The 72,089-nt window shown below is 36.7% G+C and overlaps 4 protein-coding genes and 1 pseudogene across 10 annotated transcripts; 4 read left to right on the plus strand and 1 right to left on the minus strand.

Moving 5' to 3' along the window:
* Window positions 1-21,569: 21,569 nt before the first annotated feature.
* On the plus strand, window positions 21,570-23,665 carry LOC113300043. Its single transcript, XM_026549189.1, has 6 exons — window positions 21,570-21,928; window positions 22,111-22,196; window positions 22,308-22,553; window positions 22,796-23,005; window positions 23,087-23,211; window positions 23,301-23,665. Exons 1-6 carry the CDS (start codon window positions 21,827-21,829, stop codon window positions 23,357-23,359), a joined length of 828 nt encoding a protein of 275 aa, XP_026404974.1. The 5' UTR covers window positions 21,570-21,826; the 3' UTR covers window positions 23,360-23,665.
* A 979-nt stretch (window positions 23,666-24,644) lies between these two features.
* LOC113300050 (protein LAZ1 homolog 1-like) lies at window positions 24,645-29,628 on the plus strand. Of its 7 annotated transcripts, none has more exons than XM_026549216.1 (11): window positions 24,645-24,802; window positions 25,612-25,704; window positions 25,868-26,114; window positions 26,235-26,291; window positions 26,623-26,731; window positions 27,225-27,409; window positions 27,509-27,597; window positions 27,782-28,037; window positions 28,473-28,718; window positions 28,809-29,137; window positions 29,228-29,628. In XM_026549216.1, exons 3-10 carry the CDS (start codon window positions 25,905-25,907, stop codon window positions 29,100-29,102), a joined length of 1,446 nt encoding a protein of 481 aa, XP_026405001.1. In that variant the 5' UTR covers window positions 24,645-24,802; window positions 25,612-25,704; window positions 25,868-25,904; the 3' UTR covers window positions 29,103-29,137; window positions 29,228-29,628. The 7 variants fall into 7 exon arrangements, with proteins under 7 accessions (XP_026405001.1, XP_026404994.1, XP_026404984.1 ...); XM_026549231.1 differs by lacking the exon at window positions 24,645-24,802 and adding an exon at window positions 24,809-24,946; XM_026549239.1 differs by lacking the exon at window positions 24,645-24,802 and adding an exon at window positions 25,046-25,518.
* Window positions 29,629-30,217: 589 nt separating this feature from the next.
* Window positions 30,218-32,801, plus strand: LOC113300079 (annotated as a pseudogene).
* A 505-nt stretch (window positions 32,802-33,306) lies between these two features.
* Window positions 33,307-35,238, plus strand: LOC113332666 (AAA-ATPase At3g28580-like). The gene is made up of 2 exons (XM_026579191.1): window positions 33,307-33,464; window positions 33,583-35,238. The coding sequence occupies exon 2, from the start codon at window positions 33,617-33,619 to the stop codon at window positions 35,075-35,077; it is 1,461 nt and encodes a 486-aa protein (XP_026434976.1). The 5' UTR covers window positions 33,307-33,464; window positions 33,583-33,616; the 3' UTR covers window positions 35,078-35,238.
* A 70-nt stretch (window positions 35,239-35,308) lies between these two features.
* LOC113350581 (cytochrome b561 and DOMON domain-containing protein At5g35735-like) lies at window positions 35,309-36,564 on the minus strand. Its single transcript, XM_026594728.1, has 3 exons — window positions 36,004-36,564; window positions 35,658-35,912; window positions 35,309-35,569 (listed from the first exon to the last, which is right to left on the minus strand). Exons 1-3 carry the CDS (start codon window positions 36,562-36,564, stop codon window positions 35,309-35,311), a joined length of 1,077 nt encoding a protein of 358 aa, XP_026450513.1.
* Between the last annotated feature and the right edge of the window lie 35,525 nt (window positions 36,565-72,089).

Genomic DNA, 72,089 nt, shown 5'->3' on the forward strand with positions numbered 1-72,089 from the left:
TTTCAGTCACATACCAAAACAGCTCAGTTGTGTTTCAACACAACACAAAATTCATTCCCACTGTCACTAGAAAAGTAGAAACAACATTTGCACCCTCCAAGTCCCTGAGGACTTTCCCTTTCTTCCCATCACTAGCTACATTCGAACCTGTATACTTGCAGGTGTAGTTGTAGGCTTTCTTAAAAACCTACCACTAGGGTCCTTAACAGGTTGAGTGTCTAGAACAACAAAATCCACTGGATAAATAAATTTACAACCTCAATCAGTACATCCTCTATGACACCACGAGGGACTTTGACAGATCTATCAGCTAATTGTAGTGTCATTTTTGTCAGTTTCAACTCACCAAGACCTAGTTGGGTGTACAAATGGTACGGGAGTAAGTTAACACTAGCTCCTAAGTCAAGTAATGCCTTATCAACCATGTGATTGCCAATCGTACAAGATATGGTGGGGCATCCAGGGTCTTTATACTTAGTGGATGTTTAGTTCAGAAGGATTGAACTTACCAAACCAGCTAAAAAGGCTTTCTTATGGACATTAAGCTTACGCTTTCGAGTACAAAGATCCTTAAGGAACTTGGCATAAGCAGGCATTTGCCTGATTGCTTCTAGTAATGAAATGTTAATGTTTACTTATTTAAATATTTCCATTATTTCGTTGAAAGTTGATTCCCTCTTGGTTGAATCTAACAACTGTGGATATGGGGCTCTAGCAACAAAGTGAGACCTATCGGGGACCGCATTGGACTCTTTAGAGACTTTATCAGTCTCTTCAGCTATGGGCTCTTCTTCGTAAGTAGAGGGTGGAACTACAGTATGTCCACTATCAGGCATGGCTACCTTTTTGTCTACCGTTTTACCACTTCTAAGGGTTGTTATAGAGTTCACATGATTGAAATCTTTCTCTCTAGAGGATACTTCATGAATTCCTCTGGGATTGGGTAGTGGTTGATTGGGGGATTTTCTCTTTCACTCAAAAACTCTGCAATTATACTAACCTGATTTTTTAGCTCTTAAATAGCCTGAGAGTTTTCCTGTAAACCTTTCTCAACCGTTTGCTTAAACTCTGCACTGTTATTAGATAAGATGGTGAGAGACTCTTCTAAGCTCATGATTTTTTTATCCGACAAGTTCTGATACCGATTTGGACCTAAATGGTTCTTAGTATACCCAAAACCCGAGAGAGTCTGAGAACTACTAGGCTGACCTTGACTCTGACCCTTAGACCAAGAAAAATTAGGGCGGTTCCTCCAACCATGGTTATAGGTATCTGAATATGGATCAAACCTCTGAAGGTTTTCAAACCTATATTTGTTATAAAGAGCATGGGATTGCTCTTTGTATATATCATGGTGTGACCTTTGATTCATTTCCAAGGCCTCTAGACGACTAAGAATATCAGACCCATAATCAACTATATCGACCCTGTGGATATGATTTCTAGGTATTTCTGGTTCTCTCATTGAGGCCCATTGCCTAGTTTTCTCAGCTAACTCAATGAACTCGTCAAAACAAGCATCTGGGTCCTGATGGGTAAATTCTCCACCACTAATTGTTTCTACCTGCATACGAGTTTCACTATCAAGGCCCTCATATAAAATTTGGGCCAAGTGGGCTTTTTCGAAGCCGTGATGTGGGCACTGGTATAACAATTCACTAAACCTTTCTACATAATCATGAAGTTTTTCACCTAATTTATGCTTGAAGGTTTGGATAGACTGCCGAACAGCAGCAGTCTTATGGTGTGGGTAGAATTTCTTAACAAATACCTCTACAAGACCACCCCAGGTGGTAACTATTTTAGAACGGATAGAATGATACTGTTGTAGTAATTCGATTTGCGGTAAATACGGATTCGATGCTCGGTCTTGAATAGATTTATAAACAAAAATATATACAAAAGTGTCACAGGATCAAGAGATACCGGGACTCAGGATTTCACCAATTCTTATACTCATGCGATTCAATTATTAATTCTAGACAATTAAAGCTTATTTTGATAACAAATATCGACTCTTACTTTGCCAAAAATAGATTTTGTAAGTATTATATGTAAATCATAAGCATGATGCATCAAGAATCTCATGGATTAAGCATACATCATCAGACAAAATCACAAATAATCAATAAAATTCATAATTCCATTCATAATAGTGCAAATAGTCATAAAAGAATTAAATAAAATTACTCATGCATAAAGAATGGTTTCCTCCATCATCCCAGTATTGGGGTTTAGCTACTCATAATAATCATGTTCTCAAAATACATACTTGATGCTCAAAATATGATTAAAAGAGTGAAAAATATAAAACAGTGGTTCTGTGACCCACAAAATTCGTCCAGAAAGAAATGATACCAGTGAGCTGCAGTAAACCAACGACACCCAGCTGCTGCTGTTGACGCTGCAGAAAATAAGACTGCTCTGAGCAGTCCGTTTTTCGTGTTCTTCAAGGTTTATTAATGGCAGCAGCAGCAGCAGGTACAATTCCTGCAACTCCTCCTGCGCCTCTCTGCTGGCCTCCCAATCGACCCCTCACTCTTCATCCCCCTTCTCTGACATAAAACCAACTATTTATAGGCTTTAAATCCCCTTGAAACTCGATCAAACCCCTTGGAAATCTCCATTATTCTTTACGGGTTGTTTGAAGAATAATCTTCTTCTTGTTGCGTTACAGGCTTTTTCTAGCTATTCTCTCGTCTAAAATATCTTCTAGGACTTTTACCCAACTGTTTTGATGTATATCCCACGCAAGATATCCCATAAATCTCTCAAACTAATCTCAAACCCTAAACAGAAACCGTGTGCACTGTCTTGACTTTGTGTGGATTTTCTGACTTATCCAGCCCAATTAGATGGGTCTAATCGCTTCTAACAGGTCCCTTATGTCTTGTAGAGTCCGTGGGTACCAAATTTGCCCATTTAATCGCCTCCTAGGTCGCTCAAATCATTGATCCAAAACTGTTGACGCTGCTGCCTTTTTTTCCCGCCAAAATCCAGTTTTGAAACTTTGAAGATGACCTCCCCCTATCCAGTTCCGGTGTCCCTTTAGTACATGCCCTGAAATGGGGTGCCCCTTAGTAATTAGGTTACCCCTTATCCAAAGTGAGAGTCCGTATAGTAATTTTCTCCCACGAGCGCAAAAACCACTTTTTAGCCAATTTCGCCGCAAAAGCTTATTTCTCCAAAAACACCTACAAAGACATAAAATAACCAAATAAGTACAATATCGAGTACTAACAATATATACAAATGAGCTATATTAGACACATAAATGCGTCTATCAAATACCCCCAAACTTATTATTTGCTAGTCCTCGAGCAAATCTAATCTAAAATAAAATGACTACACTTAGCACGTGCAGTAAGCCGTTAAACCACTAGGTGGCCCTAGTGGCGGAGTGTTGTCTCCGGGGGGTTTACCAGAGGTGTACCAACAAAACCTTAATACTCCAGAGCTTAGCTATCTACGCAGAACCTTGGAAGGCACTAAAGAATCTCCTTGGTTGGCATACTTATTGACTACATGAAGAAGTACCCTGATGCGAAATTCCAATTGTTGTACACGAGTTTGCACTCAAGCATACTAAAATTCATATAAAGTGACAGAGCTCTAATCAGATAGTTGCACTATGGACATCATATTCGGAGTCTAAACTAATCACATGGATAGATCAAGAAGATGGATATAGAAAACATAGATGGTTTTGATGTTTACTAAGTGAACGGCGTTTCCCATATCTGTCTGAAGGCCTCCGCCAAAATGAACCTATCCTAATGGATTGAGATACTAGTCTGACTAATATCAACACACTGGCATATACAAGGGTACCAGTGGTCGATAACCTAACTCTAGGTCAACACAACTGGCATATACAAGGGTACCAGTGGTCGACTTTATTGAATTTATTCCTTTTGGTCAAATGGTCTGGTCTCAATTTCTTTCTTCTTTTTTTTTTTCAATTTTTTTTCAACTTTTTTTTCAACTTTTTTTTTTTTTTCTTCATGGTATCTCAATCACTCTAATTCACCCTAGCATTGGTAACAACTTGAATCGTGGGCCCCACCTATCACTTAGAGAAACATAGTTTAAAAACAAAATAAAATAAAAATAGAAGTGAAAAGGACTCAACGAGATATGGTGAAACTATCATGTTATTTCTAACACCTGAGCTCTGTGCTTTTATGAATAGACTCTTTAGATGTTTCCATCTAATCAGATTGGTTCCTCAAACTCCTACAATCAAAATGCTTCCATCCACTTAGATTAGTTAGTGCAATCCTCAATAGGCATAAATTTCTAAGCTCTGGAGTTTATTTATTCATACTAAAAAGTTTCTCCCATACCCCCAAACTTAAACCTAACATTGTCCTCAATGTTCTAAAGATGAAATTAAAAGCATGAACAAGGAGAAACTGTTACCATTTGAAATGAAAGAGTTACGGAAGGATATTACCTGGTTGCATGAGATTGGGTTACCTCCCAAGAAGTGCTAAGTTTAAAGTCTTCAGCCAGACTAAGAAAAGTATTAGTCAACTCGAACCGTATAACAGTAGCCGGAATAACTGTGGGTCTTTAACACCAAAAAGAGCTGACAAAAGGAAACTGCAGTGAACCAAGAAAATGTACAAGACTAGCATGCCCTTACCTAGTTTCCTGATTAAGATATCTATATCTAATTGTGGTTCAGGTTCAGGTTCTATAAAAGGGTCTAAATATATTTCTTTAGGCTGCAACTCCTCAAAATTGAGATCCGAATTATTAGGTCCTAGAGTCTGTAAGTACTTAAATAAGAACTTAGAAGCACAAAATAATAACCTAAATAATTGAGGATCCTCTAAGTCAATCAGGTTTGACTTACATAATTGACCACAGTGAGAGTAGTGGTCATTCTTAAGAAAATGTGTCGATTCTAATATCCTAAAGTAATTAGGTTTAGTCTCAGAACTTAATAATTGACACATTTGAAATTTATACGTTCCCACAATTGTTTGAAAAATATTTGGTGGGAAAACAAAGTCGATCTTAGTATCATAGCCTGGTCTAACCTCATCAACCAGAGGATGGGTTTCTAACAACTGAACTTCCTTATGGACATCACTAGGTTCAGGAAAACGAGTATGAAAGTAATCTTGTAAAATGGTTGAGGCATTGATGTCAAGTCCTAAGTGTGGGGACTTTCTGAGAGTTAAAGGTAAGGCACTAGGGAAGTGATAATCACCCCCAAACTTAGAGTTTTCAGTTTCTCTAGATCTCTAATTTTTTCTTGAATTTCCGTATCTTCAGAGTCCTTAAAATATTCAAGAGATTCTTCTAAGTTATTATCAGGTAGTGCATCTTTACTCATCTCTACGGGTCTATCTTCTTCTTCCAAGACTATTGTTTCTAAGTCGCTAGACTCTAAAACAGTATTTTCGAAATGAACCCGTTCCTCTAAACCACTATCGGCTTCGTAATCAAAAGGAAAAACTACATCGTCTAAAACGGTGGTATCCCTAATCAAATCCTCGTCCTTTTGAATAGGTGAATAATCATAAAAATTATTTGGATTTGAAGTAGAAATAATATAATCACTATAAAGCTCAATTGGATTACTAGATTCCTGATTACTATGCCTACATGTTTCAGATTCTTCATCACTACTATCCTCATCATCATAATAGTACGAAGATGATTGAACCTTATCTAAATAAGTAGTGTTACCAATTATAACCTCGTTATCTTGATTATGTGAAAAAGTATCTTCATTCTCAAGGGTATTATTGGATACACTATATTGGCAATTCAAGTTATTTCGAGCAATACTTTCATTCGTCTCTAACTCAAGTCTACGTGTCGACTCAGCTATCCTCTCAAGGGTCTCTTCCAAAGAAAGTTCCCTTAGTGTAGGATCTAAGTTTTGAGTTAATCTATTGAGGATATCTTCTACAGATTCAGTTGTTGTTGCAGTTCTTTCGTCCATAACTACATTATTCACCTCATCTAATTTATACGTCGATTCAGCTAACTGACGTGATGACTTAGCTAAATTCCTGAGAGTCTCTTCTAGAGAAGGAATAGGAACTGAAGGATCATAATAAGGACTACTTTTCAAAAGTTTGATTGTATCCTCTAAAGACGAAGAACTAGTATTATAATCTTCTTGCTCGTATGACTGATGCGCGTGCGGATAGTAATTGGGCTCACCATGGTATGAACCATAACCTTGAAAAGGTTGGCGTCCCCAGTCACTATTCTCACTATGGTCATAATACTGATGATGTCCATATTCAAATTCAGGTCGATATTCATTGTATTGGCTTCTATCATACCAGTTCGACATTCTTAATTGCAGGGGAATTCTACGCAATCACAAACAAGTCCGACTCGACCAAATCAAACCTATAGAATCTAGCAAACAAAAAGCATGATGGCTCCACTTAGATTGTTTTCTAGACCAGCTTCTATTCCTTCGAAAAGGAATTCGTTACAAATTTGAGCACACCCCTCTGGAATCAATCCGAGCTAATGTAAGTTGAATCGAGGCGAGGGAAGCTCAGTGGAGCTTTGATACCCAAGGCCTCACCGCTATCACAAGGCGGCGCAGTCACGCATTCAACTCACAGAAACCATCATGAACTTTGAAATGTGCTTAAAGAGCAACCAATATTTTTCGAACGAGTTTCCTATTAAGCTCGTTACCCTATTGGTCTCGTTCTATTCAAAATTTTAGGCTTAGGTTCGCGTTTGGTTTCGTTTTCCTAAGGCGGGCAAGAAGGAAACGGTGATGAAATCCGAGTCCTTATCTTGTTTAGGCCAGGCCTTGCCCTTTACTAGGAAAATAAAGACAGTCCGGTTCGTCCTCAAACAATTATCACCTTAAGGCAGACAGTAACCCGCTTGCAGGAGATTCGCGGGTGTTTCGATTGGACTTACCTCCCGTACCAGACGGGCGATGAACCGTTGTCGTCGACTCGGGCCACGACTCCTATGACGTGTGCGAACCCGAGGGGCCGAGACGATATAGTAATCGTCGTCCTTCCCTGCAAACAGTTTGTATTTAATTTTTTTTTTTAATTTATAACCCTTCCGTAGGGTTTTAAAAATAATGTCCAAAGTCCAGAATAAAGTCCAAATAAAAAGTCCAAAATTACAAAAATTATGAAAAATAAAGCCTATTTACAAATTCTAAAAATAGATAAATAAAAGCTATATACAAAAAAAAAATAATAATAAAAATTAAATCCTAAAAAAAAAATTATGTCTTTTTCTTCTTCTCTTTTAGCTTTTAACTTTTAGCTTTAAGCTTTTTGTTCCCAAGTCCTTAGTATTCCACTTCGAACCTGTAAATCAAAGACACAAAAAGAAACGTAAAAAGGAACAAATAATAGTAAAAAAATAAAATAAAATAATAAACCTAAAAACAAATCTATATACAAGTCCGCGTCGGCGGCGCCATTTTGTTGTAGTAATTCGATTTGCGGTAAATACGGATTCGATGCTCGGTCTTGAATAGATTTATAAACAAAAATATATACAAAATTGTCACAGGATCAAGAGATACCGGGACTCAGGATTTCACCAATTCTTATACTCATGCGATTCAATTATTAATTCTAGACAATTAAAGCTTATTTTGATAACAAATATCGACTCTTACTTTGCCAAAAATAGATTTTGTAAGTATTATATGTAAATCATAAGCATGATGCATCAAGAATCTCATGGATTAAGCATACATCATCAGACAAAATCACAAATAATCAATAAAATTCATAATTCCATTCATAATAGTGCAAATAGTCATAAAAGAATTAAATAAAATTACTCATGCATAAAGAATGGTTTCCTCCATCATCACAGTATTGGGGTTTAGCTACTCATAATAATCATGTTCTCAAAATACATACTTGATGCTCAAAATATGATTAAAAGAGTGAAAAAATATAAAACAGTGGTTCTGTGACCCACAAAATTCGTCCAGAAAGAAACGATACCAGTGAGCTGCAGTAAACCAACGACACCCAGCTGCTGTTGTTGACGCTGCAGAAAATAAGACTGCTCTGAGCAGTCCGTTCTTCGTGTTCTTCAAGGTTTATTAATGGCAGCAGCAGCAGCAGGTACAATTCCTGCAACTCCTCCTGCGCCTCTCTGCTGGCCTCCCAATCGACCCCTCACTCTTCATCCCCCTTCTCTGACATAAAACCAACTATTTATAGGCTTTAAATCCCCTTGAAACTCGATCAAACCCCTTGGAAATCTCCATTATTCTTTACGGGTTGTTTGAAGAATAATCTTCTTCTTGTTGCGTTACAGGCTTTTCCTAGCTATTCTCTCGTCTAAAATATCTTCTAGGACTTTTACCCAACTGTTTTGATGTATATCCCACGCAAGATATCCCATAAATCTCTCAAACTAATCTCAAACCCTAAACAGAAACCGTGTGCACTGTCTTGACTTTGTGTGGATTTTCTGACTTATCCAGCCCAATTAGATGGGTCTAATCGCTTCTAACAGGTCCCTTATGTCTTGTAGAGTCCGTGGGTACCAAATTTGCCCATTTAATCGCCTCCTAGGTCGCTCAAATCATTGATCCAAAACTGTTGACGCTGCTGCCTTTTTTTCCCGCCAAAATCCAGTTTTGAAACTTTGAAGATGACCTCCCCCTATCCAGTTCCGGTGTCCCTTTAGTACATGCTCTGAAATGGGGTGCCCCTTAGTAATTAGGTTACCCCTTATCCAAAGTGAAAGTCCGTATAGTAATTTTCTCCCACGAGCGCAAAAACCACTTTTTAGCCAATTTCGCCGCAAAAGCTTATTTCTCCAAAAACACCTACAAAGACATAAAATAACCAAATAAGTACAATATCGAGTACTAACAATATATACAAATGAGCTATATTATACACATAAATGCGTCTATCAGATACCACTCTTTAGCTTTCTCATCGAGAGAGAAGTGAATAAAATGTAACCTAAGCACATATTTGGAGACATCGGATAGTTCATTGTGTCGCAAATCATTTCAAAGTCTCTTATGTGGGTATACATGCTCTCATTCTCTAACCCCCTAAAAATACGAAGCATGCCAATAGTCTCAAGTCTAATATCAAATTGGACCGTAGAAGCTGGTATAACTACACCTGGGTCACGCATTACTCTAGACGGGTTCAAACGATTCTTAAGGGTTTTTACCGGGACCTCGTTATCATTTTCATTAACCATATCGGCAAAAATAGAATTACCGCCTAAATCTGTGTGACGGGTTGGACTCAAATTAAAAACGTCGTTATCCTCAAGTCTATCTCCTACCCGTTTCCAATGACACATACACAAGTAGAAACACTATTGGTAACCAAAAATTTGTGCACATGCAAATGCTGGGGTTCACTAATTTAGGTAAGCTTGGGTTCACTTCCAAACCCTAATTCTGCCTGTTTGAAGAACTTTTTTCCCACCAAAATTCATTTCAATCTGTTTGCTTCAAACCATTATTCTAGCCAATTTTGTTCCAGTCAGAAGACCATACCAGGCATGTTTAGGCTTAAGAAAGATACCCATTCAATCTCAGCATTTTAGTCTCAGTAGAACACCATTAATTCTCAAACCCTAATTCTGCCATAACTTTTCCCGCCAAAATTTAAAATTCAAACGAGGAAGATAATGGACACCCCTTATTCAGCTCTGGTGTCCCTTTAGCAGTTAGGTTGCCCCTTAGTAATTAGGATGTCCCTTAGCAATTTTTGGGGTTAATTTAGCAAATTACAAGTTTTCTGGGGCGTTTTTAACACATCTTCCGGGTGCCTTTAGTACTTCCTTCCTGGGGTGCAAATACCACTTTTCGAGCCACTTTCGCCACAAAAGCTTGTTTCTCCAACAACACCTACAAAAACATAAAATAATCAAATAAATACGAAAATGGGTACTAACAATATAGAAAATTGAGATCAAAATAGACAAAAAAAATGCGTCTTTCAACATACCTACCAAGCTATGAATTAAGCATAAGCTCATGAATTTTTTTACAAACATGTTTAGCTTTGCTACAACTCCCATGAACACTTCTAAGACAACTTTTTGCACAAAATCTCTTAAGCTTGTGAATCATGGTTTAAGTTTTGAGTATTATTGAACACCAGTTATGCTTAAAGGTTCAAAAGTTACTAAGTGTCACAGGGCCGCACTACCCAAATGCAATACCGACCTTGACAATGACAATTATGCTCCACAACACAATTTTATCCAACTCGCACTTAGCCAATACTTCAACTACTAGACTAAATCTCCATTCAGCCCATACTAAATAGAGGTTTTGCTCACAAATTTTTCAAGCCTTCAACCAAATACACGCACTCCACTTGATGCATAAACAATATGCCAAAACAAGGGAAACATGCACCAACAGTACTTAGATTTAAACTAGTTCGTATCCTTTTATTTATTGTACAGTTAGGGTTACACACTCTTCTTGTTCCGTATTACCCAATCCCTTCATAAAATCAGGCTTATATAGTCTTACAAAATCTATTTACAAGTAACTGTCAGGCAGTTACAGATTTGCTTTACACCAGGCAGTTGGCCAACCGTGACAACTGATCCAACTATATTCTAAAACCAAACAAACAGGTCATATCCTTTAGAAATGCATAAATCAAAGAAACTTCCGAATAACCAACACGAAACCGTCAAGGCCATGTGCCCGACACATGTCATCCAACCTTGTTGCACAATGATTGCCTTTCCAGCCAAAGTCCCGCAATCATTGCTAAGCATCATTCTCCCAATGATGCAAGTGTGCTAATGCAAGTCTTGCTTGCATGCTTGCACGCCTCATGCATACAAGTTATATTCCAAACTCATTTGGCATCTCTTAATGCTAATCTCGCATCTTTGGTCATGTCCAAATCCTGTTTGGCACATTCCATTTTCTAGCTGCAACTCAGACATGCGCCCCGCATATCTGACCTTGGCCAAGTTACTGATAATGCACAATTGTTGTGCATTTCCACTTGGACACTTGACAGCCATGTCATAGACCTCCCCCACCAGCTGAACTCGACGCCCTTGTCGATTCTTTTTGTTGTAGGTAAGCCTAAATTTGTTCTTCAAATTTCCACAATGTAGTATCCTTCTCCCAAGAAGCTTCGAAGTATGGAAACCCTTGCCACTTTATGAGAAAATAAGTTCTCCTATTCTTCTTGATTTTCCCCTCAACTCGATCATCAAGTATTGCCTCTGCTTGCTTGTCGAATTGTGATCTGATTACTTGTGGTGCACGCTTCGCTTGTTGTCTCGAAGTGTCCAGCAAATCAGGATGGTACTTTTTCAAGAAGCTGACATGAAAATTGGGATGCACTTTCAACCGTTCCTGCAACACGAGTCTGTAAGATACCTTAGCAACTCTTTTCATCACTTCAAAAGGAACATCGTACCTTGGAATTAGGCCTCTATGCACTATCTTGCTAGAAATCTTCTTCCAAATTTGGGGCGTTAGATTCAACAACACCATATCTCCCATCTCAAATTCCACATCTCTGCGATGTAAATCAACATACTTCTTCATCCGTCTCTACGCCTTGGATAAGCTATCACGCGCCTGCTCAGTCATCTCCGTTTTTGACCTTGCATAACGATATGCTTCTGGATAGGAAACTTGATTCTTAGCCTTCAGTACCTCATGAGGGGTTAATGGTTGCTGGCATGTTGTTAACTCAAAGGGACTCAACTCTGTTGATGAACTCTTGTGCAAATTGTAACAAAATTGGGTTGTATCCATCAATGCCACCCAATTTCCCTGGCTTGCTATCACATAATGACGCGAGTACTTCTAGCAATGTATTTATCCTCTCCGTATGAACATCGGTTTGGGGGTGATTGCTAATAGAAAACTTCAGTTCAGATCCATGCAATCCGAACAAGGAAGTCCATAACCTACCCGTAAACAGTGAGTCTCTATCACTCACAATATCTTAAGGAATTTCCCAGTACTTCACTACATTCTTGAAGAAAAGATCCGTTGCAATGCATGCCTTAAAAGAATGAAGACAAGGAATGAATTGTAGCATACTTCAAAAAGCGATCAACGGCGACCATTATCGAGCTAAAGCCTTGCACCTTTGGCATCCCATTGATAAATTCCATCGACAAGCACTGCCATGGCTTGTCTGGAATCGGAAAAGGCTGTAGCAATCCTGCTACACTTCTCCTTTCCGTCTTATCCAGTTGAAACACTAAGCATGTCTTCACATACAACTCAACATCTTCTTCCAATTTAGGCCACTAATAGGAACGAGCTATCAAAGCATATGTTCGCTCCATGCCTGGATGACCATCCAAAATGGAATCATGCGTCTCTCACAAGAGTTACCTTCTCAATCCACCAGAATTGGGTATATAAGTTTTTCCTCCTTTGGAATAAATGACTCCATCATCTAGCCAATATCGACGAATGATCCCATTACAGATCTGCTTAGTCAGGCGCACACATGCTTGATCATTCTTCGTCTCTTCTTTGATTCGAGGAAACAACTCTGCGTCAATCGTGGTCAGTGCCGCAACATATTCTGCTACCAACTTTCTGCTCAACGCATCTGGCACATAATTAAGACTTCATGGCTTATGCTCGAACTTGTAGTCGAACTCGCTCAAAAAGTCAATCCATCTTGCTTGTTTTGGCGAAAGTTTCTTCTGGATGGAAAAGAACGTAATGGCCACATTATCCGTCCTTATGATGAAATAGGTTCCCAACAGATGGTGCCATGTTCTTAGGCAATGTATCACTGCCAATATCTCTTTCTCATGCACAATGTATCGTCCTTCAGCATCGTTAAGCTTACGACTCTCATAAGCTACCAGATGGCCATCTTGGACCAAGACTCCCCCTAGAGCCATGTCTGAAGCATCAGTGTGCACTTCAAATGGTATACCGAAGCTAGGCAAGCGAAGAACTGGTTCTATCGAGATCGCTTCCTTCAGTGCATCGAATGACCGCTGACACTCGTCATTCCATGCCCATGATTTGTCCTTCCTCAACAAATCTGTCAACGGGGCTACTTTCTTTGAATAACCAACTATGAAGCGCCGGTAATAGTTAGTTAAACCCAAGAAAGAACGAAGCTCTCCAAGATTCTTGGGCTCGGGCCAATCCATAATGGACTTTGAAAAAGCGGGGGTCTAACAATGCTCTAACAACCTTTACCTTTTTCTGGTCCATATGTACACATCCTTGCGATATCACATGACCAAGGAAAGTAATTGTGATCTGGGAAAACTCACAGTTTTCCTTCTTCACATACAAACTTGCTTCCCTAATCTTTGCAAACACTTTACGAAGATGCATCGCATGCTCTTCCAAAGTGTCACTGTAAATGATTATGTCATCCAAGTATACCACTACAAATCGGTCGATGTACTCAACAAACACATCATTCATCAGGTTGTAAAACGTTGCAGGTCCATTCAGAATTAAACGGTACTCAAATGAGCCATACCTAGTTACCATTGCAGTCTTTGGTTCATTTCCTTCTGCTATGTGCACTTGATAATAACCTCAGCGCAAATCCATCTTGGTGAAGAACTTGGCCTTGGATAATCGATCAAACAAGTCTGCCACTAGCGGAATTGGGTACTTGTTCTTCACAGTTAGCTTGTTCAAAGCCCTATAGTCTACACACATACGAAGCGAGCCATCTTTCTTATTTTGGAACAGAACCGGAGCACCAAATGGAGATTTAGACGGTTGTATATAGCCTGCCTCCAGCAGTTCAGAAATCTGCTTGCGCATCTCCTCAAATGTAGCGGTGACATACGATATGGTGCTTGCGCAGGAGGCCTCGCCCCTGGCACCAACTCAATCATATGGTAGATCCTACGCCACGGTGGTAGCGTCTTAGGAAGTTCTGCAGGCATCGTGTATGCAAACTCTTCTAAGACTTCAGCCATTCCATCCTCAACTTCTACTACCTTTCCTGGTTTTATCTCAACCAACACGCCTATGAAAGTATCCAAGCCTTGGCGGATACCTTCTTTCACCTGAATTGCAGACAAATATGGCTTAAGTATCTTGTCTGGTTCACTTCGCCTCACCATAGAGACAAAATATGGGTATTGAGGGTGTTGTATCAATATCCCTTTTCTATGAGGTAAGGACGACACTTTCGCCGCGTAAAAGAAATACATTCCCAATATCAGGTCATAATCATCCATGACCATCACTAGAAAAACTAGTTTTCCTTTCCATTCTCCAACTTGAACATCTGCATTTCGAACTTTCTCTCGACTGGTTTGTGTTTCTGCGTTAACAGCTTTGATGGTGCTAGACACGCTAGTAACTGTTAAGTTCAATGCCATGGAAACATCTGGATTAATAAAAGACTTGGTAGCACCTGTATCAGCCATCGTTAATACCCATTCTCCATTGATCTTCACATCAATGTACATCAGTCCAGAAGACATCTTCTTCTTGGTGTGTGCTTTGCTCTCTAGCAAACGACTAATTGTTGCGATGTTGGCCCCTGCCAACATCATGCTGTTCCCAGCATCGTGTTGTTTCTCATCATCACTTGCAGCGTCTTCGGTACCCTTAGTGTAGTTCTGATATGTAGAACAACTCGTTTCACCCTCATCAAGTTGTTCCGAGGACATCCTTCGTGTATGGTTATCACTTGAAGATTCTTGAATATAAGGGTCACATACCTTTAATGCCAACCTTTGGCTTGATCTTCGTCCCATCCTTTCTAGGCTTTACACTCTCTCCGTGGATCCTTCACTTCAAATGCAATTTACAACCAACTTCAAGAACATCAACAAACTCGATCAACCTTATATATTTCAACGTGAACAGAGAGACCCTTAACCAGGGATCTGATACCCAAATTGTCACGGGGCCGCACCACCCAAATGCAATATCGACCTTGATAATGGCAACTATGCTCCACAACACAATTTCAGCCAACTCACACTTAGCCAATACTTCAACTTCTTGACTAAATCTCTATTCATCCCATACTAAATAGAAGTTCTGCTCACAAATCTTTCAAGCCTTCAATCAAATACACACACTCCACTTGATCCATAAACAGTAAACCAAAACAAGGGACAAATACACCAACGGAACTTAGCTTAAACTAGGTCGTTGCCTTTTATTTGTTGCACACTTAGGATTACACACTCTTCTTGTTCCGGATTACCTAATCCCTTCACAAGATCAGTCTTACAAAAGCTATTTACAAGTAACTGTCAGGCAGTTATTGATTTTCTTTACACGAGGCAATTGGCCAACCGTGCCAATTGATCCAACTATGTTCTAAAACAAAACAAACAGGTCCTAGCCTTTATAAATGCATAAAACAAAACAACTTCCGTGTAACCAACTTGAAACCGTCAAGGCTATGTGCTCGGCACATGTCATCCAGCCTTGTTGCACAATGATTGTGTTTGCCAGCCAAAGTCCCGGAATCATTGCTGAGCATCATTCAATGATGCAAGTGTGCTAATACAAGTCTTGCTTACATGTCTGCACGCCTCATGCATACAGGTTATATTCCAAACTCGTTTGGCATCTCTTGATGCTAATCTCGCATCTTTGGCCATTTCCAGACCCTGTTTGGCACATGCCATTGTCTAGCTGCAACTCATACATGCGCCCTGCATATCTGACCTTGGCCAAGTTACTGATAATGCACAACTGTTGTGCATTTCCACTTGGCCACTTGACAGTCATATCATACTAAGCCACTACAAACCATCATTGTACACGGTTCCATAATCCTGGACCATGCTGTATATTCTTCTATGTAATTTCAAGACAGACATCTCACATGTTTAAATGGATTCCTAATAAGAATTTCATTTGAACTGAGTAAGTGTTTGCTCGATTTCCAAGCAACCCTAGCTTGAATTCAAAGCTACCTAGAGCCCTAAAAATCTACACATAGAAAAACTTTTGCAGTTGGATTTCTTAGTCCCTGAAAATTTTATGTATTAGTTGATAAGCTAGAGTCGTCCTCTATAATATATGTTCTTCGTGAATTGTATTCTAGGTTACGACTTTGAAGACTCATTTAGGGATTCGTGAATCCCGGTCAGACTATCTTATAAACAGTTCGTGTATCCGTATCTTATTTTTATTGGTCTTTCAGGTTCTAGTTTTCTCATATCATGAACGAGATAGATAGAAATTACAAAATTCTCTTCGTTACCGGGAGACAAAACGACTGAGCGACATAGTCATTCTCGCTCGATGGACTTGATATGCTAGTTTATCAAGTGTGATAGCTAGTTTGGAAAATCCATAATGGACCCTTGGCATAAAACCAGAAAAGCAGGCAACCTAAAAAATTCAAATGGAAATTTTTACCACCGTTAGATAGTAAAATTCGGTACCACTAAACCTCACTGGTAATTTTGTTGAGTCCAATTTTGTGCACACTCCTTTAAAGAGTGTGCATGTAACAAATCAATGAGATTCAATCACTAAACCAACCGTCATCTATATAGTAAAATCTGTTTTTATTTTTATTTTTATTAATTATAATCCAATATTGGAAATAAATATATTTTGTAATATCTAAGGCATCCTAAAATCTAGGCATTCTAAAAACAGAAATTCGTTTTTGGTTATAACAACTAAAAGACGTGATGATCAAATCAGGTTTAGAATTATCAAGTGGTTTTTGGTCTGATGGAATCGCTTGAAGTCGAGGAAATATGCGACAAAGATGATTCAGATTTTCTAAGAATTTCAATTTCATTGAGAATTTCTTAGATTTATATTCTTCTACTATGCTCATATTCTTTTATAGGGTTTCGTCAACTTAATAAAATTACTTTTAAGGTTTAGAATGCAACTTAATGAAATTACGTTTTCAATGGCATTTTAAGGTTTCATTGGCTTTGGAAACTATGGTATCTGTTTTCAAACCACAGTACCTGTATGACAGGCTTTGGATATTGGGTCTGTTTTAAACATAATGCATCAAAAGGAAAACCATCAGCAATAGTCTCTGGACGTAAAAAATTTTATTAGCCGCGGTATGCTTAGTGTATCATTACGAGAGATTACTGGACAATCTCGATTCATGGCATCAACTTAACCAAAAACGAATTTCCGTTTTTAGAATGCATGGATTTTAGGATACATTAGATATTACAGAATATATTTATTTTCATTATGTTTTAAATTTTTACTTTTTTATTTACTGAAAATCGTACAATGTTTTAGTTGGTAACCGAGCAACAAGCTGGGCACCAACTCCTTTTTGAATAGCAACTCATTATTGGATTATAATTAATAAAAAATAAAAATAAAAACAGATTTTATTATCAAGCTTGTTATAAGGACGGCATGATTTATTAGAGGGGCGACATTATGATAGTAATGTTCCTTTAATTGGTTAGGGGATGTCCTAAAGAGGATGTAAATTGACTAGATTACCCTTTTCACCTTAAATCAACCAAAATCAAATCATTTTTTTTAAACCTAAAGAATCAAAAAAAATCAAATCAGTTTTTTTCATCATCTTCTCTTCTCCTCCATCAATCGTAACCTCCATTAAAACTGAAAATTTCATCGTCTTCGATTAATCGACGATTCGAAAAATGTTTGGAAAAACTCAGTTAGGGTTTAGTTTATCGTGTTGGATTTAAGTTAATTTTGTATCAAAAATTAGGGTTTTGTATGAAAATTGAAATTGAAATTTATGGTTGCATGTGAGTTACGGTTGGTAATAACTCAAATACGAACCGTAACTGTAGATTGGGTTGATGTTACGGTTGGTTTTAACTCAAATACCAAACGTAAGTTCTTAGTTTAGAGAAATATGTTCAGTTACGGTTTGTATTTGCATCATATTTATCAACCGTAATTGAGTTACGGTTTGTTACTCAAACAACCATACCAACCGTAAATAGTCCTGTGTCTTAAGAATTTATCAAATAATGATTTACGGTTCAAAAGTTAAGTTGACACACCAACCGTAGGGTAGTTACGGTTGGTCTCGATTCATTAGTTACCAACCGTAATTTAGTTACGGTTGTTGTCCAAATTTAATTACCAACCGTAACTGGTTTTATAATTGGATCTTCCCCAAATTTAACCAGTTACGGTTGGTATTCGATAACTTACGAACCGTAACTAAGAGTTACGGTTGGTCACGAGCAAAATTGCAACCGTAAGTTCTTCTGAAAATTTAAAAGTTTTGATTTTGTTACGTACTTTAGATAATTTTGAGCGAGAAAAAGCTAATGGAAACTAATTTAGAAGTATACCGGTTCACTGGAATCACTCATTTTGGTTGAGTGAATCAAAATTTAGGGTTTCACAAATATCACAAAAGTTTTTCTTTTTCTTCTCCTCTAAACTTTTTTCTTTTTAACTCTAAAAATATGATTTTGTTTTGATTTTGAGTTTTTTTTTTTTTTTTTATATAAGAAAAGAAATTCATTTTATTAAATCGTAGAATAAAGGTCTTTTTCTAGATTTTCTAGAATGTAATTTGGAGGAGTAGTGTACCAAACATTCATAGACTGATTTCTTACAGTTTTTGCAATTTTATCTTCCACAATATTAGCATCTCGCTTAACATGAGTGCATTTCCAATTGACAAAACTGCTAAGCAAGCTACGACAGTCCTGGATAACACTATTTGTTGTCCAGTTTATTCTCCCTAAAGCACCATTTATTGACTCAATGACATTCAAGTTATCTCCTTCCAGGTGCAAATCTTGGATTCCTTTCTGAAGAGCCCACTTTACAGCTTCTAATGCAGCCATTGCTTCTCCTTGTTCCTCATATGATCCCGAGGTCTGCATTCCTTTGGCTTCAATGAATTGACCTGCACCATTTCTCATTATCAGTCCAATTCCAATGGGTTGCAATTTATTAACAAAACTGACATCAAAATTAATTTTTATGCTGGGTCCAGTTGGAGGTTCCCAAACTGTAGTAATTGTTTCTGTATCAATCATCGCTGGTCTATTAGATATAGCTGCGGTTTCTACTTCTGTGATAAATTTTTTAACAGATACAATGAATTCAGCTGGCCTGAACTGCATGTTATCAAACACTATACAACATCTACTTTTCAAGAGGCACCATAGAGTGCAACTTATTGCTCTCAGAACAGTCTCATCATAGAAATTGTTAGAGCTAAAGATGTTTGTTAGCCAATCAATGAGACTATTATTACTTAACATACCTGTGATAGAGTGATTGAGGGAAAACCAGATTCTATGAACCACAAAACAGTTAACTAAGAGGTGTTGCATAGATTCTGTTTCAATACCACACATGGGACAGCTTGTATCAAAATCTTGACCATACTTGACAAACTTATCTTTAGTAGGTAAGCAGTCTTGAATACATCTACACAGAAAGTGTAAAACTTTTGGAGGAAGTTGGACACTCCAAAACCTTTTCCAGGGAAAATTAACAGACGATGAAGTCATATTCTGCTGAGATTCATCAAGAAAAATATTATAAGCAGACTTGACAGAGAACAAACCATTCCTAGTTCCTGTCCATCTAATTTGGTCTCTTCCAATAGCAGGAATTCTAATTTTGTTTATGTGTTCTACAACATCAGGTGGAAACAAGCTATTAAGCATATATAAGTTCCAGTTTTTAGTATCCTTATCAATTAGTTGACTAACTTTCATGACAGATGAGGAAAACATATCACTAGGTACACGTTTACCTAAACTAGGAACCCAAACATCCTTTCATATGTTAATTTCCTTACCAGTAGCTAGCTCCCAACAGTAGTTTTTCCTGATAATGGCTAATCCCTTATCAATACCCCTCCAGATCCAGCCACCTTTGCTACAAACCACATCAGAGAGTAGATTACAGGTAGGGAAATATTTGAACTTTAAGATTTGGTGCCAAAGAGCATCTTCATCCTGCAGAAGTCTCCAAGCTAATTTAGTTAACAAGGCAAGATTAAAAATAGCAGCCTGCCTAATATTTAACCCACCTCTATGTTTAGAATCAGCTACATTAGTCCATTTCTTAAGGTAAATGCCTTTAGTATTGTTATCTTTATGCTAGAAAAATTTTCTCTGAATAGAGTCTATTCTATCAGTAACTTTTTTTGGCATGGGGAAAACAAACATATGATGCGTAGAGAGGGACCCTAGGACAGTCTGACAAAGAACAGTTCTAGCTGGTTGGTTGAAATGTTTAGATTTCCAGACTGATAGTCTATCCTCATATATTTCAATCATGCCAGTAAAAGAATTGGTCTTATTGGTTTGTAACAGGAGAGGGACTCCAAGATATTTATCTTGAAGTCCCATTTTCTTAATTTTCAGGATATTTGTTATAGCTGTGATGTCATTATGACAAGTTTTAGGACTAAAAGCTAGTCCTGACTTGTCAAAATTAATGGCTTGTCCAGAAGCCTTGCTAAAACTTTCTAGAATAGAGTTAAGATGTCTTACCTCCTTAGGATTGGCTTTGGTGAAGATCAGAATATCATCTGCAAAAAACAGGTGAGAAACAGAAGGACAGGAAGGATTGTTTTTAGCAACCTTAATGCCTTTAATAAGATTATTATTCTCAGCTTGGGTAAGAGCTCTACTGAGGACATCCATACAAATAATAAAGAGGTATGGAGACAAGGGGTCACCTTGTCTCAAACTTCTACTAGGATGGAAGACCTTACCTGGTGAACCATTAAGCATGATTGAAGTGGATACTGTTGATACACACTGCATTATTAAGTGAGAAAAGACATCATTGAAACCCAGAGACTTTAAGCAGTCATACAAGAATGACCATTCAATCCTATCGAAAGCTTTACTCATATCTAGTTTAATAGCCATTAGACCTTTTTTCGATTTATGCTTTTTCATAGAGTCAACTATTTCATGTGCAATTACAATATTGTCTGTCATCATTCTATTTTGAACAAAAGCAGCTTGATATGGACTGATGATTTTGCTTAAGAGGGGTTTAAGCCTATTTGCTAGTATTTTTGAGATCACTTTATAAGATGTGTTACACAGACTTATGGGTCTAAAATCACTAGCATTTTTAGGGCAATTTACCTTGGGGATCAAGGACAGAAAATTATGATTGTTCTCTTTTAGCAAAAACTTACTACTGAAGAAGGACTGCACCATTTCTACTGTATCTTTATCAACAATGTTCCACATTTGTTGGTAGAAGCCAGGTGGAAAGCAATCAGGACCAGGGGATGTCCATGGTTTCATTTTGAAGACAACATCCTTTATTTCATCATGAGTAGGAATTTGCACAAGCAATTGATTATCAAGACTAAACTTGATTATCATCACTAAAGTAGGTTATCAATAATGAGGGTTAATTTGTCATTTCCATTTTTTTTGATAAGGGACACCTTGAGTGATCAAATAATAACTCTTTTTAAACTATTAGAATGCCGCCCCTCTAATAAAACATGACGCCTCTATAATAAGATTGTTTATTATATAGAAAACCGTAGATTTAGTGATTGAATCTCAATGGTTTGTCATGGACACCTTCTTTAAAGGAGTGTGCACAAAATTGGACTCAATTTTGTTTATTTTTTTACCTAAATTCACGCCGGAGTATGCGTTGCACTTTTATTACACTTCGATTTCACAAAAGTTTGTAGTCTTCCGCTGCCCCTATTCAAGCAAGCCCAAAACGAAAAATAGAAGAAATTAAAATTTCAGAAAAAAGCCCTAAAAAAGGAAAACCTCGATCAGAATCTACATATTAATCTAAAATTCTTCGATTTGCTGCTGAGTCAATCTGTTTTAGGTTACTCGTATGATTGGATTTTGTTGACAAATTGAACCCTTAATTCTCCATCTTCTTTGTTGCCCTAAATCTGAAGTTAAAATGGGTTGTGACGAAGAAGATTTTGTGATGGTTGATAAAGATGACGTTGATTCAGTTTCTTCAGATGATTCAGCTAACAGTACTACATCCAATCCTAACCAGGTGAGTCAGAATTCGCAGAATCTGTTGCACTCATGTATAAAGTTTGGTCCTTTTTTGTGTTAGAATTGTTACACTCATGTATTATGTTAGGTTCTTTTTTGTGTTGAATTTTTTCCATTCATTCATGGATAAAGTTAGGTTCTTTTTTTTTGTGTTTTAACTGTTTCACTTCGTCATTACAGGTTGCGATTTGTCAAAAATGTGGTGTTAGAGGCTACGCCAATCTCTTAATATACTGCGATGTGTGTCATGTTGCTGCTGAGCACACGTAGGTTGAGTTCCAGTTTGTTCTTTTTCTCCCCTTTCTCTCACCATGTGTTCGCTGTAATATTTTGATTAAATATTTTACTGAGATCTTCTTTGCATATTGTCTCTTCAGCTACTGTTTAGATACCTTGTCTAAAATTGATAAGAAGGTGGAGAAATGGTCATGTGGGGAATGCATACCAGCAGATAGACTAAGCAGGCTTACCTTGGCACCAACCCTTGGAGATGAACAAATAGAAGCTGAGCAGCCACAAAATGATTATAGTGGATGTGATACTTCAAAGAAGGTTTTGTCAAGTCCATCGATGGAAGACAACCTGTATGCTGATGGACTTCCGGTTATTGATCCCGTCTGGAGGTACGAGGTTTCTGTTATTTGTTTTCTGGTCCCTTGTCTGGTTTTCCAATTGATATGGTGGCAATGGTGCAAGCTTATGAGTACTGTAGGGCTAGGTATACGAGCCTAATGTACTTCTTATAGACAAGGACTAGATGTTTTACTACTATTAAAACGAGCTTTCTGATATTCTTGTTTTCATCTATTTGCCAAAATCTGTATAACTAGTGCTCCACCTTAACTGAAATTGATTTTTTTTATAGGGGAAGGTTTGACGTTAGTGGTGATGAGTACGCTCTTAAAGCACATATATCAAGCAAGGCATTCTTAAAGGCGTTTAAGGCTGCAAAAGCATTACCTTCGTTTCTCTGTGTGGAGTTGCCATCAAGAATTGATGTATGGCCTAAAATATTTGGTTCATCAGCTCCCACTGGTGATGATATTGCTCTGTATTTCTTTTCGGATAAGAAAGGGTAACGGTCTTGCTGTGCTTAATCTCTTAAGAACATTTTTTTCTTGGTTTATACATCATTGTTGATATTCACACTGCTCAGGGAGGAAAATAATTTCGTGGAACTGGTGGATGACATGATTGATTTGGATCTCGCACTCAAATTTGTGTTTGGTAACACAGAGCTTATAGTCTTTCCTTCTGACCAGTTGCCCAAGTCGCACTGCGGTAAGCTCAAAAACCTTAATCTGATGATATTGGTTACTTCATTTGTATAATGGTTCACCTTTCAACAATTTCTCCTGATTCTTTTGCAGAATTTAATGGGGCACCTTATCTATGGGGAGTATTTAGAAAGAGAACTGTTCCTGTTTAATTCCTCCTTTGTGTTCCTGTAAGCACCAGTAGTTACTATAAGCCTATCAGTTCTCCACTATGGTCTCTCTAGGTGTTTTCCTGGGAAGTGAAGAATGTTCACTTGGTCATATAGTGGAACTGTTAACTCAGTTAGTGCTTCATGCTTATTGTAAATGTTGCACAAAATAGTATTCAGCTCTGGAGTTTTTGAGTGTCCTGTTTCCTCGAGTTGAAAAGGTCCTCGAGTTCAACTCAAGTAATGACGGAATGGAAGATAATTTCTTTTAAGTGTTAAGATCTCAAGTGTTTGATCTTCTTTTCTATTTCCTTGGTTGTTTTTGAAGTTTTCTTGTTGGTGTTAACGTCTAATACCTTTCCCTTTTGATCTGTTATAGTTGACAGTTTCTGCCTAGTGCCTTGCTCATGTTGTCTGAACTTCATAAATTATTGATCGAGATCAAAACAAAACAAAACAAAACAAAACGATCTTTTGAGGCGGTTAAACCGGAAGGGTTTAGATTTTGCTCATGAAAACCCTGGTGTTGCACACTCTCAGGACACACAGACGGATTATATTATACTCCTTCCATCTAAATACAGGTGCAACAAAGTTCCAACCATATTATTCAGTCATCAAACTGTTTTTAAGCAATATGTTTCAAATCAAATGAAAAAACTACACAGAACCAACATTAACTTGGGCAACAGACTATAGAGAAACAGCAACAAACATTTTGCTGTAATTGACTGAAGAACAAATTCTATCACTCCATGAAATTTGTGTTTGGGGATGAAAAACCCTAAAGATTAAGACCCAGACATGCTGTGTACAAAGCTAGGAAGGAAAACTGTACAACCACACATTGTTGCTAAACATTTCGCTTATTGCGGTACGCTGCTAAATCATGTCCCCAACAAATTCAATAGAAAATGTTGCAAGTTCCAACTGTTATGGCTAACCTACTCTGGTCTGGTACTGAATTTCACAAATCAAAAGTAAGTATTGCGTGTTGATCTTGCTTTAACTGTGGTAAATTTAACAAAGTAGATGTAATTCAGATAAAAATTTCGAGTCCCTCCGTCACCCTTACGGCCTTACCTCGATTTTGCCTGTTTTTCGAGATCCGAGTTTTGTCCAATGGATCGAATTGAAAAAGACAAAAGTCAGGTATCTACAGGCGAATCATCAGACATCAGTAGTGAACCCAATACGTAACACGTGGGGTCATGAAAAAAATCAAAATTCCAAAACACCCATAAGGTTTTCTTCTTCCTTCCCAACCGCCAAAGAAGGAAAATTAGTTTAGACTTGCCTTTCAATATTTTCCTTTTCCTTTTTCCCTCTTGGAACCTCTTTTTCCTTTTCCACGTTTCTCCGAAAAAATCACAAAGAAAGAAGAGAATATTAAGGCCAGGGTTTGCGTTTTCGTGTCTATTTTCTGTTTCAGGGTTCAGAAATTAGGTAAGCTTCTTTTAATACTCCACTAACTTTCTTGCACTATTGAATTTCGTCTTCAATCTTCGCGCAACTTCTGTTTATTTTATAGGGTTTTCATTGTCTTCGAATTTGAGAAGTAACATCACATTCTATATGTTGTTCGGATAGGTAATGTACGTATCTCTCTTCTGGGTACTGGGAAACTAGGTTTTGGTGACCCTGAGTTTGTTTTTTTTTTCTTTTCCTTTTCTTGTTTCGATTACAATTTGTGTATAGTGATCATTGTTCCATGTTAGTGGGTGTGTTTATGGATTGTATTTCATAAATTTTCTTAACCCAAGTTGCAAAATCAGCTGGATTGGTTGAGGGTTTATTAGTTAGGTCAGGTAATGATGCATGTGTGTTTTTATGCTGTTATTTTCTGCTTTCTCTTGTTATAGCGCAGGTTGACTTTAGTCGAATATAGATTGATTGGAGATTTTTAGTTGTAAGGTTAGCCTTGTTAGAGTTATGTCCCATTTGAACTTGTACTCCTCAATTAGAGATCTTAGTTTTGGTTTGACTGTATGGTATTCATAAATCAACTGTGTACGGGGTAGTTGGTTAGAGTGTTTTAGTGTAATATGCGTATTGGATCAGTGTAATAGGAGTCTTATACTTGTGCAAGTACAATGGTCTGTCATGTTATATTGTATTTGTAAGGGGATGTCTGATTGACCAGCATACATGTTTACTATTAAGTAAGTCTTTCTTCTTTGGAAGCATCGATTCCATTCGTTTTTATGCCCCACTCTGAAGCGCAACAATGTAATGATTATTCTTCCTTTTTGCAGGTTTATGCCCTCAAGTTTTAAAACTACTCAATCAAGAAGAACTTCTTTCTGCCTTCGTTAGTGCACTGTGTAGTTGAGCTTCTCTTTTCCCACGTGAGTGCAAGTACCTGCATACTTTCTTATGCCATCTTCAATACCACATCTGTGGCAGGCACGATTTCTTATAAAGCTATGTGATGGGGGTTATAAGAAGTATTTTTACCTGTAAAATAAGTTCTAAATTTGTGGATACATATTGGTGTGCCCCTTTTGTTAGCTTTTCTGAGTAGATATAGAACACAAAGTTCAACTACATGGCGTGGAGGGGGGTTTTCTATGTTTTCTTCATGCTCCTCTCAGTGGCCGAGTCTTCAAGTCAGTCAGGGAAAGTTTGGTCGGTCAACCTTGGAGGTGAATTGATCTATAGCTGGCCAGTTCTCACTGCTGGAGTATCTGTTCTTGTTGCTCTTTCTCTATCTTTGTTTCTTATATTCGAGCATATAGCTGCTTATAATCAGCCCGAGGTTTGTTCTTGCGCCATAACTAATTGATGTGGTCAGCTTTTGGATATCTGTTGTTACTTTTTTTTCGGTTTCTTATTTGCTTGACCTTAGACCAATGGTTTAATCATCATCTTACTTCAGGAACAGAAATTTCTGATCGGAATCATCCTCATGGTGCCTGTTTATGCATTAGAATCAGTATGTGATCTCACAACCTTTTATTTGAGAAGCTCCTTTTAATTTTGGATAGCATTGAAGGTGTGGGCATATTTACTGCATTTCTTTGTTGTGTAAAGCCATTGTTTTCACATCAAGTTGAGATGTGCACTTGTTTGCAACTTCAGTAGTTGTTGTTGTTATTGGAGTGCTAGGCTCCCACATGTCTATTACGATTAAGTTGATTGTAACTCTAAATTGGCTTCAGATAGGAGAGTCAATCTAGTTTCTGTATATCCCATGTCAGTAGAGTCGAGCTGTACTTGTGCCTAGAAATCTTAATTTACTCTCACCTTTTTCTCTTTGTAAACAGTTCTTATCGTTAGTGGATCCGAATTCAGCATTTATCTATCAAACAATGCGGGATTGTTATGAGGCGTTTGCTTTGTACTGCTTCGAGAGATACTTGATTGCTTGCTTAGGTATGTGCTCTTGGCATTGTAGCCAGGTAACTGTTACTTTATGTAACAAATGTTTTGAGCATCATTTTTTGTGGGGCTTGTCTGAAGATGAACGAAGGGCTGATATTCTGTGATGTTGTTCTCCACATTGCAGCCATAATCTGCAACTAGATTATTCAAAAATGTTTAACCCTTGAAAATTTATCCTTAAAAGTGTCAATATTCTGTCATCTCTTGCTGGCCGTTGATTTTACTTGATGAATTTCTGAATTCTGATGCAGTTCGAATAATAAAAAAGTTGATTCTTGTTGGGATTTTCTTCTGTTTGTTTAGACGATCATTTTACACATGAAATTGACCCTTAGGTTTGCTCCAGCGCTGTTCCTAGAAAACTGGTGGCACAATAAAGCTGTGTCATATAACTGGAGGAGCATATTTGTCAACTATCGTTAGATTTGACTTATTGAACCTTCATATATTACTCTTGTGCTTACCGAAACGTTTATTTCTACAGGTGGTGAGGATAGTACAATTAAATTTATGGAAACACACGGCCAAATCAATTCCAACACGCCTCTCTTAGAAGTAGCATATGGAGATGGAGTTGTTAGGCACCCATTTCCACTAAATTGCTTTTCAACCGGGTGGTACCTTGGTCCTGAGTTCTATCAGGCTGTAAAAATCGGCATTGTTCAATATGTACGTTTTTCTTGCTGAATGTTGATGCACTGATGTTATATGTAGTGCTGTTGTTTTGTGCTTTAGGGTTGCTGATGGGATTTCTTGTGGCTTGAGCAGATGTTATTGAAGACAATATGTGCGCTGCTGGCAATTGTTTTTGAACTCTTTGGGGTGTATGGAGAAGGGAAGTTTGAATGGAAATATGGGTATGTGATCCGCTCTTGTATTTTAAGAATTGCACGTAATTATCCTCATTCCTTTGCTATTAGTATACCCTTCATCTAGTTCAGTTATAGCTTATGTGTCCATTCATCCTCGTCTACCTTTATTTGGACATTATTACCTTTGTTTGTATTTCACTTTTTACATATTCTTTCAATCTGCATGCAGGTATCCCTATCTGGCAGTTGTTCTAAATTTCAGTCAAACATGGGCCCTTTATTGCCTTATACAGTTTTATACTGTTATTAAGGAGAAGTTGGCACCTATCAATCCCCTTGCTAAGTTTTTGACGTTCAAATCAATTGTATTTCTAACATGGTGGCAAGGTGTTGCTGTTGCGATTCTCTTCTCCATGGGTATTTTTAAAGGGTCTTTGGCTCAACAGCTGAAAACAAGTATTCAAGATTACATCATCTGCATTGAGGCAAGTAACAATCCAACTATGTATTCTCTATTGATCTCACATTCTTTTCTTTGATATATATGCTGCATTCTGGTTTATTTCCGTGAATGGAGGAGAATTTATTCTTCGTCATGGCAATTATCATAATCATGTTTGATGATATTTTTAAGGATCCATCTCACTCTTACCCTTGAGTTTTGATACTTCTGCTTCCTTGTTGGGAATATCACTTGAAGTTGAGATGGTCGATATACTGTTTTGTTCTTAGCAATACCACAATTTAGTGCCATCGTCTTCAATCAAATTTATTTGTGATAGATTTTTGTATGGATGTGTAGCTCACCTTATGATAAAATGACCCAGTAATCTAGCATTTTTCGTCCTGCATGTTTCATGCTAGTTAAAACCACAGTAAATAATTCTTATTGCAATCCTTGGTTCGTTTGAATAAAACAGATGGGCATAGCTGCTGTGGTGCATCTTCATGTTTTCCCAGCTAAACCATACATGCGTGGGGATAGATGTGTACGTAATGTAGCTGTACTGGATGACTATGCAGCACTGGGAACCCTTCCAGATCCAGAAGAGGTTCGAGATAGTGAAAGATCTACTAGGATGAGCCCTTCTATCCCTCATGATATAGAGAAAAGATTAAGTTTCCCACAGAGTGTCCGTGACGTGGTCCTTGGAAGTGGTGAAATTGTGCGTTTAAACTTTTAGTTGCATTTATAGCCAGTGCTGATATAACAAAATCTCTGAACTTGTTTGTTTCTTTGTCTTTTGTGCTTATAGATGGTAGATGACATGAAGTTCACAGTTTCACATGTAGTAGAACCAGTGGAGCGGGGAATTGCAAGGATACACAACACATTCCATCAGATTTCTGAAAATGTGAAGCGGCATGAGCAGCAGAAGAGGAATTCTAAGGATGATAGTTTTCTAATCCCCTTGCAATCATGGTCGAGGGAATTTTCAGAAGCACATGATCATATTCTTGAAGGGAGTGTCAGTGATAGTGGGTTGGCAGGTGGAAGGAGACCCTATTCCCAAACCAGAGCTCCAACTTCTAGGCTGAAAGATAGATAGTTCTTATGAACAACATCCTGTAAGGGTCACAGCGGGTACAAGGTTCTGTCCTGGTGTTCTATCTTCAGTTAAGATTTGTTCTTCATAAATTCTAATGCAGCTGTATTTCTCTTAACTTTTTGTAGGATGAGGAGGTTGAAGACTCCACTAATATCTTTTACTGACAAACAAAAAGAAAATACACACAGACGCTCATATGGCTGAGAAGATCTGATCAAAGCTACACTGTATAGCTAGGTAGTCTATGAAAATTTTGCCATTCAATATTTAGTTTGGGAACACTCAATAATTAGGTCCTAACTTCGTCTGTAACACAAACTTTTGAACTTGTACATTCCTATAATATCCTGGTGGATTCTTTGTTTTCATAATGAAAACTTTCTGCATCTCCAGAACAAGTTTCCACAAACCATCATTCTGAGCTCCCTTTTTTTAGACATAGTCATTATTGTGGGAGATCAGTTCAAGGTTATATCCGTGCAACTCTTACTAATATTCAGATTAATGTCAATTTTTTGTTCTTGCTCATGTTTTTTTGTCATATATGATCTTTCTTGCTTTAGGGCAACTGGCGGTTCTGTTGTTGTGTGCCTTGTGTTGATTTTCTAACTTTCTTCTAGTAGATTAGAGTTGACTTGCTTGTATGTTGCCACATATAAGCCGATCATAGGGTTTATCTCTTTCTATTTTGGTTCTCTTTTCTCAGCCTGTAAGCATTACAACAGGTTGCCAAGGACAATAGAACTGAAATTCTTTCCAGCATATTTAGGGAGGCATTAATATTGAATATATTTAGAATATGCATGAATTTAATAGAAGGGGTGATATTATCGATAAATGCTATTATGAGGGTTGATAATCTACTTGGAAATCAGTAAATAGGCAGGCTTCATTTGGATTTATATAAGAAGGTTGTTCTGGTTCTGAGCATCTGAGTAGGGACTGGGGGAGCGTAGGGAAGTTTGCTTCATTGTTGATCCATCTATTTCGTAGGTTCTCAAGTTTCTTTGCTTTAGTTTCTTGTTTTTATTTGGCTTTAGATCTGCATTCAGTTATGATGTGAGCTAGATCGTTTCATGCATTTCCCTATCATTTGTTTTGAAAGATGATGTTTCAACAGAAGTTTAGTTCTTGTTCGTTCTGTTGTTGTGGCTTTATGTGCCAGCAGTGCAGCAGATATTTAGCTAAATCCTCATCATCAGTATGCATGTCCTAGTCTGTTGGTGCCATGCTGGGGAAGTGAAATGACTATTTGGAAGTGTTCCATTGCGCCTCTCTCGGTAGTCTTAAGTAACTACTTCCCCTGAAAATGTAATTTTACTGTGAGACTTTGTTCTTCCTATGCCAGTATTTACAGTTATATCTGTGTGAAAGATGAGAGGTCCTCGTGCTGGACATAGCTTTCATCTAGAAACAGAGTGCAGTGATGAAGCAGTGTTATTAGTATAACCAGGAATCATCATTCTTATAAGTCTGACACGGATTGTTGACTTTTCTTTTATAGAAGGCAGGTAAAGCTTCTGTAAAACACAATTCTAATGGAGGTAAGGTAAATACCATGTTCAATTAACCTACAGCTTCACCGCTGTAGGGCTACGTTGTGGTGGATGGTGTCCGCTTGAAATTGATTGTTACACCTTTTTCTTGTTATTCCCTTATTTAACAGTACCGAATGGTCTTTACCTAGTCAAACAATAGCAATATTTAATCAAAGGAGAAACAAAGAGAAAGATGAAGAAGTGTGAACTGAATAATTTAAAGGAACGGTGAAGAAACTTCCTACATACATGCCTCATGGAAGAAAAGGATTCAGGTAACCTTCCGAATTTGAATCATTTTTTTATTTAGGTTCTTAATGCGCGTGGACCTTTTAAGATGTTGATGGGGTCCGTTCCTTCTTGATTAAGCATCAATTAGCGAAAATGAGCACACAAAAGGTGTATTACTTTCTGTTCATGAAATGAGATAAGACATCTCTATTTAAGGATTATCACAACCATTTTAATTTTGGATGTAGTAATTATTAAGCTCCCCTACTTCTCCAATTCATCGAATTTCATTCTTGTTGCACAGAGAAAATAAGAAAGATGTCGAGTATGGGGGAGATCTGGATGGGAATGGGAATACTCATGGGAGGCATCATGTTTGCTTACACGATGATTCAACAATTTGTTCCACGACATGTCGCTGATTATCTATCAGCTTATATGCATCGGATTATGGCATTTGCGAATCCTTGCATGGAGATAAGCTTCGACGAATTCACTGGTGTTGAGCGGTTGAAACTAAGCCAAGCTTACTCCGCAGTTGAAGCTTATTTGGGTCCTAAAAGTTCTAAACTTGCAAAGCGACTGAAGGCTCAGATAGTGAAGGGGAACAAGGATCTTGCCTTTAGCATGGATGATTATGAAGAGATAATTGATGATTTTCAAGGAGTGAAAATCTGGTGGTCCATGGGCAAGACTATCCCAGAAACCAAGTTTTTTTCTTATTATCCTTCGGCTACTGAGAAACGACACTTGAGGCTAAAATTTCATCGGCGATACCGTGAAATCGTCACAAAGTCATATCTAAAGCATGTCATCAAGGAGGGGAAGGCTAGCATGATAGAAAACAGGCACATACGGCTCTACTCCAATAATGCAAACCAAGGGTATTATGAATACAAGAAATCATTATGGGGTCATGTAGAGTTTGAGCACCCCGTGACATTCGATCACCTCGCTAGTCGCTATGGATCCAGCAAAAAAGCAAGAAATTATTGACGATCTTATAACTTTTAGTATGAGCAGAGACTACTATATGAAGATTGGTAAACCATGGAAGCGTGGGTATCTCTTATATGGCCCGCCCGGTACCGGTAAGTCTAGTATGATTGCTGCCATGGCTAAGCTTTTAAATTATGACATATATGATCTTGAATTGACGGCAGTGAAGGACAATAGCGAGCTCAAAAAGCTTTTACAGGATACATCAAATAAGTCTATAACTGTAATAGAGGATGTGGACTGTTCACTCGATCTCACCGGCAAACGGAAGAAGAAAAAGAAGGAAGACGAAGATGAGAAAGACCCAATTAAAGAAAAGGCAGATGATGAAGAAGAAGAAAGTAAGCAGGGCAGCAAGGTCACGCTATCTGGACTTCTTAATGTCATAGACGGATTATGGTCAGCTTGCGGCAAAGAACGTATCATCGTGTTCACCACTAACTACGTTGAGAAATTAGACCCAGCTCTAATTCGAAGAGGCCGGATGGACAAACACATTGAAATGTCGTATTGTTGTTTCGAAGGATTCAAAGTTTTTGCGAAGAATTACTTAGACCTGGAGTCTCATGAATTGTTTGACACCGTAAGACGTTTGATCGGTGAGGTAAAAATTTCCCCTGCTGATGTTGCTGAGAATTTGATGCCTAAAACCATGAAAAGAGACTCTCGAGTTTGTTTGCAAAACCTGATAAAGACTCTTGAGAAGATAAAAGAAGATGAAAAGTTGAAAGCCGAGGAAGAATCAAAAAAGAAAGAAAATGATGGTAATCTGGTATCGTTGATTTAGCAAGTGTTTTTGTGAATCAACTGTAATTTTATGTTTGCTGCCATGTGCGTAATTACAGTACATTTGTTATACTGGGTTGCTAATGGAATAAACAAAAGAGAAAACATTTCAATAGAAATTTTGGTGATTTTCATCATTAAATTACATACTGAACAAAGTAGAACTTCTTTTTGGATTCTTTTTGTTCCGCACTACTACAACAGCATTGATCTAACAAAAGTACAATCAACAATGGCCAAAGTTTTTTACTCGAAGCTTAAACGCTAAGCCATGACCATTCTCAATTACCGGTGGCAATGGTCTCACTTGTAGTTGCTACATTTGGAATCTCAGTTTGTTTTTCGGCTCCACTTCTGAGAAAAATGAACTATTAATGAATTCGTGAAGTTCACGACTTTAACCTGCTTCTGCTTTAGAACGTCAAGGTTTTGCAAGTGCTGACTGCTGAGACACCACAATTTTGGCATGACATAAAAAGTACAGGCCCTCTTTTTTCTTGGCACAAAAATGTCATGGCCTTAACGACCTAAGGTACAAGTCAAGGATTTTATATGCATTGAAAATAAAAGATTGCTAGAAGTTTTGCAGACACCTTTTTGGTGTTACCTTCACGGAAAAGAAATGATCTTACTCGTATTGTAGGTGACAACTGAAAACTCTATATAAGTGTCTGTATGAATCGAGGCATATGAGAAGAAGACTAACGAGTTTAGGGTTCTTCTGAACTCATGCCAAATCTACCGATTTTTCCTTTGTCTTCAAGGGTTTACTCAAAACATTCAAGGGTTTTGAATCTCACTCAAAATTGTAAGTTTAAACTCTCAATTGCATACTTCTTTTCAATGTTTAGATATTATTTCTCTTAAAACCAAACATAATCACTGATTGAATCCTTTTTTTTTTTTTGCCCTAAATGTGTGTTTAGTGAAGAGAGGAATCGATATAACTAGCAATTTTAGATGCCGTTGAGTTCAGTCCTTTTAAGTTCGCTCGTTTCATCACCAACGAAAAAAAGGAGCAGGGCAAAAATGTGGATGAGAACAAGTATGATAATGGGTATTATAATGTTCGTGTACCAGATGGTGCAGCCATTAATCCTAACGACGATTCGACCGTTCATCCTGAGGTATTGCTCTAGGTACATCCAGAAATTTATTGCATGCACAAATCCATATATTGAAATAAGCATCGATGAATGCACTGGAGAACATTTCAGATTAAGTGGAGTTTATGTTGCAATTCAGGCTTATCTTAGGCCTAAAACTTGTGAACTTGCAAGAAAAATGAAGGCTCAGTTTGGTACTAATAAGAAGCTAATTCTTACCATGGCCGACTATGAAGAGATAGTTGATGAGTTTGAAGGTATTAAAATTTGGTGGTATGTAGGCAAGACTGTTTCTCAAAGACCTATTGCATCGGATTTTGAACATCGACACTTAAGCCTTCAGTTTCATCGTCAGCATCGTGAAATCATTACGGGTTCATATATGTATCATGTCATCAAGGAAGGAGAAGCAATTTTGCGTGAAAACCGGCAGAGAAAGTTGTATTCTAACAACAGGACATCGTGGAACCGTCTTGTGTTTGATCACCCTGTGAAGTTCGAACACATTGCTATGGACCCAGTGAAGAAGAAAGAAATTATCGATGATCTCATTAGTTTCAGCAATGGGAAAGAATATTATGAAGGGATTGGTAAGGCGTGGAAGCGTGGGTATCTCTTGTATGGGCCACCAGGGACAGGGAAATCTAGTATGGTTGCTGCCATGGCTAATCTTTTGAATTACGACATATATGACCTTGAACTGACGGCTGTGAAAGACAACGGTGATCTCAGAATACTCATGCATGAAACTTCAAAGAAGTCTATCATAGTAATGGAAGACATCGATTGTTGTCTCGATATCACCAAGAAACGTAATGATTCAGTTAGTAAGAAAGACAAAGAGGTGGCTGATAGTATTGAGAGCAGGGTTACATTGTCAGGGCTTTTGAATGTCATTGATGGTTTATGGTCTGCCTCCAGTGGTGAACGAATTATTGTGTTTACAACTAACCATATAGAGAATATTGATCCTGCTCTCATTCGAAAAGGTCGGATGGATAAACACATTGAAATGTCTTATTGTTGCTTTGAAGGGTTCAAGGTATTGGCCAAGAATTACTTGAAACTTGATTCACATGAGTTATTCGAGACGATAGAAAATCTGATCAGTCAGGAACAGATTACTCCTGCAGATGTTGCCGAGCATTTAATACCCAAAACTATCAATAAGGACCCGGAACATTGCTTGAAGAACTTAATTCAAACACTTGAGAAAAGAAAAGAAGATCGAGTTGCTAATCAGCAAGAAGAACCAAAAGCTGAGGATAAATCAGAGATACCAAATCCACAAGAGGTAGAGGAAAAAACAGATTAGTTTCTTAAGGGGTATCTTAGAGCCCTACAAGATACTTGCATATGAAAGACTTAAGTTTGTAAATCTGTATTCAGAGCCCTAAAGAAACCTGAGCAGATAGACTTCCAAATCATGCCAGCATTCAGAGTGCTCTAGTATTTTCTCTTTCAACTTGAAACGCAAAGAAGAAGAAACTTACAGCTTCATGTTTTACTATTTTGCTCTCACAAAAAAGAACAGGCACATTCTAGGTTAAGGACGGCGGTTTAATCGTTTACATTTTACAAATTTCATCCAAGTAAAGGCTTCCAAACTGATAACTAGAAAAGCAAGTGCAGTAACCAAACCCATATAAGTCCACTTCCAAATCTTTTCTGGTCTTAAAATATTTATCCCTTTGAATATATTAACGGTGATCAACACTATCAGTGTATAACCTAATAAATGGTGGTAAATATTCCAGTACCGCAGATGATCATCTCCTCTTTTTGGTCGCACAAATAAAGCTAATACCTGAAATGTCAAGAAAAATATAGAAACTCAATGGTAGAGAAAAGGAGGCAATATATGATTGAAACAGATGTGATTGACTAGTACATACTTGCAACGTTGAGAAGGTGAAGATAATGATTCCAAAGTCCCTGTGCGTAGTGAAATCGTAATATCTTGAACTGCTTCCTAAGTATATCCCGATGACCCAACCTGTCGACCCAATCAAGTAGCCCGAAATCTGGCAGGAAACATGGAGAGGATACCATCCACAAAATTTCACTGGGAATTCTTTAAAATACCTTGCAGTTATGGCGCCAATTGGTACCAGTGTTCCCCATCCTACTATGCTCAGAACTCCATGTGCCTATTTTTTGAAAAGATTAAAATGGGGTCGTTTTAAACGCGACTGGAAAAGAATCATTAAAATTTTACACACATCGTTTAGTAGTGCTTACCGTTCTGTGATAATGTAATCTGTGTCGAACACTTGTGCTTTTTCCTGAACTAAGATCAATAGTTTCGGTACTATCAAAATTCTTAAGTGTGTCATCATGCATTTGAGGCGTAGAATCTTTTACAGACCCAACTTGCCAAACAAGATTCAGCTTTGATATATTGTATTCTTGAGGAAGAGTTAGAGTTGCGATTATGGTAAGAAAACCCGACTCAGCCGAATATGTTATACTCTTATTATCATTAACTTTCACTTCGATAGAGGATGATGAAAGTTGACAACCTCTCTTTGTATCTATAGTAATGTTATAAGTTTCAAGATGCATTGAACCGTTTGGATGTTTAAATCCAATGAGAGCTCTAGTACCTGCCATGAATGGTTTACGCGGATTTAAACCCCAGGCAACCCAACCTGTCGCGCCAACTGGTGGTGCACTGAAAAAAATGTCGACAAGTGTACTGCTTCGGTTATTAGGAAAATCAAGAACTTTGCCCTGATAATTCCACCCAAATTCTGCTTTGAGGGTTCCTAATTTCTTACAGTGAGTGATGTTTCTTCCCATTTTACTGAAAGAGTATCCTTCATTGCAGGAAGTACTAGTTGATTCAGTTCTAGTACATAGATTAATGGAGATGAGTAAACATAAAACGAAGAAAATGAAGTTTGTATTAGGACAATGTGATGATGGTAGCTGCATTGTGCAAGTTAGCTGGTGAGTACGATGATCGAATTGAAATAAGTGTCAGCTCTTGAGTTTCTCTAGCCAAACTATTACTTCTACGATTTAATGGAAGGAGAAACTATTGATTTGCCCCAACATGTAATAATAAACACTGAAATTCTTTTCAATCTTGCAGCTCTTGCTTGTTCTTTTTCCTTTCACTTTTCCTTTAGTTTATAGTATTGTATAAAAAAGCTTAAGATGATTGTAGGTTTTAGTCTTATAAAAACAAAAAGACAGTAGGTTTTAGAATCTTAGTACACACTAATACACTACGCAAGGTCTTATCAGTTTCTCAATTTCTGCCGACAAAAACAGAAAAATTTTCTTTGTTCGGAACAAAATCAAGACTCGCTTAGTTCTCCGTCCGTCATGTGTAGAGGAAGACTAATAGAGCAGCATATCGTTTGGTTTGCTTGCTTCCTGCTAAGATCAGACTTTTATTATTGCACACCTTAAGAAGATTGTGTTACAAGGTGCAATAGGCTTCGTTTACCCTCTCTCCTCAAATCTTTCAAATTCTATAAGAATCTAAAATGCCTAGGTTGTATCAAGGGGCATCCAGTTTTACCTAGTACGTTGGTGAGTAGTGAGAATAAGCAAGCACTAAAAACTGTCACCAATAAACAACTTTAGGGAAAGTAACTCAGTAAAGGATGAGCACAACCCGCCACCAATGGCTCTTTTGGAGACTGTTGATTGCAAGACTCACTGTCCAATACCTTAAATGACGTTCCTGCTAAAGCCTAATAAAATACTTTACCACTTTTTGTTCCATCACCTTTGACTAATGACCTCGTGAGCATTGCTTCATATGCAAACCAAATAAGGCCTAATGAGATTCTATCTTTTCCCGTTCTGGGCTAAGTCTCTCAGTGTAGGAGAAAATTTTGCTCTAGCACAGCATCAGAGTTGAGCACATGGCATCTTGTTGTGTCACCCACCATGACTAATTACAGTTATATCTTAACGATTTTTTTTTTCGGAAGAAAAATGAAGATTTTTCGTAGAAAGCCTGAAGCCGATATTTTGCATCTAAGTATATTCCTCTTCAATCTTCAACAAAACTTTTATTTTTATTTGTGAAATTGAAGATCAGGGAAATGTAAACATCATATTTCAAGATAACCTAAAATCAAAGAAAATTTGCATTTTCTGATGTCACCTAAACCATGGTCTAATTATAGTCATATCTTAACGGATTTTTTTCTGAAGAAAAATGAAGATTTCCTATTAAAACGTCTAAAGCTGATATTTTGCGTCTAAGTATATTTCCTCTTCAATCTTCAACAAATTTTTTATTTGTATTTGTGAAATTGAAGACCAGGGAAATGTAAACATCATATTTCAAGATAACCTAAAATCAAAGAAAATCTATCTTTCAGGAAATCTCAATAACATAAAGCTAGGGAGTAATCTTGTTATAACTCCTGATTTGGTTTAACAGAGATTTTACCTATTAATATGTGACGTGTAAATAACCTTTCAAGTAACGAGATTCTTGCTGAAGGTATGGTCATTGATGAGACGTTTTAAGTATATGCGGTAACTGAGAACTTACCATCTTCTTGGTCGGAATACAAGAGAAAGCTGAGACATGAAACTGGTGAGATCGACATGGTTGAATTGGAAAAGAAAATTCAAGTGGAAGAATTATTGTGCACCAAAGACAAGAACATGTCATTTGCAAGGGACATGACTAACAAGGCTCATATGTCTGAACACAAGTCTTGCAAAGCTGGAAAAGGTGACAATAACAATCACAACTCGAAACATGCTCATCATAAGAAAGGTACATTTTAAACCAGAATCTAGCATTATTAAAATTAAGGGTCCATGTTGGGTGTGGAAATACTGGACATATGGCAGTTCACTGTAGACAACGTAAGAATAAGAAGAATAACGCTAACTTGGTTGAGAAGAACAAAGATGAGTTTTCTGCTGTGGTGCCTGAAGTTAATTTGGTGACCAATGTGATGAACTGGTGGGTAGACTCTGGAGCTACCAAGCATGTTTGTGGGAACATATAGACCTGATCACCTCCTATCAGAAGGTAGGGAAGGTGAGAAAGTCTATATGGGTAATTCATCTGCATCAGAGGTTGAATGAAAGGGAAAGGTCGCTCCGAAGCTCACATCTGGCAACACTCTCACACTGAATAAAGTTCTTCATGTTCCAGACATCTGCAAAAATCTTGTTTCTTGTTCTATTTTAGATGATAAGGGTTTTAAATTTACAATTGAGTTTGTAAAAATTGTAGTAACTAAGGGCGGGGATTATGTGGGTAAGGGTTATAAAACTGGGGGTCTAAACTTAATGTAACATGTGCTGAAGTAAAATTGAATGATTTATCTGCTTATATGTGTGTGTCATTAGATGTTTGGCATGGTAGACTTGGTCATGTAAACTATAAATCAATGCATAAATTAGCTAGCGTAGGCTGCATACCCAAATTCATTATAGATCGAGATCATAAGTGTGAAATTTGTGTAGAATCTAAGCATGCTAAGAAATAGTTCAGTAAGAATGTCCATAGAAACACTAAACCCTTAGAATTAATTCATCCAGACCTAGTTGATATGAAATAATGTCAAACTAGAGGTGGTAAGAAGTGGTTTGTGACTTTTATAAATGATTGTACGAAGTACTGTCATGTTTATTTGCTTAGAGGGAAGGATGATGCCTTAGAAGTCTTTAAGATATATAAACGTGAAGTTGAAAACCAATTGAATCTTATTCCTACCATTAAAACTGTTATGTCCGACCATGGTGGTGAGTATGAAATTCTTGTGGGAGATTTTTGCAAAGAACATGGCATAATAATGAGACTCTATCCCCTTATTCACCTCAATCCAATGGTGTAGTTGAACGTAAGAACCGTATCCTTAAGGATATGATGAATTCCATGTTTGCTAGTTCAGGATTACCTTCGAACTTGTGGGGGAGGCTATCCTCTCAGCCAATTACATCCTGAACAGAGTACCCTTTAAAGGATCATATAAAACTCCATAGGAGTTATGGAAAGGTAGACAACCATCTTATGCTTACTTCAAAGTGTAGGGGTGTTTGGAAAAGGTGTACATCCCTCTTCCTAAGAGAACCAAAATAGGACCCAAAACTGTTGATCGTGTTTTATAGGGTATCCTGAGCATACTAGTGCATATAGGTTTATGGTTGTGAATTCTGAAATTTCTGACATACGTTTGAATACTATTATGGAGTCTAGGGATGCAGAGTTTTTTTTAGAATGTCTTTCGTATGAAACGTGATTCTCGCAAGAGATGTTTGGATGATCCCATAGATTTGTCGTCAACTAGTCAGTCATTACCTTTAGAGGCAGATGCACCAGAAATATAACCTAAAAGAGGTAAAAGGGTTAGAACTGAGAAAACCTTCCTGGTTGGGAAATAATTATTTGTCGAAAAATTGGCTCGAAAAAGTGATAAAGGCGACCGAATACAACTGCTAAAGGGACCCCAGCAAAGGATATGGGTACTCCAGCTTCTTCTTCAAATTCAAAACAGAAATTGGGGGGGGAAACTCGTTTTCAAATGGTAGAATTAGTGTTCGAATTTTGGGTTATTTTGTAGAGATTCAATCGCGGAATTTGGTTGGGATGGACTTGTTAGGACTAAAAAATTATGGTATGGGTGTTTGATTAGACTGAATTGGGCTAAATAGTCGGATTTTCTATAAAACATAGAATAGAAGATATTGGGTATACTTCGGTTGTTTTTGGAAATTACGGGAGATTCAAGGGAACATAAACTCTCCTAAGATTCGTATCAATATAATAGAGAGTTAGGAAGGATTTGGACAACCTTGAGACGCGTAAACATATAAGGAAATAAGAATTATCGTGACTTGCGCGAAAACAAAAAAGGAGATTTAATCTGGATTTCTAGGGTTGCAGTGATGTATATAAGGCGTGGTCGAGACCCATAAGATTTCACACAAGTTTAGAGAGGGTTTAGAGAGCTAGCAGAGCCGAGAGAAAGGAGAAATCACGAGTTGCAAAGAATTGTTTTTGTTGCTGTTGAAGGAAGAAGAACACGAATAACTGACCAACTATATATAAGAGTCGTTTTTTCTGTAATAGTTGGTTCACATACTTAGTTTGAATTTGCAACACTTTACATATAAAATTTCATCTGTAACGTCTATACAACGTTGTGATTTCTCTGTTTTATTTTATTTCCATCTCCTTGTACATGTTTGAGCTATGAACACACATTTGAGCAAGTTGAAAAGACGAGGGTACCCAAATATACCTCAATCTAAGACTTTTCCACCTATAAGTCCTTTCTCCGAAAGTGATTGTCTATGGACTGAGTCGAGACAATACAACAAATCGGTTAACACTTCGTGTGATCGTCTATGGATACGAGATCGAGACAATACAACAACGAAGTATGTTTACTTGATAAAAGGTTCGGACTTAACCAAACATAATAGGATTTCTTATCAAGTAAATAGGAATTAAAGTTTGTGTAATTTACTTTAAATTATAATAACAACAATTATAATTGCGGAAAATAAAAGTAAATGACACAACAAGATTTTGTTAACGAGGATACGCAAATGTAGAAAAACCCCGGGACCTTGTCCAGAATTGAATACTCTCAGGATTAAACCGCTATACAAAATCAAACCAACTTAGTATAGTTGAGACCAAGCAACTAAACCTATAGCTCACCTAGTTCCGTCTGTATTCCCACGCCTCCAACTTATAATAAGTCACGTACTTGGAATAATTCATTTGGTTCGTATTCCGAACAGTAAAGGAACAACAAATCTGTTTGGTATCAACTCTTTTCAACCAAGTGATGTGAGTTCGACAAAGGCTCTTCTGTTTATCTCAATAAACTCCTTCTTCAGGTTCTTAGATCTATCTTATTATCAACTACCTAAGTAATTGTTAAGATTTTGCAATCAATACTTTTAATCACAAAGAATTGTATTGATGCCGATCTACACAACTAATCAATCTAATCTACCACAAGGATAAACCGATTATAGTTGGATCCTCTTTTACCGAAACAAGTATTTTGCACACCAAAGATTATGAATTCCAAATCAGAAATCTTCAAAGTCTTCTTTGTCTTCAAATCTTCTTAGATCTTCAATAAACACCTGCACACAATCAACTTGAATCTCTTGTGATAAATCACACACAGAACGGAGACTGTTAACAATGGATTATCACAAGACGTCTTTAGATCTACAAACAGTCTAAAGATCCCCGTCGAAACTTCGATCTAGTTTGAGTGAATCTTATATCAGAAGAGAAGATTCTCAAGCATAAACAAACTAGGTGCAATCAAATCAATCGAAAACAAAAAGTAAACCGCAATTATCTAGCTTCCCACCAACAATACTAATAGAGCTTCTCAATCCCAAAGAATACTTTAAACTGAGCGGCCGTAAGAGATTTCGCCTAATTAGGTTACTCTACTCTCCGAATAGGCGTCTTCACCAGTACCAGCACAACTGAGATAGTTCTTGTTGTACGAGGATTAGTTTGCTCGAAATAAAAACTTTCATATTTATAGACCAAGGAAGTTTGGACACCAAGGAATTTCCAAAACCGAAAATATTCTCAAGATATGCAATATATTCCAGATTCGGTTTCCATAATTCCCGGAAATGATCTTTCCAAAATATTAACCGAAAATCTCTTGGAAAATCTCCAACTAGTAAATGCACATTACTAATTTTCATTTTCCTAAAATAAAATTAAAAACCTTAGATAAAAGATTCTCCATATATTTTATTCGATCCGGGATTTTCTTCCTTTAGCTATTAAGGAATAACTTTGAACAATTAAAAATAAGCGTTACTGCACATGTTCAAAGTATGTCGACATCCTTACTTTGTAAGTCCTCTTTCATACTTACAATCTTGAAACCGATTTGCCACACTTCCAAGCAAGTTTAGAATTGGTTCATCTGACTTTCAAGAACTATGTGATTGATCAAGAACACTCAATCACCAATCATGGGTTTAACGGTTCTACCAAAACAAGTTTCGGTTCTACCTCCATGTGAGTACTGTGCATAGTCACACTAGCTTTCCAAAATTCGGTTGACTAGGTACTAGGATCGGTTCCCCACATATATATGGTATCTAACTTGTACTTGCTGCACATGTCTATAGGATCGGTTCCCCTTTGCCTAAAAACGTGTTGCACATGTCCATAGGATCGGTTCCCCTTTCTGCTAAAAACTTGATGCACCTCATACAAGGATCGATTCCCCTTTGTGATAGATTTCACCTCTTACTAGGATCGGTTCCCCTTTACCCAGTGTCGGTCATACCAATAACACAAAACCGATCATACCATCTCAGGTGATTACTTAAGATTGGTTTCACTAATAAAAGTCATACCAATACAAAAGTCAGGCCTTTGTGAATAGTTTTACCAAGAACATAAACAAGTCATGAGTGGTTATACTAATCACACATATTGGTAGTTCAAAAGATATGCAATGAATAACAATACCAATAATGCCTGGATATTTCTCTTTCAATTCACAAAACAAGTTCATGAATTTACTTCCTTAAAACAAATGTAAAACATTGTTTCCTAGGATGAAATCTTCACCTTATACCCATACATAATCACAATAGCATTCAAACAATTATGTCGATGTCTTATCTACAAAGTTTAATGTTTAAGCAATAAACCTCGTATTGTATTCCTTAGTACTATGTTTAACTAGAGTATATCATTCATGCTTCGTAGTTTTTTTCTCAATATGCACGACTTGAAAGATACGTTTAGGAAATGAAACAGTTCACGTCAAATATCACTAACCTCAAGTGGAAGGATGATGTTGTCGTTGTGGCTCCGTACTTTTTCACTTCTTCAAGTCTTCGCAATACTTGTAATGTCTCATATCCTAATACTTTCTAGCTAACCTATACGAAGTTGACTCTAGTACATAATCAAGCGACTCTTAAATGAGTTTTGGTTCACTAAAATATGACAACCAAACTTGACATACCAACGCTTGGAAGGTTCAACCGAGCTATGCTCTAATAATCTCCCCCTTTGTCAATTTTAGTGACAAAACTCTTACATCATATGGATAAACAAATTACAAGAATTCATTACACATATGCTTGATTCCCGAATTCAACAACACAATAACTTGTATACATTCAATCCTTAAATGCCGTTGTTGACATTATAATAACAAAGCTAATACTCCCCCTAAAGGTAAGATAGGTAGATTTTATCAATCCGCACGTCTTTGTTATTCCCTTTGTGGTCCATATAACTACAAGTATATGATATGTTACTCCCTTAGTGATACCAATCAATATAAATCAATACCAGTATCACTTGTTTACTCCATATATTTCTCCCCCTTTTTGTCACAAAATGACGAAGAAACGAAAAAATAAAGGAAAAACCGAAACGATCTTACAAATCTCAAAATAGACTTGCAAACCTATAGAGTTAAGCACGAGGGTTCCACACACCATTTTTGATAACCAATATCAAAACCGAAACTACAAAGTAATTTGTTTTGATATGTTACCAAGGAGACAATTGCCCGAAGCAATTTTCCCTAATAGTTTAGCAAACCAAAAATCAACTAAGCACTTCAGTTCCTTTGCTAAACCGATTGTACAAATACAATTGCTTGTTCGATAAGACCAAAATAAAGATAACTCTATTTTTCTCATCGGGTTCTAATTATCCATATAACTTAGACCTTTAAATTTTAAACAAGACAAGTACTAGGTTAGTTAACTAGCATTTCTTATTAAGGCATTCGATTAGAATTGAATAATCGAAACCTCCACTTTGATAAGTCTAATTAAGATCAAAGTTAACTTAGTTTCTCTTATCCGGAATCGAATTGGACTAAACAATTCATCCCGTAAACATTTTCTTTCGTTAAGCCATAAACAATTCATACAAACCAAATAAATCAACTTGCATAATTATTCACTCAACCGGAATCAATTGAAACAACATAAACATTAAAGCACCGCAATTGCACCGAAATTTTGTAAGCCTAAAAAATTGATACCACACAATAAAGCAAGATAACAATAGTTTTTCTTAACCGGAACCAATTGAATCACACACACACATCCATACAATAATAATGGAATAAAACATCAATTATACCGAAATTTTGTTAAGCAAAAGCAATATATATGAAATAAAATCAGGCTTTTCTTAAACAGGAAAACAATTAACTAACAAGATTGTTACCTCAAATTTCGTATCCACGTCTCCAATATGTTTGCATCTTCTTCCATGGAGAATTGATATCGAAATATCATTATGTTGTCATCCTTATGCAAAACAAAAGAATAACAACAACCAACCTTTACCAGAGAAAGGTTGAAAACCGATTTTTAACTATTGCAAGCAAAGGTTGAAAACCCCGAAACACATATGATTTTATGCTAAACCAAAACCGATTCAACATATTGTGACTTTTTCACATATTGTTTTTATCAGAATCCCTCATGATCCTTTGATAAAGCCTACCAACATGGGCTAGAACTTAATCCTGCTAAATCCAAAAGTCACCCAAACCATAAGGGTTCACAACATTATGAGATCGAATATCAAGGTTAGAAAACCGAAATCAAACATCCCATAAACATACATAGCAATAACATAAAGCATTCAAGCACATGCTATGTAAATCAAAAATTATCACAAGAAAAATTATATATCAAATAATTTTATTCATAATAATAGTTTTATTCATAATATACATAATACAATCATTGAAATAAATCAAAAATTGATGTCTATTTTCCATTTTTGAAAGTCTAATTTCAGCTTTTTAGAGCGTCCTTCAAAGTTGAAGTCGGATCAGAAGATTTTACCGGATTCCAATCATCTTCTATAATCACTAGTCTTGATTCAAGACTAATGACATTGTCATTTACTTCTCTAACTTGCTTTCGCAAATCCTTTTCCATGTTCCTTACTTCACATAAGATTAGATCTAATTTTAGTGAAAGATTCTTGAGAAGATTATCATTGAGAGAAGAGATCTCTTCATCAGGAACATCTTGTTGAAGTTCTGGAGATGAATCAGAATCGCCATCAGAAGACTCGAGACGAAGTTTCTTGTTAGGAAACAGTATAGTCCAGACTTTTTCGGTTTTGCGAGAGTTGCAACTAGAGGTAGACATTCTGTCAAATCTCTATAAAAATGAAGTAAGAGGTCTTCCCTCTTATAATTTAAAACTTTTTCTCAAATATCTTTGAGAATATTATTTCAATTAAATTGTTAACCGAAAAAAAAATCATTTTTTAGAAATATTTTTATACAAAATATTTACATCTATATCCTTATTGTATACTTTCAAGGGCAACAAGTAAGGATCCATGATAACCAGTTAGGTTGTCACCTTTTTGGTTGTTGAATTTCTTCCCTTGAAGATTTCAACATTCTTACATGGTTGAGGAGACATTACGTTTGAACTTTTAGGTTCAACTTCTAATCTTGATGTAAGATCATGATGTTCGAAGAACTTATTCTCCCTTTTTGAAGAGATCTTTGATCTACACTTAGATCTTGATTTTCCGGTTTTATACAGTTTCCCTCTCTGTTTAGTATCAGGACATTGCCTTTGAAAATGCCCGTTTTGTTTGCACAAGAAGCAAACACCAGAATTGTTGCGTTGTCTATATCTAGATTTCACAGATTTATTTAGCCTTACCTCCTTGACTCTTGATACATTCATATAAGGTGATGATCTATCAAAGCAATTGAGTCTATCTCTCATATTCTGATTTTCTGCTTTTAACTTCCTTATCTCACCTTGACAACACTTAATATCGAGAATGAGTTTAGATACTTGTACCTTTTCGGAGCATTGAGTAACCTTGATTTTCTTCAGTCGCTTGTTCAATTTTTCTTTATTATTCAAAAAACTCAACTTGAGTTGATCAAGCGATGATTTTATTTCAATGATGTCAGATTCAAGAAGGTGAGTTCTTTTGTCTTTACATGGAAATATTTCTTTGAAAATCGAACGAGTAAACTCTTCTTGAGTATCTAGAGTTGGAAGAACTTCAGAGTCATAGACTTCTGCAATGGTTGCAACATGATCTATCTCATCAACTTGATCATTCTCATTAGGACAATAATCAAGTGTGGATGTGTAAGCATTTCTTTTCCACTGTGTGTCCTTAGTTGGACAGTCTGGAGATATATGACCGAACTTTCTGCACTTGTAGCATTGAGGAATAATATCATCATCATCCCAGGTGTCTTCACGTTTATGTGAAGGAACAGTTTTTCCTTTTGACACAGGTAATTCTCTTTTTCGATGTCTCAACAGTTTATTGAATCGTTGAGTAATAAGAGACAAATGATGATTAAGTTCAGCTTCATCTTCAGCAGTTCGATCTTCCTGATCTTCGGAATCTTCCAAATATAGAGTCGGAACCCTTTTTATGGATTTGTAGACCAGATTGTCTTTTTGTTTAGACAAATTTTCTTGATCAAATATCTCCAGTTTTCCAACTAGAGAACTTCTAGATAGAGAAGAAAGATCATTAGCTTCAAAGATTGCATGCTTTTTAGAATTGTATCTAGATGGAAACGATCTGAGAATTTTGCATACTATATCCTTTTCAGAAATAGTCTTTCCAAGAGAGAAAGAGGCATTGGTTATCTCAGAGAGTCTAATATGGAACTCTTCAAAAGTATCGTTGTCATCCATTCGAAGATTTTCCCAATCAGACATAAGAGTTTGAAGTTTAGCTTGTTTCTCTGATGTGTTTCCTTCGAATACGATCTGAAGATTATCCCAAGCTTCTTTCGAAGTTTGACAAGTTGATACATGATGTTGTAAATCACGCCGAACAGCATGTATAATATCATTCAAACCATCCGAATTCTGCTTAGCAAAAGCCTTTTCTTCATTTGAAAAATCTACTAAGCGTTTAAACTCAGTTTCCGAAATTTCTATCTTTGGACGAATATAACCATCGACGACTAATAGCCAAGTATTAAAGTCTCGTGATTGAAGAAAAGATCTCATAGCATATTTCCACCATAGATAGTTTGTTTCGTCAAATCTTGGTGGTACGTTAATTGAAGTCGATTCATGCAAACTCGAGTTCATTCTTATAGGTTGGATCGCACCAAACACAGATTGTTAGATATTTTCGTGTTTGCCTGCTGTGATACCAATTGAAAAGACGAGGGTACCCAAATATACCTCAATCTAAAACTTTTCCACCTATAAGTCCTTTCTCCGAAAGTGATTGTCTATGGACTGAGTCGAGAAAATACAAAAAATCGGTTCACACTTCGTGTGATCGTCTATGGATACGAGATCGAGACAATACAATAACGAAGTATGTTTACTTGATAAAAGGTTCGGACTTAACCAAACACAATAGGATTGCTTATCAAGTAAATAGGAATTAACGTTTGTGTAATTTACTTTAAATTATGATAACAACAATTATAATTGCGGAAAATGAAAGTAAATGACACATTAATATTTTGTTAACGAGGAAACCGCAAATGCATAAAAACCCCGGGACCTTGTCCAGAATTAAATACTCTCGGGATTAAGCCGCTATCCAAAACAAACCAACTTCGTATAGTTGATACCAAACAACTAAACCTATAGTTCACCTAGTTCCGTCTGTATTCCCACGCCTCCAACTTATAATAAGTCATGTACTTGGAAAAATTCATTTGGTTCGTATTCCAAACAGTAAAGGAACAACAAATATTTTTGGTATCAACTCTTTTCAACCAAATGATGTGAGTTCGACAAAGGCTCTTCTGTTTATCTCAATAAACTCCTTCGTCAGGTTCTTAGATCTATCTTATTATCAACTACCGAAGTAATTGTTAAGATTTTGCAATCAATACTTTTAATCATAGAGAATTGTATTGATGCCGATATACATAACTAATCAATCTAATCTACCACAAGGATAAACCGATTATAGTTGGATCATCTTTTACAGAAACAAGTATTGTGAACACCAAAGATTATGAATCCCAAATCAGAAATCTTCAAAGTCTTCTTTGTCTTCAAATCTTCTTAGATCTTCAATAAACACCTGCACACAATCAACTTGAATCTCTTGTGATCAATCACACAAAGAACGGAGTCTGTTAACAATGGATTATCATAAGACGTCTTTAGATCTACAAACAGTCTAAAGATCCCTGTCGAAAGTTCGATCTAGTTTGAGTGAATCTTATATTAGAAGAGAGGTGCAATCAAAGTTCAACCACCGTTAGTCAATCAAATCAATCGAAAATAAAAGATAAACCGCAATTATCTAGTTTCCCACCAACGGTACTAATAGAGCTTCTCAATCCCAAAGAAGACTTTAAACTGTGCGCCCGTAAGAGATTTAGCCTAATTAGGTTACTCTCCTCTCTGAATAGGGGGCTTCACCAGTTTCAACACAACTGAGATAGTTCTTGCTGTACGAGGATTAGTTTGCTCGAAATACAAACTTTCATATTTATAGACCAAGGAAGTTTGGACACCAAGGAATTTCCAAAACCGAAAATATTCTCAAGATATGCAATATATTCCAGATTCGGTTTCCATAATTCCTTGAAATGCTCTGTCCAAAATATTGACCGAAAATGTCTTGGAAAATATCCAACTAGTAAATACACGTTACTAATTTACATTTTCCTAAAATAAAATTAAAAAACTTAAAGAAAAGATTCTCAATTTATTTTATTCGATCCGGGATTTTCTTCCTTTAGCTATTAAGGAATAACTTTGAACAATTAAAAATAAGCGTTACTGCACATGTTCAAAGTATGTCGACATCCTTACTTTGTAAGTCCTCTTTCATACTTACAATCTTGAAACCGATTTGCCACACTTCCAAGCAAGTTTAGAATTGGTTCATCTGACTTTCAAGAACTATGTGATTGATCAAGAACACTCAATCACCAATCATGGGTTTAACGGTTCTACCAAAACAAGTTTCGGTTCTACCTCCATGTGAGTACTGTGCATAGTCACACTAGCTTTCCAAAATTCGGTTGACTAGGTACTAGGATCGGTTCCCCACATATATATGGTAACTAACTTGTACTTGTTGCACATGTCCATAGGATCGGTTCCCCTTTGCCTAAAAACGTGTTGCACATGTCCATAGGATCGGTTTCCCTTTCAGCTAAAAACTTGTTGCACCTCATACAAGGATCGATTCCCCTTTGTGATAGGTTGCACCTATTACTAGGATCGGTTCCCCTTTACCCAGAGTCGGTCATACCAATAACACAAAATTGATCATACCATCTCAGGTGATAACTTAAGATTGGTTTCACTAATAAAAGTTATACCAATACAAAAGTCAGGCCTTTGTGAATAGTTTTACCAAGAACATAAACAAGTCATGAGCGGTTATACTAATCACACATATTGGTAGTTCAAAAGATATGCAATGAATAACAATACCAATAATTCCTGGCGATTTCTCTTTCGATTCACAAAACAAGTTCATGAATTTACTTCCTTAAAACAAATGTAAAACGTTGTTTCCTAGGATGAAATCTTCACCTTATACCCATACATAATCACAATAGCATTCAAACGATTATGTCGATGTCTTATCTACAAAGTTTAATGGTTAAGCAAAAACCTCCTATTGTATTCCTTAATATTATGTCTAACTAGAGTATATCATTCATGCTTCGCAGTTTTGTTTTCAATATGCACGACTTGAAAGATACGTTTATCGAATGAAACAGTTCAAGCCAAATATCACTAACTTCAAGTGGAAGGATGATGTTGTCGTTGTAGCTCCTTACTTCTCCACTTCTTCAGGTCTTTGGAATACTTGTAATGCCTCATATCCTAATACTTTCAAGCTAACCTATACGAAGTTGACTCTAGTACATAATCAAGGGACTCTCAAATGAGTTTTGGTTCACTAAAATATGACAACCAAACTTGACATACCAACGCTTGGTGGGTTCAACCGAGCTATGCTCTAACACAAGTGATTGATATAAGGAGGTAAACCCTGTTAGAGCATTGCTCGGTCTTACTCACAAGTGTTTCTATCTCAAGTTTGTTGTCAAATTTAGTTACCAAAACTATATCTTGATTTCTAGTCTACAATTAGTTAAGTCTCGGATTAGGATAGAAGATGTAATTGAGAAACGGACATCACGACAGTCATCATTGCGTTCTACCATTTGAAGACCAAGATCAACCGAAGCTTTTGGAGAACTTCTTCAATAAAAGGTAAGTAAAGACCGAACCACCTATATCTCAAGTTATATTCGTATTTCTATCTATGAGACGATGTCACATAACTAATTAGACTATCGTAAGCATATCAAGAATTTCGAGTCAAGTTTATCTTGGTAATTAGTTCTCGAAATATGTGACCAAGATTAATGAACAATTGTTCATACTTGATGAATTTCGGTTGAGGACAATCTACTGTTCGTAATCTAGATTATGATTCAAGATCATCATTCGAAAATAGCGTGGAACAGTGATATGTGTCATTGATGTTATTTGGGAATGTTTCGAATTGATTTAGAGAGAAATATAGAACTATTATTATTCTCGGATACAAGACAGTATGAATACTAGTCTTACAAACTGAGAGAACTGTTATAGGTATGGAACCGTACTACATGTACCTAGTACACGTACCGGAGTATCTATATGTCGACAACAACTTTTTGGTACGTATACCAGTATGCATACCTTTAAAAGTCTGTGAACTCGTGAACCTGGAACGGTACACAAACCAGTACGCATACTGAAAAAGATCTATCAGTTTTGGAATCGGTATGGTATCCATACCCGGTACACATGCCGAAAAAGTTCTGTATGTTCCAGAACTTTAATTTGTCTCAAGGGTACACATACCCGGTATACGTACCATGCCAAATAAGCTCACGAACAAGGTTTAAGTATATGTACTTGAACTGTCGAATAATTTTAGATGCACATAAAATTATTTCTATGAAATAATTATCATTTGAACAATCTCTAAAAACAGTATAGACATATTTGATCACATGATTGTGACTCAAGATTAAAGTCTTAAGTGGTATATAAAAATGCTCAAGCTTATAGTTCAGTTGGCTAGTCTCAGCTAACCATTCATGAACGTTATCTTTATACACGGTTCATCCTAACCAGAGTGTATATCTTGATATGTCAATCACATTTCAAAGATTCATATAATGGTGGATATTGATTGCTTGTTTCCAAATCTATCTTAGCTTAAATCTAAAGCAACCTATGCTTTAAAAGTCTATAAAAGGGGAACCTCAAACAACTAGGATCTTTGAATCCCGACACTACTTTTTGGTGTGTCCTAGTTGTAAACTAGAGTCGTCCTCTTCCTAAAACCCTTTTAGGATTTAGCGACTATAAAGACTGCATAGGGATTCATGAAGCCAGGTCCAGCTATTGTTTATCTTGATATAGCTCGAGTATCTTTATCTTGACCGATTGTTGATCTTTCTCTATCAATCAAGATAAATATAAATCATCAAAGTTCTCTTCGTCTCATACTTTGTTTATTCCAAAAGTTTAATACTTGTGAGGTAAATAATAATCTAGACTGCTCTTCGGGAAGCATAAGTCCAAATAATGAGGTTAGCTAGACTTTCTCTACTGCTATCGGTTTCCAATCTCACCTTGATCTACGATCAAAAAGGAAATCACACATATAGGCTTATCTGTGACAGGCAGATTGGTTTAAACTCTTCAATTGAGTTGAAGCAACTCTTAGGATGTAAAGGACCTCATACAAGGGAATCATTTGTGCAGAGTCCTGCTGGGATCAAGAGGCGTAAGGAGCGCGACTATAAATGAATTGCTGTGAGGGTTTAATTCGGTCTCAACTACATTCAAGTCTGAAGTTAATTGGTAGTAGGATAGTGTCTGTAACGGCTTAATACAATTTGGTGTTCAATCTTGACTATGTCCCGGGGTTTTTCTGCATTTGCGGTTTCCTCGTTAACAAAATTTCTGGTGTCTGTGTTATTTTTTTCCACATGATATTGTTTATCTTTATAATTGAAATATCACAGGTTGTACGTATATTCAATCAAGTAGATAAATCCATCCTTGTTTGTTGGATACGACTTGATTGATTACTTGGAAATTGATCTTTGGAATCACCCAAGTACTCCCACACGTAAATCACGTTCACGAAATAGTCTCAGTAAACTTTCCGATTGTGAGAGAAAAAGATATGACTCTAGATATTATTCCTTGATTGAGATTCATTAAGTTGAACTCTCGGAATTTTATTTAAGTTTGTCCATACAGATTACCTAAGAAAAAGTTGGTGGTGTATTTTGGCACCCCCAGTGTTTTCAAACCCCATTGCTGAGGCGACGGAGGAAGCCATTTTTCCAATAAAAGTGGTACATTTCTATTTTAATCAATTTTTACAATTTCTTTTATGATTATTTGTATTGATTTTATTAAATGATTGTGAATTATTTTGATGGATCATGCTTAGTTTAAGACTTTTGATGTTCCATACTTGAGATTTACAATTGTTACTTCGAAAAACTACTACATACAATATATTAGAATCACTTTGAACTTAATAATTACATGAATATTGTTTTAATTGTATCATTTAATTAAATTGGTTAATGGTGGAATCCTTAGTCTCAGTTCTTTTATAATCTTGATATCAACTTTTTTTTTGAGTTTTAAACTTTTGGTATTAGAATTTAAGTCTAAAAAAATCGATCTTCCCAAGTCTGAGTTGAACGAACTTTTATCACTTTTTACAACACATCATGTCTCTAGAATTTGTGACTTGATTATTTAACTATAGTCAAAGTGCCAAAGAATGATGCACTAATTATTTTATAAACTTTGGTATATTGGATTACAAAACATAGTTTAGCAATTTGGACTTCGTATATTCGACATAACGTTAACTGGTAACTTTATATTATTTAGTGTGTTGAACTTTCGGGTTTGACCTCATAGCTCGAAAACTATGTTTAATTAAATGGTTTAAGGAAGTAGACTTGCGAAACTTGTTTCGTAGTTGAAAAATGAGTCAAATGATCTATTCTAAGACCGATCCCTTAAACAAGGATATTTTCTAGGACCGATCCATAGGATCTCTAGTAGGACCGATTTCTTACCAAGGATCTTTACTAGGATCAGTTTCAAGGATCTCTACTAAGACCGATCATATGGATCTCTAGTAGGAGCGATCTTTAGTTAACTAATATTGTGTTTTCGGTTTGTCTATTATTTTAGGGTTTGCATAGCTACCGAAAATGCATTTGGTTAAAAATTAAAAGTCACAAACGACATAGTGTCTTGAATATGTGTTGAACTCTTATTACTTAATGTTCATGTATTTTCTTTGATACTCAAGGTAAGATCCCGAACCGAAATATTCTAGTATCTTTTAGATATTCGAAATTATATACTTTACATATCCCAGAGCATAAGCATATCTCTGGTTGCTATATTAGTAAAGTATATGTTTTATACTAGCTATTAGTTTTCATCCTAGAGAGGTTTCGGTACACGAATTGGATGACAATTGGAAAATAACAAAACCAAAAATATATTATTATTATTGCATATTTTTAGGATTTTAGGATTTGGTAATTTCTTGTTGTTCAAACAAACATTGGTATTATACTATGAGTAATAGAGCTTGTATTCTTACAAACTCATCCAAGAACACACTGTCTAACCGTTTATGTGGGAAGCCCACTACTGTAGTATTGTTTACAATACTCTTTAGAGATTAGAGTATCCTTTTTATGTGAAATCTTTTACATGTCCTTCGTTTTAAGTCTTATGTGTTTTAGTAGTACCGTTGGAAAGAAACTAAATCACATTTTTTATTTTAGAAGCTTTTAGATGCTTTATTGATTTGAGATTTGAAGATAGGACTATTGATCATCCGTTGTTAACAAACTTTGTCTGTTGTGATCGATCATTAGCGGGAATCAAGTTGTTTGTGTAGGTACTTTGAAGATTGAAGAGTATAAGATTCTCTTTTTGTTATTATGATCTTCCGATACTTCTTGCTCACTTAATTGACTGGGATCCGACAAGTTGTTTATCTTGAATAGACTTTAAAGCTTGTTGTAAATTAAAATTGATTATTTCGATAGTATTTGTCTTAACTGATTTACGACTGACTAAGGACTTTATATTGATTAAACAGAAGAAACTTTGTACTCATCTTAAATATGATTAGTTTCTTGAGATTGATAGAGAGGTTATTGAAACAGGTTATAACTTTACTGTTTCAAATTACGATCCAAAGGAGTTGAGTTGCTGAAGTCATCATAGCTGGTGAAGCAACTTGAGATGGTGGAATCTATCTTGGGATTTACGTGCATGAACCAGATTAATTGTGTCAGAGCATAGCTCGGTTGAACCCACCAAGCGTTGTTATGTCAAGTTTGGTTGTCATATTTTAGTGAATCGAAACTCATTTAAGAGTCACTTGATTATGTACTAGAGTCAACTTCGTATAGGTTAGCTTGAAAGTTTTAGGATACGAGACATTACAAGTATTGCGAAGACTTGAAGAAGTGAATAAGTAAGAAGCTACAACGACAACATCATCCTTCCTCTTGAGGTTAGTGATATTTGACTTGAACGGTTTCATTCCCTAACGTATCTTTCAAGTCGTGCATATTGAAAACAAAACTGTGAAGCATGAACACTCTAGATAGACATAGTATTAAGGAAAACAATATAAATTTTATTGCTTAACCATAAAACTTTGTAGATAAGACATCGACATAATCGGTTGAATGCTATTGTGATTATGTATGCTATAAGGTGAGGATTTTATCCCAGGAAACAATGTTTTACATGTGTTTTAAGGAAGTAAGTTCATAAACTTTTTTTGTGAATCGAAAAGGAAATCGTCAGGCGTTATTGGTATCGTTATTCATTGTATATCTTGTGAACAACCAATATGTGTGATTTAGTATAACCGCTCATGACTTGTTTGTGTTCTTGGTAAAACTATTCACAAAAGCCTGACTTATGTATTGGTATGTGGTAGGCATTTAAAGATGTGAAAATAAGACAATAAATGGATGCCTACAGTGATACCTGCAAGTGCACAGGGTCAGTTGTAGCTTGTGTGCAAGAACAGGGTCATTCCACAGGGACTTGGGGTGTATTGAAGCATTCCTAAGCTAGTTAATCTAAATGCAATGAGTGACAATGACACAATGAAGCAAAGAGAGGAATACAGGGCCTATACAAGGTGAGTTAAAGGTGACAGTGGCATATACAATGGTATGGTAGTGGCAATGTGGTAGTGATAAATCAAGACAGTTGCAAACCAAGGCCTAAGCCAAGGGCAATGGCAGGGGAGCAAAACTACAGATACAAAACAGAGAAACAACACAACTAGGTTATTAATCCACCTTGTGACCTAGCCAGATAGTGTAATTCTATGTTAAATCCCTGTCCCTAATGGAGCTAGGTGAAGGTTCAAGCCTGCCTATGTTCCAGGGCGTACATAAATGGAATGGAAAGATAAAAAGCTTGCTCAACTGTTTACTCCTAGCATTGACTGTCTTTTGACAGCACAATCAATCACAAGCACAGTTGAGCACTAATTTCCTCCATTTCTCAATCAATTCTATTTACATGAATTATAACCTAACATTCCACCACTAACAGTGACTTAAGGCATCATCTCAGCCTAGCTATACACATACACATGTGAGCTCACATAACAGCAACAAAAAAAAAAAACATTTACTAAACAGAGAACTACAAACTAACATGTGAACTAGAATGAAATGTGAATTAAAACATAAAACAAACTGAATTGAAACAAGATAAACTAAAACTGAATTTGGAATTAAAGTTGAAAATTAAAATTAAATCTACAAATACAAAACAGGGAATATAAATCTACCCAAGAGGAACTGGCTAGTCCAGCCCTCATGGGGATACACTGGCTAGTCCAGAGATATCCCTTACAACACACCCACAACCCTCAATTTATAGTCCACAACACTCAATTAGGGTTCTACAAGTTTCCCCCAAATCAGTCAAAATTAGGGTTAGATATTTTACCTAATTTGATGTGATAACTCCCAATTCTTCTCGACCCATGCTTCCATTTGTACTCCTCTACCTCTCCATAGCCTTGCTGTCGTTATTTGAAGACATGCAATCACTTTCATCAAAATCACTCGACCTCAGTGGCGTGTGGAATTGATGAAGATGATTGAAAATCATCATACGAGTTAGGTGGTGAGAGTGGGCTGTGGTGGTTAGATAATTTGGTGGCGGTTAGGTGGTAGAGATGGATGTTGCAGGGTGATGGTGGTGGTTCTGCACAGGGTATGGTGGAGAGGAAGAAGGTGAAGGTCGATTGTTTTGGGAAGAAGGGGATGTTTGGTTAGGTCATAGGGTTCGGTCGCTATGGTGTGTAGCGGGACAGAAGAATCTGATGATCAGCGTGTGAAAGACGTTGGATACGAAGATGGTTGGTAGATCTAACGGTGGTATGAGAGATGAATCACTTCGACCGTTGGATTGTGAAATACAACAAAGTCAACGGTGCTAGATGATGTTAGGTACTGTAGTGTAAAGCGGGAGTATCTAATTTTGATGCACAGGCATAGGAGCGACCGTTGGATTCAAATACAATCTAATCTGAAGGCTTGGAATTTAAGCGCTGTGGTGTTTGTCAGAGACTTCAGATTTTGATGCTCTATGAATGAGCGACCGTAGGATGATGAGTTGGATCCAATCTGACGGCTGAGAATAGAGGCGGTTTTGGTTATAGAAAATGGGTTTGGGTAAGGGTTTTGGGCCTTGGGTATGCCAAGCACATATCTTCTTTAAGAGCAATTCTTCATTCTTGAGCCCATTTCTAGTCTTTTGGGCTTATGCGCACCATTCTTCGCGGCTTCCTTGCGTAATTTCTTCCGGCTTTTCACTACTTTTCTGCTCTTTTCCGCTCCGCAAGTCATCTAAACTTTATTTGGTACCTAAAAATGCAAAATTAATTAAGAAAAATATTTATTCTTGAAAACAATGAAAATACAGAATATGGGATAAAATGTAGAATTAATGCACAACATATGAGTTAAATGCCAACAAAAAGGGATAAATATATACAATATTTGGCACTCATCAAATACCCCCAAACCTGAATTTTACTTGTCCTCAAGTAAAACAAAACTAAGGAAATCCTAACTATACCACTGTCGCTGGTTTCTCGAATGCATTTAGCGTATGCACTAAGCCTTTTAAACCACTAAGTGTCCCTAGTGGACGAGTGAAGTCTCGTGAAGGTTTGCTTAGAACGTACATACAAAGTTCTAGGCCAAAATATAAGCTCAGATTCCATGAAATGTGACATGTGCAAGTCAGTTTAAGCTCACAGCAAAATGGAGATGTCAATCTAGCTATCAAAGGCACAATCCTAGCACTGATAACAAATAAAGACATGTGATAAGAGTGTAAAGTGTATCTACACATGTGTAAAGAAAGATCGGATGTTATGACTACTAATCACCAAGAGATAGTTTCTCAGGCTAAGAACCAAGGTCGAAATCTAGCTAGCTGTCCGGACTTTACGAGAATTGTGAATGAGTTGGAGGTATTTCACAATTACTCGCGTTGTACATCAATGGCATACACCCTCCTTGCTTATTACAATGAAACAACAAAATGACTATTTACATGACTCTTATTTACATTGACTACTCTCTTTTATTTTTGGAACAAGAGAGGATGGAATTGATAAATACTTGATTGATTTTTTTTTTTTCATTCTTTTTTTTTTTTTTTTTGACAAGGAGACACTTTTGATACATATACAAAAGGAAACAAAAAATTACATGACACTTTGCAAGAGGTAGCCCTTTTTGATGCACCCAGTTAAATTCGATGGTTGTTTTTCTTAATGTAACCTCCACCTTCTATCCCAACCAACCAAAGAACAAGCTAGTCAAGTTTCGTTCAGTATTCTAAAGTGATTGGCAATCGTGACTTCCTATCAAACACCTTGAAGATCGAGGCTATACATGTATTGGTAGATCGTGCACGTGCAAATTTCTTATCACTATGTGAATTGTGCTAGAATCAGGGTGCCTAAATATCTAGACTAAGACTCCTAATAATTACATATTTGCACAAGAGTCAACATTTCAAGGTAAATGAGCTCCATTTTTATGTTTTTTTCAATTTTTTATTTTTTATTTTCATTTTTTTTCAAAAAGAAGGAGTTCTTGTTTTCAATTATGGCATATTATCAAAGTATCTACTTTTCACCCCCAAACCTAAACTAAACATTGTCCTCAATGTTTCAAAATATGAACAAAATTATAATACAACATATGAAGAGGATCATGTTGAGTAGAGAAAAAGGAAAGAGAATACCCGATTTCGGCGAAAGCAAAATTAGAACTCCATTATTCAAGGCAAAAATCCAACATTTTTTTAGCCGAGATCATATTGGATTAGCACTATATATACAAAAGAAACAAAAGATTTAACTAAGAAACTATCTACAAGAAAATTTGGTTTTTAATGAGATTGGACTTTTGGGAAAAATTTGGTTTTGTCGGGAGACATTTGGTTTTGATGGGAAAAAGAAAAATTTTGGTTTTTAGGGAAACATTTGGAAAACTTTGGTTTTTATGGGAGAAAAACATTTGGTTTTTAATGGGATAAGGAGACCAAGCCCACTGTTGGGTTTTGCGAAGCCCAACTACGTTTTTGAAAAACAGGCCCACTGCTGGCGAGTAAAGCTCACTGTTGTTTTTTTGGAATTTTGAAATTTTGGCCCACTTGAACTTTGGTTCAGGCCCACAGTTCAGAAACAAGCCCAGGTAACAATTTGAAATTTGGGCTCTAAATAGCCAAAGGTCGAGGCCCAACTGGGCTTTTGAAAACGTTTTCTGTTTTTGGGTCAAGCCCACAGTGTAAATGTTTTGTTTTCAAATGGATGTTAAGCCCACAGTCCCAGAAATTTAGTTGGGCTTTGGCTAGCTACTAATTAAAATATGAGGCCCAACTGGGCTTTCAAAAGTTCAGTTTTCTTTAATTTAAACAACAGGCCCAAATCAATCTAAAACCATGCCCACAAGAAATTAAACAAACAAGCCCACAAGAAATTAATTACAAACCCAACAGAAAAATGGAAAAAATTATTACAAGCCCACAAATTAAAAATGGAAGCCCACAGGTTGGGTTCTCTTAATGGGTTTAGGCTTACTTGCTTAAGCACAGCCCAGCTGCTCAGTTTGGTTGCAAAAGCCCAGTTGGGCTTTGGATCATCCTAAGCTTTGGCTTCAATACTCAAGGCCCAGTTGGACTTGGCTTATGAATGGCAGCAGCACCACTTCAGGCCTAGCAGCAGGAGCAGATCAGCAGCAGCAGCAACAGCACAACAGCAGGCTTTGCAGGTTCACAGGGCCACAGCAGAGCAACAGGTGCAGAAGCAGCAGCAGTTAGCAGCAACAGGCAGCAACATGGGCCACAGCAGCTCAGCAGCAGTCTTGGCCTGGCACAAGCAGGAGCACCACAGCAGCAAAGCACAGAGCTCAGCAGGAGAGCAGGAGTACAGCAAGACAGCACAGGAGCAGCAGCAGCAGCTCCACAGCAAAAGCAGCAGGATAGGCAGGTACCTGCTGGCTCAAAGCAGAAAGTGAGTAAAGATGCAAGCTATGATGCAGGAATGTAAGTGAACAATATGCAAATGAGTATGCAATGCAGGGAAAGATGCAAATGCAATGAACTATGATGCAAATATGAAGATGAAAGTGAATGCAACAAAACAGCAAAGAACAAATCAACACACAGCGCCAAGTCCCCGGCACGGCGCCAAAAACTTGGTAGGCATTTAAAGATGTGAAAATAAGACAATAAATGGATGCCTACAGTGATACCTGCAAGTGCACAGGGTCAAATTGTAGTAATGTGTGCAAGACAGGGTCATTCCACAGGGACTTGGGGTGTATTGAAGCATTCCTAAGCTAGTTAATCTAAATGCAATGAGTGACAATGACACAATGAAGCAAAGAGAGCAAAACAGGCCTATACAAGGTGAGTTAAAGGTGACAGTGGCATATACAATGGTATGGTAGTGGCAATGTGGTAGTGATAAATCAAGACAGTTGCAAACCAAGGCCTAAGCCAAGGGCAATGGCAGGGGAGCAAAACTACAGATACAAAACAGAGAAACAACACAACTAGGTTATGAATCCACCTTGTGACCTAGCCAGATAGTGTAATTCTATGTTAAATCCCTGTCCCTAATGGAGCTAGGTGAAGGTTCAAGCCTGCCTATGTTCCAGGGCGTACATAAATGGAATGGAAAGATAAAAAGCTTGCTCAACTGTTTACTCCTAGCATTGACTGTCTTTTGACAGCACAATCAATCACAAGCACAGTTGAGCACTAATTTCCTCCATTTCTCAATCAATTCTATTTACATGAATTATAACCTAACATTCCACCACTAACAGTGACTTAAGGCATCATCTCAGCCTAGCTATACACATACACATGTGAGCTCACATAACAGCAACAAAAAAAAACAACTACAAAGAGAACTACAAACTAACATGTGAACTAGAATGAAATGTGAATTAAAACATAAAACAAACTGAATTAAAACAAGATAAACTAAAACTGAATTTGGAATTAAAATTGAAAATTAAAATTAAATCTACAAATACAAAACAGGGAAGATAAATCTACCCAAGAGGAACTGGCTAGTCCAGCCCTCATGGGGATACACTGGCTAGTCCAGAGATATCCCTTACAACACACCCACAACCCTCAATTTATAGTCCACAACACTCAATTAGGGTTCTACAAGTTTCCCCCAAATCAGTCAAAATTAGGGTTAGATATTTTACCTAATTTGATGTGATAACACCCAATTCTTCTCGACCCATGCTTCCATTTGTACTCCTCTACCTCTCCATAGCCTTGTTGTCGTTATTTGAAGACATGCAATCACTTTCATCAAAATCACTCGACCTCAGTGGCGTGTGGAATTGATGAAGATGATTGAAAATCATCATACGAGTTAGGTGGTGAGAGTGGGCTGTGGTGGTTAGATAATTTGGTGGCGGTTAGGTGGTAGAGATGGATGTTGCAGGGTGATGGTGGTGGTTCTGCACAGGGTATGGCGGAGAGGTAGAAGGTGAAGGTCGATTGTTTTGGGAAGAAGGGGATGTTTGGTTAGGTCATAGGGTTCGGTCGCTATGGTGTGTAGCGGGACAGAAGAATCTGATGATCAGCGTGTGAAAGACGTTGGATACGAAGATGGTTGGTAGATCTAACGGTGGTATGAGAGATGAATCACTTCGACCATTGGATTGTGAAATACAACAAAGTCAACGGTGCTAGATGATGTTAGGTACTGTAGTGTAAAGCGGGAGTATCTAATTTTGATGCACAGGGATAGGAGCGACCGTTGGATTCAAATACAATCTAATCTGAAGGCTTGGAATTTAAGCGCTGTGGTGTTTGTCAGAGACTTCAGATTTTGATGCTCTATGAATGAGCGACCGTAGGATGATGAGTTGGATCCAATCTGACGGCTGAGAATGGAGGCGGTTTTGGTTATAGAAAATGGGTTTGGGTAAGGGTTTTGGGCCTTGGGTATGCCAAGCCCATATCTTCTTTAAGAGCAATTCTTCCTTCTTGAGCCCATTTCTAGTCTTTTGGGCTTATGCGCACCATTCTTCGCGGCTTCCTTACGTAATTTCTTCCGGCTTTTCACTACTTTTCTGCTCTTTTCTGCTCCGCAAGTCATCTAAACTTTATTTGGTACCTAAAAATGCAAAATTAATTAAGAAAAATATTTATTCTTGAAAACAATGAAAATACAGAATATGGGATAAAATGTAGAATTAATGCACAACATATGAGTTAAATGCCAACAAAAAGGGATAAATATATACAATATTTGGCACTCATCAGTATGACTTTTATTAGTGAAACCGATCTTAAGTAATCACCTGGGATGGTATGATCGAGTTTGTGATTTGTGTATGACCGAATCTGGGTAAAGGGGAACCGATCCTAGTAAGAGGTGCAACACATCACAAAGGGGAATCGATCCTTATATGAGGTGCAGTAAGTTTGTAGCAGAAAGGGGAACCGATCCTATGGACATGTGCAACACGTTTTTAGGCAAAGGGGAACCGATCCTATGGACATGTGCAACACACACAAGTTAGATACCATAAATATGTGGGAACCGATCCTATGGACATGTGAAACAATGGGGAACCGATCCTTTAAACATGTGCGATCGGCCAAAAAAAGTCTCAATCAAATCCGAGCACGTTTTGTGTTTTTAACACAAAAATTTATCCAAAAATATATTTTCGAATTTTCTATTATTTTAGAAATATTTGAAATACCGAAAATATATTTGGTTAATGTGGAAAGATGTCGACATACTTTGAACACGTGCTATGAATGTTTATTTCTTTAATTGTTCAAAGTTATTCCTTAATAGATAAGGGAAGAGAATCCTAGGATCGAAACATAAATAAGTTAAGAATCTTTTAATTAAGGTATTTAACTTCATTTTTAGGAAAATAAGAATTAGTAATGTGCATTTACTAATTAGAGATTTTCTGAGAGATTTCGATCATTATTTTTGGACAGAGCATTTCCAGGAATTATGGAAACCTAATTTGTGCTTTAATGAATATCTTGAGAATATTTTCGGTTTTGGAAATTCCTTGGTGTCCAAACTTCCTTGTCTATAAATACTTGAAGTTTGCCTTTCTTACAAACAAATCCTTCGTGACAGCAAACTTCCTCAGTTGTGTTGCTACTGGTGAAGCCGCCTATTCGGAGAGGAGAGTAACCTAATTAGGCGAAATCTCTTACGACCGCTCAATTTAAAGTCTTCTTTGGGATTGAGAAGCTCTATGAGTACGGTTGGTGGGAAACTAGATAATTGCGGTTTATCTTGTTTTTTCAATTGATTCGATTGACTAACAGTGGTTAAACTTTGATTGCACCTAGATTGTTTATGCTTGAGAATCTTCTCTTCTGATATAAGATTCACTCAAACTAGATCGAAGTTTCGACAGGGATCTTTATACTGTTGTTAGTGCTAAAGACGATCTTGTGATAATCTATTGTTAACAGACTCCGTTCTGTGCGTGATTGATCACAAGAGAGTCAAGTTGTTGTGTGCAGGTGTTTATTGAAGATCGAAGAAGATTTGAAGACAAAGAAGATATTGAAGATTTCTGATTTGAAGTTCATAATCTTTGGTGTGCACAATACTTATTTTGGTATAAGAGGATCCAACTATAATCAGTTTATCTTTGTGGTAGATTGGATTGATTAGTTTTGTAGATCGGAATTAATACAATTCTTTGTGATTAAAAGTATTGATTGCAAAATCTTAACAATTACTTCGGTAGTTGAACATAAGATAGATCTAAGAACCTAACGAATGAGTTTATGTAAAGAGCCTTTGTCCGACTCATATCACTTGGTTGAAGAGAGTTGATACCAAACAGATTTGTTGTTCCTTTACTGTTTGGAATACGAACCAAAGGAATTGTTCCAAGTACGTGACTTATTTATAAGTTGGAGGCGTGGGAATACAGACGGAACTAGGTGAACTATAGGTTTAGTTGTTTGGTCTCAACTATACGAAGTTGGTTTAATTTTGTGTAGCGGCTTAATCCTGAGAGTATTCAATTCTGGACAAGGTCCCGGGGGTTTTCTGCATTTGCGGTTTCCTCGTTAACAAAATCTTGCTGTGTCATTTACTTTATATTTCCGCATTATAATTGTTTTATTATAATTAAAGTAAATTACACAAACGTTAATTCCTATTTACTTGATAAGCAATCCTATTGAGTTCGGTTAAGTCTGAACCTTTTTATCAAGTAAACATACTTTGTTGTTATATTGTCTCGATCTTGTATCCATAGACGATCACACAAAGTGTGAATCGATTAGTTACATCGTCTCGACTCAGTCCATAGGCAATCACTTTCGGAGAAAGGACTTATAAGTAGGAAAAGTTTTAGCTTGAGGTATATTTTGGTACCCTTGCCTTTTCAATTGCTATCAGAGCAGGAAAACACGAAAATATCTAACAATCTGTGTTTGATGCGATCCAACCTATAAGACATGAGTCAAAGTAAAGTTAAGCGAGAGCGAAAACTAAAGAAAGACTCATTTAACGTATCGCAAGACGTTGAAAGTTTTTATTTTAAGAAATGTTTAAAAGAGGCTTCTTCGTCAAGTTCTACTTGCTCTTCTGAGAATAATTCTGAATGTTCTCAAGACGAGATTAAGTTAAGTCATGTATGCGTAATCAATGATTCAGACTCTGAAAGAACTCTTCTTGATGACGAGAAAAACATTGATTCATCGAATATAGAAACATTTCATCAAAATGAATTAAGCGAAAAATTTCTCTCATGTTCAACTAAATTAATTCTTGCATTAGAAAGAGAAAAGAAGCATCTAGACGGTATAAATTGTCTGCAAGGTATGATTGATCAACTTGTCATTGGTCTTGACTCCTCAAAGTCTGAATTTGTTTCTCTAAAAAGAAAAGCTTCATTAGAGATTCATTCTCTGAAAGAAAGGCTTAACAATTGCCTTGAGGAAGCAAAGAAAACCGATTCTAAATGTATACAGAATCTTGAGGAAAAAGCAAGTGCTAGTCTTTCTCGAGCGGAAATTTTAGAGAAAGATCGTGATGCTACTCTTGAAAAAGTACATTTGTTGGAAGAGAAACTTGTTGATTATGATGCAAGGATTAACTCTCAACAAAAGAGTTTTGAAGAGAAAGAAGGTGAATATCTCTCCCGAGAAAAACACCTTGAGGCTGATCTAGCTAGTGCTCTTGATAAAATCAAGATGTTGGAAGAAGAAAATTTGGACCTTAAAAAGTTCAATGCTAGCTCAAACAATTTAACCTCAATGTTAGAAGCAAGTAGAAATCATCGTGATACACGAGGATTGGGATATAAGGGAATAAATGCTTCAAATATTAGCAAAGAGGTAAAATTTGTTAAAGCTAAAGATTCTTCTAAACCAGAGGCTTCCACTGATGCAAAAAATGCTCGTATTTCTTGTAAATAAGAAAAACCAGTCAAGTCTAAGAATTGTGTTCAACCAGCAACAATCAAAGAGAGCATTTCTGCTAATGTCAAGAAAGCAACAACGTTGAAGAAGAAGAAGAAGAAGAAGAAGAAAACTCGTCGAACTCCAATGCAAGAGGATCCACAAAAAGGGAACATTAAAACTCATACTTCGTATATTTATAATAAGCATTGTTGTTATTGTGGTAATAAAGGACACTTGCAATGGGGATGCAAAGTTCGTAGGATACAAGATGCAATTTCTATTGTATCAAATGAATTGGCTAAGTTTTCTCCTCATAAGAACTCAGATCGGTATTGTCCTAAGTTTAGGCAAAAGAATTATTATAATGATAGTTCAAATTTTTCATATCACTCGACAAGGTCATTTCATAAAATACCCAATTATAGAAAGAGATATGACTTTTTAAATGCAAAAACAAGATCTGATGTTCCAAATTGGAGAAAGGGTGTTTGAAAAAATATTCTAAAGGACAATGATCCTAATGGTATGAAAGAGAAATCTGCTTCTGCGAAACCCAACTCTAAATGGGTCCCAAAGTCCTCCATAGCCAATAAGGTACCAAAAGTTAGTCACAAGAATGACTCTCAGCTGTTAATTGTTGATGACAATAATTTCAAGAGTTTTCTTGAAAGACTAAAGAGAGACATCATGTATGAATTCTCTTGTACTAGTGGACATTGTGATAATGACACTCTTCATCACAAGTCAAAGAAGAAAAACAAGAGATGGAACAAGAGAAAACAAACCAAGCAAGAGGTCAAGAATGATGATTCGGTCTTAGTCACTCGTGACGAACAAGACAAGGATCAACTCAACACAACCTAGTTGTGTTAGAATGTGCATCCTCACCTTAGTTCTCAATCTTTTTAAAGGTGAGGAAGCATATGAAAAACTGAGCACATGATCTCTCGATTATTATATGACTAATTAACATCTTTAGGGAGATTTATTTTCTTCTATACTCATACCTTCTCTATCTATTTTTGAGCTTTTGATAGAAACGGTAATTTTGAGTTTATGATGTTGATATCTACTTATGTGTAGCTCTTGCTTTTGTGGTCAAAACGAGCTAAAAATCACTGAATTCGGACTTAGTATGCAAAAGTTATGTCTAAAACTGTTTGTGTATGAATTCGTGTGTTATAACCAATTATAAACTTGTTTGGAAGTGTAGTATGACCGATTCCTAGAAGCAAATCCATATGAATGAATGTTTATATCTTTGCTTTGAATCAGTTTATGAGATGTTTGATTTCGTTTTCTGACCGTAATATTCAATCTCATATGTTGTGAACCCTTATGGTTTGGGTGACTTTTTGATTTAGCAGGATTAAGTTCTAGCCCATGTTGGTAGGCTTTATCAAAGGATCATGAGGGGTTCTGATAGAAACAATATGTGAAAAAGTCACAATATGTTGAATCGGTTTTGGTTTAGCATAAAAGCATACGTGTTTCGGTGGTTTTCAACTTTTGCTTGCAATAGTTAAAAACCGGTTTTCAACCTTTCTCTGGTAAAGGTTGGTTGTTGTTATTCTTTTTTTTTGCATAAGGATGACAACATAATGATATTTCGATATCAATTCTCCCTGAAAGAAGATGCAAACATATTGGAGAAGTGGATGCGAAATTTGAGGTAACAATGTTGTTAGTTAATTGTTTTCATGTTTAAGAAAAGCCTGATTTTATTTCATATATATTTTTTTTTTTGCTTTTGCTTAACAAAATTTCGGTAGAATTGATGATTTTATTCCATGATGTGTGTATGGATGTTTGTGTGATTCAATTGGTTCCGGTTAACAAAAACTATTGTTATCTTGCTTTACTGTGTGGTATCAATCGTTTAGGCTTACGAAATTTCGGTGCAATTGCGGTGCTTTTAATGTCTATGTTGTTTCAATTGCTTCCGGTTGAGGTGAATAATTATGCAGGTTGATTTACTTGGTTTGTATGAATTATTTATGGCTTAATGAAATAAAAGGTTTACGGGATGAGTTGTTTAGTCCAATTCGATTCCGGATAAGAGAAACTAAGTTAATTCTGATCTTAGTTAGACTTATCGAAGTGAGGTTTCGGTTATTCAAGTCTAATCGAATGCATTAACAAGAAATGCTAGTTAACTAACCTAGTACTTGTCTTGTTTAAAATTGAAAGGTCTAAGTTTATGGATAATTAGAACCTGATGATAAAAACAAAGCTATCTTTATTTTGGTCTTATCGAATTAAGCGATTGTTTTTGTACAATCGGTTTAGCAAAGGGACTAAGGTACTTAGTTGATTTTTGGTTTGCTAAACTAAAATGGAAAAATTATTTCGGACAATTGTTTCCTCGGTAACATATCAAAATAAAACTACTTGTAGTTTCGGTTTTTAATATTGGTTATTAGAACATGGTGTGTGGAACCCTCGTGTTTAACTCTACAGATTGCAAGTCTATTTTGAGAATTGTAAGATTCTTTTCGTATTGTCCTTTATTTTTTCGTTTCTTTGTCATTTTGTGACAAAAAGGGGGAGAAATATATGGAGTAAACAAGTGATACTGGCATTGATTGGTATCGCTAAGGAAAAGAACATTGGTGCTTAAACGTTTTATCTAAACGTACGAGTGAAAGCACAGAATAAGGGGGAATAACATATCATATGAAGTGGTATAACAAAGACGTGTGGATTGAATATCTACCTACCTTCCTTAGGGGGAGTATTAGCTTTGTTATTATAATGTCAACAACGTCATTTTCAAGGATTGAATTTAAGCAGTTTACTGTGTTGTTGAATCGGGAATCAAGCGTATGTGTAATTTGTTTATCCATATGATTGTAAGAGTTTTGTCACTAAAATTGACAAAGGGGGGGATTGTTAGAGCATAGATCGGTTAAACCCACCAAGCGTTGGTATGTCAAGTTTGGTTGTCATATTTTAGTGAATCAAAACTCATTTAAGATTCGCTTGATTATGTACTAGAGTCAACTTCGTATAGGTTAGCTTGAAAGTATTAGGATATGAAACATTACATGTATTGCAAATACTTGAAGAAGTGAAGAAGTAAGAAGCTACAACGACAACATCATCCTTTCTCTTGAGGTTAGTGATATTTGACTTGAACTGTTTCATTCCCTAACGTATCTTTCAAGTCGTGCATATTGAAAACAAAACTGCGAAGAATGAACACTCTAGATAGACATAGTATTAAGGAATACAAGACGAAGTTTATTGCTTAACCATTAAACTTCGTAGATAATACATCGACATAATCGGTTGAATTCTATTGTGATTATGTATGGGTATAAGGTGAGGATTTCATCCTAGGAAACAATGTTTTACATGTCTTTTAAGGAAGTAAGTTCATAAACTTGTTTTGTGAATCTAAAAGGAAATCGCCAGGCGTTATTGGTATTGTTATTCATTGCATATCTTGAGAACAGCCAATATGTGTGATTTAATATAACCGCTCATGACTTGTTTGTGTTCTTGGTAAAACTATACACAAAGGCCTGACTTACGTATTGGTATGACTTTTATTAGTGAAACCGATCTTAAGTAATCACCTGGGATGATATGATCGAGTTTGTGATTTGTGTATGACCGAATCTGGGTAAAGGGGAACCGATCCTAGTAAGAGGTGCAACACATCACAAAGGGGAATCAATCCTTGTATGAGGTGCAACAAGTTTGTAGCAGAAAGGGGAACCGATCCTATGGACATGTGCAACACGTTTTTAGGCAAAGGGGAACCGATCATATGGACATGTGCAACATATACAAGTTAGATACCATAAATATGTGGGAACCGATCCTATGGACATGTGCAACAAGGGGGAACCGATCCTTTGAACATGTGCAATCGGCTACAAAAAGTCTCAACCAAATCCGAGCACGTTTTGTGTTTTTAACACAAAAAATTATCCAAAAATATCTTTTCGAATTTTCTATTATTCTAGAAATATTAGATATACCGAAAATATATTTGGTTAATGTGGAAAGATGTCGACATACTTTGAACACGTGCTATGAATGTTTATTTCTTTTATTGTTCAAAGTTATTCCTTAATAGCTAAGGGAAGAGAATCCCAGGATCGAAACATAAATAAGTTAAGAATATTTTTATTAAGGTATTTAACTTCATTTTTAGAAAAATAAGAATTAGTAATGTGCATTTACTAATTAGAGATTTTCTGAGAGATTTCGATCATTATTTTTGGACAGAGCATTTCCAGGAATTATGGAAACCGAATTTGTGCTTTAATGAATATCTTGAGAATATTTTCGGTTTTAGAAATTCCTTGGTGTCCAAACTTCCTTGTCTATAAATACTTGAAGGTTGCCTTTCTTGCAAACTAATCCTTCGTGACAGCAAACTTCCTCGGTTGTGTTTTTACTGGTGAAGCCGCCTATTCGGAGAGTAGAGTAACCTAATTAGGCGAAATCTCTTACGACCGCTCAATTTAAAGTATTCTTTGGGATTGAGAAGCTCTACGAGTACCGTTGGTGGTAAACTAGATAATTACGGTTTATCTTGTGTTTTCAATTGATTCGATTGACTAACGGTGGTTGAACTTTGATTGCACCTAGTTTTTTTATGCTTGAGAAACTTCTCTTCTTATGTAAGATTCACTCAAACTAGATCGAAGTTTCGACAGGGATCTTTAGACTGTTGTTAGTGCTAAAGACGATCTTGTGATAATCCATTGTTAACAGACTCCGTTCTGTGCGTGATTGATCACAAGAGATTCAAGTTGTTGTGTGCAGGTGTTTATTGAAGATCTAAGAAGATATTAAAGATTTCTGATTTGAGGTTCATAATCTTTGGTGTGCACAATTGTAGATGGGGAAAAACGATTTGCTAGTTTTGAAGGAATTAAGGAGACGACCGTATGGAGGAGACTCCTCGAACCGAGCGAAATGTTAAACCTTACACAGATGCAACGCTGCAAAGGGGGTGCTTTAGATTCTAGAGATCAATTTGTAGTACTCCGGCCTAAATCAAGACAATGACCGTTCCAGAGTAAATTCGATCACAACAGAGGATGGGTTAATCTGTAGGAGGGAAGCTGAGAAATGTGTGAGATCAATGGTGATCGAGATTGTGGGTGTCTGAATTCTGAATATGATAAGCTCTGAATGATTGAAATTGCCGTTGTCCATTCGTGAGACTACATATCTACATGTACTCTGAGAGAAAGTACTCTCCGTTGAGAATTCGATGAGAAACCCGTGTCTCGATACTCACGTCTGTTTGCTGGATCAGAGCTTCGTATAATTATGAGTTTACGATTTTATCCCTTGTTGAAAATCCACCATCTACATTAAGTCCCCTGCTTACTGAGGAAAGCTGTGTTCCTCAGTCAGCATTAAATGGTGATTTTCCGGCCATAAATAATAATACCAGCAATTGAACTTAGTCGTAAGTTGAGACGTTACGGATTTAGAGAGCATGAGCAAACCACGACTTGATGAAGGCTTTAATGTCATGATTGGGACGTCGTTTGATGAGCATAAATTGGTGTTGAACCACTGGTTTGGACGATGGGACCTTGGTCGTTTAGGATTCTCGGGCCGGGCCCAAGAAAGGAATCTGTTTTAGCGCAGACGCTCGTTCGTTCATTAGTTTAAGAAACAACAAAATAGACCTGAGTCTAATGATAAAAATTTTGTCTATGAGCCTTCGCGAAAAACAAAAATTTATTTTTAAAATATGTGAGATCTCACAAAGTGGAATAAACTCTCGTTTCAAAGGTGGATGCTCGCGTGAAGGAGCAAAATATATATATTTTTCAAATTCACGTGAGTTTCACGTTAAAATATATTTTGTAAAATCAATGTTTTGATTTTGAACAATTGTTGAAAGTAGACAACCATACATGGTGAAAGAATGTCTATATGTGAGTTTTCACAATCGTAGAATGGACGTCTGTCCAGATTTTGAGAAACCAGTGAATGTTCACATTGTAAAATTTATGTGGGTTGTTCACGGTTTTGTGAAAATCATGTCAGAATTTTGCTCGTCTTAGCAGGTTTGAAGGAACGAGCAAGATTTGAAGTATTAACTCATGTACTGTTAGTGGAATCGTAAACAGGTAAGAGTTGAAAGTTACCATTTTTGCAGACGCTGATGTGAGCATCTTTATTCCATGATTCGTTGTTTTGTTGAATCATGCGCTTTGTATAAATGATGCGCTGAATGTTATGCATCTGTCACAGCCACTTTGCAAGAATGACTGACTCCCATGATGACACTTTCAAAGACGATG

This window comes from Papaver somniferum, chromosome 1 (assembly GCF_003573695.1).
Source record: "Papaver somniferum cultivar HN1 chromosome 1, ASM357369v1, whole genome shotgun sequence".
In the NCBI taxonomy this organism is placed as follows: Eukaryota; Viridiplantae; Streptophyta; class Magnoliopsida; order Ranunculales; family Papaveraceae; genus Papaver; species Papaver somniferum.

Coding starts and splice junctions, on each gene's coding strand:
- LOC113350581 (XM_026594728.1), bottom strand. CDS start 36,564: ATGGGAAGAAACATCACTCACTGTAAGAAATTAGGAACCCTCAAAGCA. Junction 35,913..36,003: donor GATTACATTATCACAGAACG/GTAAGCACTACT, acceptor TTCAAAAAATAG/GCACATGGAGTTCTGAGCAT. Junction 35,570..35,657: donor TCACCTTCTCAACGTTGCAA/GTATGTACTAGT, acceptor TTGACATTTCAG/GTATTAGCTTTATTTGTGCG.
- LOC113332666 (XM_026579191.1), top strand. CDS start 33,617: ATGCCGTTGAGTTCAGTCCTTTTAAGTTCGCTCGTTTCATCACCAACG.
- LOC113300050 (XM_026549209.1), top strand. CDS start 25,905: ATGGCGTGGAGGGGGGTTTTCTATGTTTTCTTCATGCTCCTCTCAGTG. Junction 26,732..27,224: donor ATACTTGATTGCTTGCTTAG/GTATGTGCTCTT, acceptor TTATTTCTACAG/GTGGTGAGGATAGTACAATT. Junction 27,410..27,508: donor AAATCGGCATTGTTCAATAT/GTACGTTTTTCT, acceptor TGGCTTGAGCAG/ATGTTATTGAAGACAATATG.
- LOC113300043 (XM_026549189.1), top strand. CDS start 21,827: ATGGGTTGTGACGAAGAAGATTTTGTGATGGTTGATAAAGATGACGTT. Junction 22,554..22,795: donor GTTATTGATCCCGTCTGGAG/GTACGAGGTTTC, acceptor TTTTTTTTATAG/GGGAAGGTTTGACGTTAGTG. Junction 23,006..23,086: donor TTCTTTTCGGATAAGAAAGG/GTAACGGTCTTG, acceptor CACACTGCTCAG/GGAGGAAAATAATTTCGTGG.